General features: G+C 33.1%; 3 protein-coding genes across 6 annotated transcripts; 2 read left to right on the plus strand and 1 right to left on the minus strand.

Moving 5' to 3' along the window:
* The first annotated feature begins 4,520 nt into the window (after positions 1–4,520).
* Positions 4,521–7,708, plus strand: LOC143074447 (uncharacterized). Its single transcript, XM_076249904.1, has 3 exons — positions 4,521–4,675; positions 5,227–5,250; positions 6,902–7,708. The coding sequence occupies exons 1-3, from the start codon at positions 4,612–4,614 to the stop codon at positions 7,627–7,629; spliced, it is 816 nt and encodes a 271-aa protein (XP_076106019.1). The 5' UTR covers positions 4,521–4,611; the 3' UTR covers positions 7,630–7,708.
* An 8,356-nt stretch (positions 7,709–16,064) lies between these two features.
* On the plus strand, positions 16,065–33,897 carry LOC143060820 (ficolin-1-like). Its single transcript, XM_076233641.1, has 5 exons — positions 16,065–16,074; positions 22,559–22,683; positions 30,169–30,265; positions 31,427–31,591; positions 33,352–33,897. The coding sequence occupies exons 1-5, from the start codon at positions 16,065–16,067 to the stop codon at positions 33,603–33,605; spliced, it is 651 nt and encodes a 216-aa protein (XP_076089756.1). The 3' UTR covers positions 33,606–33,897.
* A 2,433-nt stretch (positions 33,898–36,330) lies between these two features.
* Positions 36,331–47,193, minus strand: LOC143074461 (uncharacterized). Of its 4 annotated transcripts, none has more exons than XM_076249914.1 (2): positions 47,096–47,193; positions 36,331–40,163 (listed from the first exon to the last, which is right to left on the minus strand). In XM_076249914.1, exon 2 carries the CDS (start codon positions 40,155–40,157, stop codon positions 39,021–39,023), a length of 1,137 nt encoding a protein of 378 aa, XP_076106029.1. In that variant the 5' UTR covers positions 40,158–40,163; positions 47,096–47,193; the 3' UTR covers positions 36,331–39,020. The 4 variants fall into 4 exon arrangements, with proteins under 4 accessions (XP_076106029.1, XP_076106034.1, XP_076106039.1 ...); XM_076249919.1 differs by having other exon boundaries at positions 47,077–47,189; XM_076249924.1 differs by lacking the exon at positions 47,096–47,193 and adding an exon at positions 43,186–43,262.
* Between the last annotated feature and the right edge of the window lie 24,896 nt (positions 47,194–72,089).

The raw sequence follows: 72,089 nt of genomic DNA on the forward strand, positions 1-72,089 counted from the left end.
GAAGGGGGGGGGGGCGGCGGGGGCATTATTATTTCATTTATTTTACATTTGTCATTCGGGGAGTCAGGATGACTCGTTTTACATAACAAAATTATCTGACCTTAATGTAATACGTTATTCCGGCCCAAACCACCAGGGACGGATCCAGCAGTCTAAAAAAAAGGGGGGGGGTCCAACTAAAATTTATTGTCCTCATTCAAATGCATTGATCTTCCATAAAAAGGGTGCTGTACAGTAATTTTAGGTCAAGAGGGACTGTAATATATACAAGTTATAGCAATATTGGAAAACAATGACCTCAAAATTTTGTACGCATGAATTTATAGTGCCAGCATGTCCTCTTTTTATTCAAAGTATTGCAATCCTAAACAAATATCAGTAGTTTTCATACTTCAGACTGAGTAGTGTAATAAAATCTTTTGACCGCATCAATCTAAACTGACCTTATTTGCTCTTTCGTTCTGCAAATCTATATAGCTGTACAGTAATTCAGTTATAATTTTAGGTCAAGAGGGACTGTAATATATACAAGTTATAGCAATATTGGAAAACAATGACCTCAAAATTTTGTTCGCATGAATTTATAGCGCAAGCATATCCTCTTTTTATTCAAAGTATTGAATCGTAAACAAATATCAGTAGTTTTCATACTTCAGACTGAACCGTGTAATAAAATCTTTTGACCGCATCAATCTAAACTGACCTTATTTGCTCTTTCTTTCTGCAAATCTATATAGCTGTACAGCAATTCAGTTATAATTTTAGGTCAAGAGGGACTGTAATATATACAAGTTATAGCAATATTGGAAAACAATGACCTCAAAATTTTGTACGCATGAATTTATAGTGCCAGATTGTCCTCTTTTTATTCAAAGTATTGAATCGAAAACAAATATCATTAGTTTTTATACTTCAGACTGAGTCGTGTCATAAAATCTTTTGACCGCATCAATCTAAACTGACCTTATTTTCTCTTTCTTTCTGCAAATCTATATAGCTGTACAGTAATTCAGTTATAATTTTAGGTCAAGAGGGACTGTAATATATACAAGTTATAGCAATATTGGAAAACAATGACCTCAAAATTTTGTACGCATGAATTTATAGTGCCAGCATGTCCTCTTTTTATTCAAAGTATTGAATCGAAAACAAATATCATTAGTTTTTATACTTCAGACTGAGTCGTGTAATAAAATCTTTTGATCGCATCAATCTAAACTGGCCTTATTTGCTCTTTCGTTCTGCAAATCTATATAGCTGTACAGTAATTCAGTTATAATTTTAGGTCAAGAGGGACTGTAATATACAAGTTATAGCAATATTGGAAAACAATGACCTCAAAATTTTGTTCGCATGAATTTATAGCGCCAGTATATCCTCTTTTTATTCAAGTATTGAATCGTAAACAAATATCAGTAGTTTTCATACTTCAGACTGAGTCGTGTAATAAAATCTTTTGACCGCATCAATCTAAACTGAACTTATTTGCTCTTTCTTTCTGCAAATCTATATAGCTGTACAGCAATTCAGTTATAATTTTAGGTCAAGAGGGACTGTAATATACAAGTTACAGCAATATTGGAAAACAATGACCTCAAAATTTTGTTCGCATGAATTTATAGTGCCAGCATGTCCTCTTTTTATTCAAAGTATTGAATCGTAAACAAATATCAGTAGTTTTCATACTTCAGACTGAGTCGTGTAATAAAATCTTTTGACCGCATCAATCTAAACTGAACTTATTTGCTCTTTCTTTCTGCAAATCTATATAGCTGTACAGCAATTCAGTTATAATTTTAGGTCAAGAGGGACTGTAATATACAAGTTACAGCAATATTGGAAAACAATGACCTCAAAATTTTGTTCGCATGAATTTATAGTGCCAGCATGTCCTCTTTTTATTCAAAGTATTGAATCGTAAACAAATATCAGTAGTTTTCATACTTCAGACTGAGTAGTGTAATAAAATCTTTTGACCGCATCAATCTAAACTGACCTTATTTTCTCTTTCTTTCTGCAAATCTATATAGCTGTACAGTAATTCAGTTATAATTTTAGGTCAAGAGGGACTGTAATATATACAAGTTATAGCAATATTGGATAACAATGACCTCAAAATTTTGTTCGCATGAATTTTTTAGTCAGCCAGCATGTCCTCTTTTTATTCAAAGTATTGAATCGTAAACAAATATCAGTAGTTTTCATACTTCAGACTGAGTCGTGTAATAAAATTTTTTTGACCGCATCAATCTAAACTGACCTTATTTGCTCTTTCTTTCTGCAAATCTATATAGTTGTACAGCAATTCAGTTATAATTTTAGGTCAAGAGGGACTGTAATATATACAAGTTATAGCAATATTGGATAACAAAGACCTCAAAATTTTGTTCGCATGAATTTAAAGTGCCAGCATGTCCTCTTTTTATTCAAAGTATTGAATCGTAAACAAATATCAGTAGTTTTCATACTTCAGACTGAGTCGTGTAATAAAATCTTTTGACCGCATCAATCTAAACTGACCTTATTTTCTCTTTCTTTCTGCAAATCTATAAAGCTGCACAGTAATTCAGTTCTAATTTTAGGTCAAGAGGGACTGTAATATACAAGTTACAGCAATATTGGAAAACAATGACCTCAAAATTTTGTTCGCATGAATTTATAGTGCCAGTATATCCTCTTTTTATTCAAGGTATTGAATCGTAAACAAATATCAGTAGTTTTCATACTTCAGACTGAGTTGTATAATAAAATCTTTTGACCACATCAACCAAAACTGACCATATTTGCTTTTTTATGTGAGTCTATATAGTTGAACAGTACTTCGGTTATATTTTTTTTACTGTAGTATATATAAATAACTGCAATATTGGAAATTGAACAAACATGACTAACTTATGTCTATGGGCGCTGATAACACAATAACGACAGAAGACCCGTTACATCCAAACTTAAATGATTAAATAATGAACCGTCACAAAAAGTGAATTTTTATTTAGTCAGTAGTTCATGATGGTTTTTTTTTAAACAGAACTATTTAAGGGCATCATCCAACACTCACATCACTGATTCATATACTTTATTTTAAAATGAAAAGTACATGTATGAGAAGTTCTCTTCTTGGAAAGGTATACTGACTATACTGTTAATATAATTTGAAGAAGGAAAATGATTGGTTTTGTTTGTAGCCTTACGTCCAGTGGCAAATATTTCATTCATGTTCAGATCGAGTATATTTTTCTGACGTTCCAGACTCCCAGATATTATTCATTATCGTTATGGATAAGTTTGGCAACGAGATAATGCAAATCTGAGACCTCAGTGCAAATCTCGAGGTGCAAATGTACATAGTTTTCTTGCGTTTAACAACACTGTGTTCATTACTATGATATCCCATAATTCATCCAATGTACAATTTTCGTTTGAGCATTTGTCCAAACAGAATCTTAAATCATGAATGTAAATCCAAGCCAAACAAGGTAAATTAAGATTAAATTTACTTGAATTAAATGCAGAGTTATATTTACGAAGAGACTGTTAAAAACGGGGAACGAAGAAACGTAAACAATGATGTTTCATTTGCAATCTCATAAAAATATTTCTCCGATGAGTTGGATAACCTCCTATCCACTTCGATATTTGTACATGTAAATTTTGATCAGTAAAAAATATAGAAAAATCTGCTATTATATATAGTAAAGTAATTGGAACTGATTTGTTCTTCTAAATTCTAAATTGCCCTTTCTGCAGTGACGTCATTTAGAACTGTTCTACAGTCCTGACTGATTTAGTCAGTTCTGCTGACAGTTCTACGGTTAGAACTGATTTGGTCAGTTCTACCTAGAACTGATCCTGACAGTTCTACCCTAGAACTGATCCTGACAGTTCTACCTAGAACTGATTTAGTCAGTTCTACCTAGAACTGATCCTGACAGTTCTACCTAGAACAGTTCTAGGGTAGAACTGTTCTAGCTAGAACTGTTCTAGGACAGGTTAGAACAGTTCTATGACAGAATATTCTGACAGTTCTAATGAGAGGTTAGAAGTGATCTCCACTGTAGTTATAGACCCATTTACATGTTAGTAAACGAAATAATCGTAACTCCGTATAACCTATGTTTGTTTTGGAAATGAAAACAATGCATCAAAAAACGATTTCGCGAAAAAGATGGACATTTGTATATCAATTATTTGTTGTATAATTGTACATGTTAATGAAAAATAATAGCGATAGTTGACAACCGAGCTCCGGGAGGGTTTTAAAGTTTAAAGAATGAGAAATTTAAGGTTACCGCACCTGTTATTCGACTTATTTAAGATAATTTTAACTTTAATCGTATCAAAAATTTACCAATTACATCAAATTTTATCTTAATTTATTTACCACTCACTTTATATCTACAGGGTGGTAATGACAACAGCTAACAATTTTAACTATGCTAACATTGAAACAAGATAAGTTTGTTTCCTATATCCGTCTGTCCATTGTATGACGTGTTGCAGCGAAAGCTACCTGATAAGCAATCTCCCGAACTGTCACGATGCCCCGTTAAATACTGGGTATTCTCCTTTCGTCTGTCCACTAGGCTCATCTCCTGAACGGCTCACATCGATATGATTTCACTCAAGGTTGCAGTCCTCCTGTTTGGACTTGTTGCAGGATCTCTAGCAATCAGAGGTAGGCTTTGTTTAATACTAATAATAAGTCGCAGATGCAAAAAAACAAAACAAAATCAAACTTATCAAATAAAAAACAAAAATAGTTTACTGTTTTGCAAACTACATTCAGTTTTAATTTCAAAACATTTTGTTAAAATTGCTTTTGTATTATACAATCATAACACATTTGATATCAAAATTAACTATAAATGCTAGAACGTCTTGATATTTAACTCAAACATAACGAATACATTTAATGGGGAAAAAATACGTACCTCTGGATATTTCAAAGAGTTTCCATGCACTATATGGAATAAAAAAATATTTTAAAACATTGCTTTGTCTTTGCATATGTTCGTTCAAAATAGCAAAAATATAATACAATACCAAGCAATTTAGTTCGATATATATTATTGATTAAATAATATGTATATCATTTGCCATCTTTAAGATTTAAAACTGCCGTGGAGTAACGGTTCTTTAATATGGCAACTGTTTGTTACAAATCGGTATCTGACTGATGGAAATTAAATTATTCTCTAACTGTACCTTTTTTTTGTTTTATTTTAGCTAAAAGACAGGTAAACTGCATTGGTAAGTGAATCATTATATCTATATTTCTTAATAGTAAATCTAGAAAAGGGAATTTTCTCTGATATGTTGCTTGTAAGCTTTGCGTACCGGTATCATATGCCTCACTCTTCTATTGAAGAAAAGTTTACGATAGTAACTTTTCTCTTAAGATTTGTAATTTGCCGCAATGCGCTTGTTAGTTTGTTATTTTATGTTAAAATGAAAACAGTTGTTACAATGTATGATAAATTAATCTTTACGATTCAGAATTATCCATTTTAAAATTTAACACTTGCTAGTGTTATATTTCCTATTTTGCAAATATTTTGAAATTTCCAATTTGCAAAATAGGAAATATAACACTAGTATGATCCTCCATGTTTTTGCCGTTTAAAATTTTCTTCCTCAAAAATGTCAAACTGCAACATAAATAAAATAATTTATGAAGGAGAACTACAAACTTGTCTTTCAGAACTATATATAGTTTTCCAAATGTCTAAAGTTATTGGAATATCCACTGTCTGAAGTTCAATTCTCAGACTCTTGTCTTATCCTTAAGATAATTAATCTAACTAAGTCCTACTTTCTGTTCGTTGCCTAGAATACTACGAAATAATCTATGATGCTAACTATATTTAAATTCGTGATTGCAAAGAATAAATGAATGATTCCTAATTGACTGTTTGCTTAACGTTCAGTGGCAAGTATTTCATAGGCGAGCAAGAATATAACAATGAAGAATGCTCATCTCATTGTTGAAGGCCGTACGGTGACATATAGATGTTAATTTCTGGGTCATTTGGTCTCCTGTGGAGAATTGTCTCATTGGCAATTAACTACATCTTCTTTTTATATCATCAAAGTGAGTCGATCTTGGTGGGGCTCGTCTTTGAAATGCCCCCACGAAAAAAGAGGTACTAGTAACAAGAAACGCGTCAGCATAAACTTAACGTGTTGTAGTATAATTTTCAATGAGACAACTATCAAACAAAACTCAACTAACGAAGATGTAAACAACTAAAGGTTATCGCACGTCATTCAACAATGAGAAAAAGTCATACAATACTTTTAAGGTTCCTGCTACTAAGTTTTACTTAAGATTTGCTATTGTCAAGGTTATAAAGAGCCCTCGCATGACAAAATGTTAAACAATTCAAAAGAGAAACCCAATGTTCAAAACTATAAACGAAACACACAATGACAGTGGTTGTGTCTTTATGTGTCTTTTTGTATGTTTGCAACTTATGAAATTTGTTTTATGTTAGATCTATCGTATATCCGTCTCATCCCTTAACGTTGAGGCGTTATTGTGTTTGCTATATTGTATATACATTTGTCTTCAACTTTTGAAGACCAGTTGTTGTTATTTCTCTTTTGCAAGTTTATTTTTGATGTCGATTGGCATACCACCAAATATTCTTTTGTTTATGCTTGTCAGATGTTGAAAGCGGATTTGTGGTGACCTCCAGATGTCTTAATGTTAATTTGTCGGTAGCTCTTTTATGAACACCCCCTTGTTAATCTTATATTCGTAACAAATTATGGCATTATTGTTAAAACATTTTAATAAGTTCAGCTGAACTTGAACGCAAACCAAACGACAACTTACATTTTAATAAAAGAACAAAAGGTATGGAATGTATATTCTAATTGCTCATGTTTTGTTTTGCAGATCAATGGACAAATATCCCTAATCCATGCCAAAACAATCCACAGAAAGCAATCTATCTACCTCATCCAACAGACGGTACTAAATTCATACAATGCGACCTGTTCGGGAGAATGTACATTATTCAGTGTCCAAAGGGAGAATCTTATGACAGATCAACTGCATCCTGTACACGTGGCAATGTAGCACCAACTGTTGTTATACAGCCAGTTGTAACAACCCAAGCAACCACCACAACAAGAGCACCACAAACGGGGGCTATTAATCCATGCTCAAATGCAAACCTCGCACAAGGACTTATATATTTTTCTTATCCTCTTGATACTACTAAATTTATCGAATGCGATCTGCTCGGAAAGGCAATGATTTTACAATGTAACGTCGGTCTAGTATGGAATCAACAAAGATTATCATGCGTGTATGACTTGAAACCAGGAGGTGTTATCACCACCACCATGGCTCCAGTAACGAGCGGACCCGGAACAGGCACCGGAACCGGAACTGGTACTGGCACTGGTACCGTAAATCCAGGTAGTCTATGTAGAGTAAACGCAAACAGCTTAGATGATTTATTCCACCCACATCCAGATCCACACAAGTTTTATCAATGCGATCTTTGGGGAGATGTTTTTGTCAACAACTGTCCAACAAATCTTATTTGGAATGATACAGCTAAAACATGTTCATCTCCATACGTTAAAATTGGACCAAACGGAAATCTGGTTGGTTAAAACTGTAAGACTCATCTTTAACTTAATAATGCTTTTTTATAGATTATTTTGAAATAATTAAAAGAATATAAAATGTAAAGTTGTGTATATTGTATTTAACCTATAGCTGTACAATGGAACCTATGGGAGTGCAACCCGAGTATAAATCTCAATAACCGAAAATTATACCATAGATATCCATGATATAATTTTCACAATTATACCATGGTTTTGTTGTATAAGGTATTCAAAAGAAAAAAAATGTCAAGACCTGGTCGCGGCCGCCTGAATTTTTTGATAGAAACAACAAAGTCAGTGTGGGGCCACTTAGCTAAACTGCCCGCTTTGCACCAGCTGAAATAAATGAATGCTTAGGGTGGGAATCGAACCCACATACACCAACTCTGTTGTCCAATATTTTAAATGAACCAAGATTCGCTCCCAGAACAAACAAATAAAGTTTAAAAATATGTTGATTTTCGGTTATTAAATGGTTAACTTTCTATAGGCTCCACTGTATAGCTACATTTACATGAATCACATCTAACCGTTTGTCAAGGCGGGTTAGTTTTTAGGGGGTGGAGGGAACAGGAAGCACGCCCCGTTTAAAGAACTTCAAATATGGTAAACACATAATCTATTTTATAGTATTGTTGGCTTGCTTTACCCCCACCCCACTTTAAAAGTCTTTGATCCAAACCCGGTTTATTAACTTAAACACTGCTGACATCTAGACTTTAATGAGGCTAGAGTGAGTGACCGCATAATTCGTTCATTTCCACTTACATCCGACCTACATTCGAATATTTGGAACTTTTCATGTAGGTTTCAGAATTTTACTATATATGAAACAAATGTTTGACAAAGGAATTATCTTCAAAACATTGGTTAATTGTTCTAAAAATTAACGCAAACTCAAGAGGAAATCAAGTTGTTTGTGTACCATAGGGGACACATTTTCGCCGCAATGTATGATATGACCATCCTCATTATCCTGGTATGTTATAAAAACGAATGTTTGCAATTACATGAATTAGCTTGAGAGATCATTCCTATACGATTTTTCTCACAAATATTTATTTTAAGACTGCGCACGATTGTCATATAAATCTTACATAATTGCCAAAATCGTTTAAAAACACCTGCATTATATATGTGCGAATAACCTTGGAAATTGGGTAAAGAGGAATTTCAACAGTTCGAACATTACAAACAGCCTATATCATCTATTTAGGCAAGTATTGGGTAAAGGGACACAAATTTTACAGAAAAAAATAGCAAAACGGCGAAAATGTGTCCAGGCCGAATATGCGCCACCCACTCTACTCTATGTTTGACCGTTAAAATTAGATAGCGTTTATTTAATCTAAACAGGAATATATATATGTTAGATATGTGGTCCAGATTAACTCGACCAATGCCCGATCGCTTCAGAATCTCTGCGACTTCTGTATTTTTTTCATCCCAGAACAACTCGACCAATACCCGATCTCTATATACGCGACCAAACTGGACCACTATTCGATCTCTACTCGGCCATACACGATTCTCTAAAAATGTGTGCAGCTCTGATTAACTCTCATAACTTTTCTTCTGCAAAATTATATTGTCATTATTTATTTTTTAACTATACACAAATTCCTCCATCTACAGTATGCGTCTGTATAATTGCAAGGAGGTGTAAAATTTTAAAAGAGAGACAACATATACTAAAGGAACAATCAAACTCAAAGGTCGACAACAAACCGACACAGCCATAGTGAAAAACGAAAGCCGACGAGAAGACAAACAGCAGTCTACAAAACACAACATAGTAACAACACGAAACCCAATAAAACCTGGAAAGATCTCAGGTGTTCCGGATGCGATTTTAATCCTGCATTTTGGCCCCAGAGGATTTTTCAAATATGAACGTAATTGTGCATAAAAATTCATTATTAGACAGCTGATGACTAATTTAGCCTTCAAAGTAATAGTTTTTAAGAACATCCATATTATATTTTATCTGTTTAATATGCTATTTTTGTTTGACTGTCCGTACTTTCCGTATGTCCAGATTTTGTTGTTGTATAAATGTAAGAAGATGTTGTATAATTGTCAATGAGACAACTCTCCACAGGAGAACAAATGACACAGAAGTTAACAACTATATGTCACCGTACGGTCAAATGTTTACAAACACTTTTTTCGTACGACTTTTGACGCAATTTTATAAACGAAAATGAGACGTAAGACAAATGATTTTTATTTGAATTCGTCATACAGTGATAGATATATGTAAACAGTTTCAGAAAAGGTATCCTCCGGGGGATTGAAATTCTAATTTGGCAAAATTTTTGGAAAACATGTAACATCTTTACCCCGTTTTTGCAATATTATCAGTAAAAACAAGTAGGTTGTTGCCATGGATAAGCCAAAAAGAAATATATGGAACTATTCAACTACTGGATATCAGATCTATGGAAAAATATTGATGACATACATATGCAAATATATGACACAAACAGTAGGCTTAATTTGTGAGGAAGCAAAAAAGGGGATGGTAAAATTTATGTATATTGCTACAAACATGCATCAGTATTTATCGAGTGACAAATCTGATTTCCTTGTGCCCTTTTCAAGAAAAGAGCAGTAAAACTCCCATAACAAATCAGCGTCCTACTTTACTTTCAGGATGTTTTTATAAACATTAGGGTGCTCTTTGTTGAGCTCCTGCAATCTCTCATACATTTGATTTTGCCATTTCATTTGGGACTTTCCGTTTTGAATTTTCCTCGGAGTTCAGTATTTTTGTGATTACAATATACAATGCCCACATAGTGGTCGCCGTGTCAGCTACTGCATCATCTAGATTCTCGGCACCCTTTGCTGTCTATCCCTTTTGTTCGTCTTCTACGCTCTCTTCAAGCTGCGTCACGGCTATTAACCTGTCTATCTGAGCACTAACCACCTTGCCAAATATTCGAACTGCTTTATTCCCATGTAGATACTTTAAATGTATAATTTTTCCCAGACATTCTGTGAACTACTGAATCCAAACCGAGAATGTATCCATATGGGACACAGATAATACCCCCGCATTTAAACGCTATAAAGAGTAATTACCAAAAACGATAACAGTGACGCCACCCAAATTCGCACTTGATCTGTGTTTAATGGTATAAGGTAGCAATACACAGTTAGGAGTTTAGTTTCGCATTTTGGCCCCTGTGGATTTTTCAAATAGGAAAGTTATTGTGTAATAAAATTAATTTTTAGACACCTGAGTGCTAATTTAGCCTTCAAAGATGGTTTATAAGAGCATCAAGATTATTTTTTACATGTTTTATGGGCTGTTTTCTGTTTGACAATCCGTATTTTCATAGCTAGACCGGCCATCGGTCCAGAAATTAATGTAATGTTTACAAACACTTTTTTTCTACAAGAAGTTTTTGACGCAATTTTACAAAAAAATGAGATGAAAGACATATGATTTTCATTGGATTTACTGAATGATATATGTACACAGTTTCAGAAAAGGTATTACTTCAAGCGATTGAAATTCTACTTTTAGCCAAATTTTGGGGAAATATGTGACATCTTTTCCCCCCTTTTTGCAATATTTTATAACAAATAAATGCAGATTGTTGCCATGGATACACCCAAAAGAAATTATATTTTACCATTTTATATAATGGATGTAAAATCTATGGAAGATAGAGAACGGAAACCAATTGTTGGGACGTACGTAGACGTAATTACGGACGGACAAGGGTAACACTTAATGCCCCATACGCTGTAGCGGGTGATATAAAAAAAACGTTTTTATACTGAAATTGTACATACCCGACCAATGCCCGGCTATCCCTACGACCCCTATACGATCAAGTCGATCTGGTCTGGCCTAGATCAGGCTGAGATCGAGAATATTTGATGTGGTTTAGCTAGTCGAGTAAAGATCGGGTAGAGATCGTGAATTGGTCGGAATCATCGAATATGTATTAAATTAGTGGTCGGGTTGGAGTCGTGATGGAGTCACCAAGAAGTCGTGAATGGTCGAGATAAGTTCGTGTACAGTCGGAAAACAGTCGGGTAGAAGTCGTAAATAGGCCCGATCAAGAATTGGTCGTGGAAATTTGGACAATCGCCGGGATCATCGAGTTGATCTGATCGGCAGTGTGAACCTAGCTTTAATAATATCATTTCCAAATGTAATGTGTTATTTAATGCATAACTTTGCAAAAGTAATTGTAATATAATGCATTTCCGAAAGTTTGATCAATGCATGTAATTGTAATTATAATTTAATGCATGCTTTTGTCTAAGTAATTGTAATGTGATGCATTACATTGCTATGTAGTTCGCCCCATGCCTGGTCCCGTTACAATCGGTGAAACTCCGCCGACTTTGTCTAGTCGGATTAGAATCGTGAATGGGTCATTATCAAAAAAAGTGCAAATTTCGACGAGGTAATATTTTGAAAAATGATGTCATTGTTTGAAACTTTTAAATATGTCCCGCTATTCTATAGTATGGTAGCAACGATATTCAGAAATATGCAATGGGAAAAATGAAAAGTTTCTTCAATTTTAACAATTAAGGTCATCCTTTGAAAAAATCGTGTCAGTGGTGTTACCAATTTAAAGCATACATTTAGGTACTAAATATTGTTTTTAACATCAAACAACTGTTCCAATTTGTTGTTTAGGTTTAAATTACGACCTATTGACATTATTCATATAGCTGTGCATTCTATTCAAACATAAATTTCAGAATACATTGTCGTAAAAAAGTTGGCCGTCCTAATTATGGCCGTTGTAAATACTAAAAAATACACTTAAACTGAATATATGTGAATTGTATAAGATTAAATGATAATAATATACCTAATCCTTCGTACACGACCTAAAAACACTTTCATTTATGAATAAAGATAAAAAATGTCGCATTTTTATATAGTAACACCACTGACCCTTCAGTAACTCCAATGACACAAAAGTATCACCAATGACATCACATTTCAAATTTTTACCTTTATCAAGTACTGAACACAAAGCCAAGATCACCGAACAAAAGAAAAAGATGAAAAATAATTCTTCTAAAGGCTAAAAAATCTCAAATTATATAACGTAACATCCATTACTAAAAATGTCAATAGTGTTACTAAATAGTGTCATTGGTGTTACCAGCATACATCAGTTTGTGAAAACTGTGTATATGTAATACATGATATTGTTAAAACATTGTTAAATAAGTATTGTTTTTCATAAAAATATGATGTTTAGCTTGTTAAACATGAAAGAAACACAAAACAATGCTGATCGTCATGATATATTCAGTGGTGTTACTAAACTGGTCAATGGTGTTATTTTATCAAAATGGTCTCACCATTGACAGTAACACCAATAATTTAAGGTGTATTTTAAGATTCAGTTACGAAATAAGTGCTCCATTCCCCTATTCTATATGTTTTTACTGGTGCATGTTTCTATAATCAATATGTTTCATTATTCAAAGTTAAGGAAATGTTTTCAAAAAATGATTTTTATAAAGGGTACACCATGGACACTATTTCCAATTACGATATAACCTTTACTTACTTTTACGATTTTTTCACTAAATCTTCAACATAATTGTTTGTTTTCTTTTGCATAACATGCTTACAGGTAACATTGCTAAGGGAGAAACTGTTGTAAATGACCAAATCTTGCGAAAGATAACTCTTATACTACTAATTTGTCCGTTGGTAACACCATTGATTTAAAAAATGTTACATTTCCTTTTGGTGATTTTTTTTATCATAAAACCAACATACACCTCCCAAAATCATTAAAAAATGTTTGTATGTATCAAAATGCAATAAAAAGGGATAAATCATAATAACAAATGATATGAATAATAGTCCTATTTCAAGTCTGAAAGGATTTATAGTAAAAAATAACAATTAATTCTGGCTATCTTCAAGGGTTTAAGAAAACATGCATTAAGGATGTTTTTATAACATTTCATACTGGAAACAGTATACTGTGTATCACAAAACATTCATATCTAACATATGCAATTGTTATTTTGATAAATTTTCATGTCTGTGACTTAAAAAGACCCAATAACATAGTTTTGCATGCTTTTTTGATAATGACCCGAATATGTCGTGACAGATTCTGATGTATCGGATTAACTTAACATCGTAACAATGTTCTGTGTTTTCTGGACGCTGTCCTCTGGCACGTCCATGATCTTATGAAATTTGCCATTGCTATTTTTTGGCCGATTGAGTCCGGATTGAATTCAGATCTTGCCGAAAGCGACCCGTCTTTGCCGAAACCGTTCAGGAATAGTTCCGTTATTAATACGAAATTCGGCAATGAAACCAACGTCAGAGTCCCGATAATAACAGAACACATTACGACTGAGTCCAGACATAACCGTGTGCAATGCGATTCAGCGGAGTGTAATAGGATTGCGGCCCGACAGAATCTCCATTCGCAAACAAAAATGTTATCTAGTTAAAATTAAAGTGCATTTATAGTATCAATTTAGGTCAAATTGACATTATTTTTTTGTTTGTTGTTACTAAAAAATGATCTTAAAGAGTTTGAACATATATATTTCAATCCTGACTTTTTAAATACCCACTAGAACACACCCGTGATATCACGGGTCCGTGACTGAATTAAAGTATATAACTATGCGCAAGCCTTATTTTAGTATTAGTATTGTCATCTGATAAAGTCATGTCGATTATAAGATACACAGTTTTTCTCTGCTTTCAAGTCTTTCTGTTTAAACCCGTTGAACTGGAACTTATCAGTTATTGGTAATATTAATTATTTGGAAAACAAAAGGTCCTGGAATGGAGTATTTTTTATTCAACAGCATTGTCCTATATAAGTTATAAATAAAGTTGAATTCTTTGCTTTGCTGTTTTACGTCATGCCCACTAACAAATTGAAAACTGTACCTATACGCCTTATTTTTAGTCCAGATTTTTAGTATTCGTATTGTTATCTTAGAAAGTCTTACTGATTAAAATACTACAATAGGTAACAATTTGACAATTTAGTAGTGTCAACCCTGTGGTTATGACCCGTGTATATAGCATATTAGTCCTGAATACAACGTTTGGTGTTGCGCCTGTCAGATGCGGAACGTACAGATAAGGTAATAGGTAACAGGTGAATATACTATTGGTATCGGTAGCGGACTCGACCCGGAACTTCTTAATTATTGGCAATATTAATTACGTGGAAAACAAAAGGGCCTGGAGTGGTGTAATTTTTAATCTACACCTTTGTACTATATTTTATATATAAAGTTGAATTCTGTGATTCTTCGTTTTTACGTGATGACGGCTGACAAATTATAAGATACACAGTCTTTCTCTGCTTTCAAGTCTTTCTGTTTGAACCCGTTGAACTGGAACTTATCAGTTATTGGTAATATTAATTATTTGGAAAACAAAAGGTCCTGGAATGGAGTATTTTGTAATCAACAGCATTTCCTATATAAGTTATAAATAAAGTTGAATTCTTTGCTTTGCTGTTTTACGTCATGCCCACTAACAAATTGAAAACTGTACCTATACGCCTTATTTTTAGTCCAGATTTTTAGTATTCGTATTGTTATCTTAGAAAGTCTTACTGATTAAAATACTACAATAGGTAACAATTTGACAATTTAGTAGTGTCAACCCTGTGGTTATGACCCGTGTATATAGCATATTAGTCCTGAATACAACGTTTGGTGGTGCGCCTGTCAGATGCGGAACGTACAGATAAGGTAATAGGTAACAGGTGAATATACTATTGGTATCGGTAGCGGACTCGACCCGGAACTTCTTAATTATTGGCAATATTAATTACGTGGTTAACAAAAGGGCCTGGAGTGGTGTAATTTTTAATCTACAATTTTGTACTATATTAGTTATATATAAAGTTGAATTCTGTGATTCGTCGTTTTTACGTGATGACGGCTGACTAATTGGACCTCGTAATTTTAGTATTATAGATTTAATGAGTTGCGTGAATTTTTACTTGATAAGATTATGGGGCAAAGTGGTTTATAGTGTAGAAAATCAAAGTACTGAAGTACTGAACATCGGATGACCGCAAGTTCTTGTGGATGGTTCGACAAGCACTTGTAATAAAAAAAATCACATCTTTATACCTGAAAGTGAGGTTAATGTACAGATATAATTTTTTTCTGGGAAAAGTTCGTGCGTGGATGATAAATTAAAGACTGGGAATTCATCCTCATCGTAATGACTATTATATTGTAGTGATACAAATCAGTATACTCTGGTTTATTGTTATATATATATATTATATCAATACTTGTATATTACAGTTACATGTATCATATATAATTTTCATGCATTTGTATATCATTATATTCTACTATATTAATAATAGTGCAGTGCAAGTGCATGGTGGACACGTCACTCTTGACTTCTGTAAGAATTCGATTTTTCTAATAGAATGGATTTGAGTAAGACGCAACGTTAGATATTGCTACTACCACGAACAATAGCGTTAAGTAAATATTTGACGGGAAATTTTTATAGAAATGCTGAAATAAATATTTCAAATTACACATGAAAATAAAGATTGATTGTTAAATTTTCACATTATGATAGAGAAAGAATAAAAATATAATAGTCATAGGCTTAGGAAGACACAGATTATCCGAAAAACGTTTACTTAAGCGTTGTCCCATGTAACAAACTCGAAACATAAAACTCGAACAATTCGCGAAATGTTCACGCAACTCTTCGAAATTTGCATGAACATTGTATGACGTGATATATTTCAGTATTGGTTAACATGGCTGTCTCCATTTTAAATTTGCATGCATATTTTCAAAAGAATATGATGTACGGAAATGTCCCATCGGAAATTTAATTTGGAAACTTGAAACATTTCAGTTCAAAAATACAATTTTGAGAGATAAATCATTAAGTTGTAAGCACCATCGTTTTGTACTAAGTGTTAGCTCCCAAAATTCGAATTGAAAAATAAATTGAGCTACATATTCAATTCAAAACAATAGATTTACAATCATGTCTTGCAGAAATGTCCGAGTTAAACTTTCATGCCTTCACAAAACTTTTACGGCCAAAAAAATTTGATTTCGAGAAGATTATTTTCGGCTTTGATAACTATACCAATAAAAAGTACTTTTGAAGTTGAAGTTGGTACACCAAATAGCATTAAGATTACAGGGTTATCTATAAAAAATACGGATTAATGAAAATGTCTTGCAAGTTTGTCCGTTATCATAATTTGACGTCGCCACAAGCGTAATATGCTAGGGATGGCATGAACTGCATTCGCGTGTTCCTTCCTCCACTAAATATAAATGTCCTGCTTTCAACAAAACGAAATGATGCACACATTACAAAAATACACATCTATAAGACGATCAAAAAGTAAGAAAACTTCAGTATCATAAGTATAAGCTATTGTATGTCACTGCTTGAATAAAATCATACTCGGTTTGAATATGTAATGCAGCAATATTCCTCCAAAATCAACTAATTACTAGCAGTAAAATTGAATATCCTATGTTAATTATAAAATCCTATTGGATTGGATTCTCATAGCATTTATACTTGTGTGTTATACTTTACATTTACCCAAAAAGGAAAGCAGGAAGAATTAGATAAAGCGCGTTTCCAATTTAACGTCATTTTTCTGTTACACTAAATGGTAGCAATATCTGACGTTGCGTCTAAGCATTCGCATTTTCCCGCAAAAAATGTTTAATCATCCATGCAGAGTTATCGTTCCTTAAGATTGCAAACGTTCTTGAGATATTCCTCCGCATGCGTGTGATATATATTAATGATTTTTCACTTATATGTATATACATATAACAAAACATGTTAATATTATAAATTTATCTTCTATAAAAAGTATTTGACGAGTATTCATTGAAGAAATGAATTTATAACAAGTGATAAGGAATGTTAGTTTGCACTTGATGGTGTCGACGTAGCCATCATTTTTATAGATCGGTTTAAAACCCAAAACGAATATTACGTAATGGAAATCTAGGCGATAGAAAAACACCTAAATGCCCTCACGGTCATCCGCTGTAAAAATAAAAAAGTTTGAACAAATCCGAAATCACCAATATAAGCATGTAACTTATCAAGTACTCCAAACGATTGTTTGACACATCAAAATTAATTAATTCCACTATTTTCAAAGACCTTTTTCTAAACAATTATTAACATTTATTATTTAGTTGTACCAAGTGTACTTGTAAGTTGTATAGATGGTTAAGTAGTGGAACAATGGCTTGAAGACGACATAAATCTATATTTGTAAGGAGTTCTGTGCAGATTCAAAAGACAGTACATAGTTGAAACTTTCATTGTATTTGGTTCTGCTTGTAAAGAGGTAGCTAAAAGTTTGTATTTGTAACAGATGTCATTTTCCGAATCCACATTTGTTATTACCTAACTACTGTTTTTGTTTTCATCAATGATACTCAGGCACTTTTATCTGATTTCACTGTGTGCATAAAAAGTAATCATTATTCTGAATCAATTAAAATAAGGAGCATTATTCAAGTTGATAATTACTCATCATTTTTAATGTACTGTTAGATATGTTGAAGCATTTTTTGCATCTTGCACCGATTTAATTTGTCAATTTCAATATTTAAATAATCTACAAAATATTCTTTTATCCAGTTGAAAATCTTTTATTTAAATAAAAATATAATTGCTTATCCTGCTTTTTATTTGGCTAGTTTAATTGCCTGAAATAATTGTAATAGAAAAAAATGGATATGGGGTCTGCATCAATGACACAAAATCGATACATGCACTGCACATGCTGCAAAATATACAAAAAGAAACTCATTCTGCCTCGACTGCTGATGGAGATGGTTGGCATGTGTCTCACCTTTCTAATTTATGGTGCCGTTATGATGAACCAAGTATGCTATGGAATATCGGAAAATAAAAAGAAATTTACAGTAGAATCGGGAAAGAGAATTGTTTCAAGTCTTTCTACAATTACAACTAAAACAGATTCTTCTATAGCTTGTTCCAGCCTGTGTACAAGCAAAACAGATTGTGTCACAGCAAGTTATGATAACTTATTAAAACAATGTCTATTGGATTCCGACTGTACCCCTACGACAGAAACATGGCAAAATGCACTTCTCATCCGAATAGGTCAGTATGAATTACTACACCTTAACAAAGATAAATGTTTGAAAATGCAGTCATATAACATTGACTTTTTGGTTTAAATTGGAACATCGACCTACCGTATCAGCGTATTCCCTTCCTTAGGTTTTATTTTATGTTGTCTTGAAATCCTCATGTTAATTTATCTGTGGACATCTTTATCAGTTTTTTTATGCAGCACTTATTTTTTCCAAGATTAAAGGTACTTAAAAGACTTTCTAAAATTAATAATTTTCAATTTTAAGGAGATTTGACATGTTTTCCTACAAATACTACGCTACAAGCATCAAGATTTCTTCGTCTCAAATAACAAAGGTTAATATGTTCATTTGAAGTAGCATCAATTCCGCCATTTCTCCATGGAGTAAACACATTTTAAGTACGTTTGAATCTTATGCACTTTTTGTTTTTTTGACATATCTGAAAACTGTCTGCTAGTAAATTGGCTGCTAGCTTGAGTCTGGTGTTCCACTGTCGAATTTCTGATTTTTTACTCACGAACGAAATTTATTTGATTTCGTTGCATAATTATCATCTATTTACATTTCGAATTAAAACTGCATGAAACGCATCAGATTCTATATGATGAAAATGGGAGGCTTTACGTGTTCTTTATGTATAATAATCTAGTCTCTTTCGAAATAGGTTAAGAAGAAAGAACACGCGAACACGCGAGCAGTCATTATACAAGCACTGTAACTTAGCAACAGGCGTACAGTGTTTTTATCTCTCTTATACTTGACTACATTCTGGCAATTGTTTCAATTTCATGTCGAAAATGTTTTCCCCTCCTTCCCTCAAAAACCATATAAAACAACTAAAAATATTTATTCATAAAAAAAAAAAACAACATTGCCTGATTTAAGAACAATTTATCTGTTGTGTTCATTAGAAAGTTAAATACTGGTAAAACTGTTTATAATGTATATTTTGAGGTGTGGTTTTCCTTCTTACATAATCATTTAACATTGAAGCCTCGGTCACACCTTACCGGATAGCTCAAACGGACGACTAACGGATGACTTTTTTCAATCCGTTCATGTCCGTTAGACATCCGTTCTTATCCGTGAGACGTCCGTCCATATCCGTTGCATGTCCGTTAAGCGTACGTTTTATCCGTCGACGTCCGTTCTGTCCGGTGGAAAATTTTGAGCATGTTCAAAACTTTGAACGGACGTCCAACGAATAAAATGTCCGTTGAACGGTACTCGTACGTTTCGTTTCCGTTTTGTATCCGTTACGTGTCCTTTATACATCCGTTGGGGTCTGGAAGATAAATTCACCAACGGATTTCTACCGGACGTTTAACGGAGAAAAAGGATGTTGAACGAATGAGAAACAGACTTCTACGGGACGTATAACGGATAAAACGGATGATGAACGGATCTGAAACGGATAAATGCCAATTGAAAATTTCTCGTCAGAAATGCCAATTATTGGTATGTCAGATGTCTTAAGGTTCATGAATTCTTATTATTCATATTAATCGATCTTAGAGTAAAGGCACGTCTTCACAATCAATCAGCTCTTATTCAGGCCAGACACTGCCCTTTGGCGGTATTTTGAAGAACAAACGAAAACCAGTTACACAGAAACATTTTGAATATTTATGCGAGTTACATGTATTATTATTGTCGCCTTTAATTTTTCCGTATATTTTGTTCATCCGTTTTATCCGGTACGCTTCCGTTAGGTGTCCGTTTTATGCGGTATTCTTCCGTTGGATGTACGTTCGACATCCGTTCTGTTCGGTACGTTTCCGTTTCTCGTACGTTGCATATCCGGTGTGTGTCCCTTATGCATTCGTTACACGTCCGTTTTATTCGGTCAGTACATAAACAGACTCCCAACGGATAACAATTTTGTCAACGGACAACTTTTATTTTCATCCGTTAGGCGTCCGTTCGTGTTATCCGGTAAGGTGTGACCGAGGCTTCCTTATTGTCATAACATACATTTTTTTTTGTAACTAAGGAAAATCGGCATTATGTTCCTAAAGGACGACCATTGGGAAAGCGCATACATTGTTCTTGGTTTTAACAAATACTGGTGTCTAATATTTGTTTTTAACTACGTCTATTTGCATTAATTTCCACTTTGAATTAAACAAAATGTTTTATTTAAGAAATGTATTTTGAAAAAGAGTAAAATATCTTTACCATATTAGAAATTCAAAATAAGCAATTAAAAAATGAACAATTATTTCTTATTGATTTGTTTCTATTGAAAATGAGAAAAAATTTTAATTAAACTCTTTTGAGAAAGTTTAATGTTCAATAGAAAATATTTTGAAATGTAGTTTAGTTATATAAAATGTTTAAGGTGATATTAATAGTATGTCCAGGGTTTAATATAACTGTTTTTGCTGTATAAATCAGAAATCATTTGTGATCGAGATGTTTCCTTATATGATTTTAAATTCTTTGGTTATGCTGAGGAAGGATGCCGACTGTCCTATTTTTCACTGTTATAGATTGATCCCAGTCAGGTTTGCAATTTAATAACAGTGCACCCACCCTTTTTCTTTTTATGTTGATCCTCTAAGATTACTTTTTTTATAATTGAGTTGGCCAGTGCATCAATTCTTGTATCCAAAACTTATTCTCAGATTATTTAATATGCATCGACAACATGAAAGTGGATTGCCAAACAGTGACCATGTATGATAAAGATATTGAATTACTTAGATTTTTAATCAACTAAATTATAGCACATGCAGTTAAATAGAGAATATAATATGGCTTTTTCAATATCGCATCCGTATCAACCCGAGACACCAATATGATCCCAAGAGCTCTGCTCGAGGGATTATATTGGTTGAGGGTTGATATGGTGTGTGATATTGAAAAAACCATATCATATACACTTTATTATATACATATACATCAAGTAGATGTTTTCTATGTAACACGACGTCATACAGATTATCGGTTTGACATGACGTCATACAGATTAGGGATTTGAAAGCCTTTGCAACAGTGACTGCAATCGATGACGTGACGTCATACAAATTAAAGGTGTGATAAAGCTTTTGCAACCGTGCTGATATCGATATCATCACGGGTGGCTGATACAGCACGCTTGCCAATGATTGTATTACACATACAATTTATCTTTATTTACTACTAAGTATATAATAAATTGCACTATCTCTTTTCATTTGCAGCAAGATAAAAGAAATGACTAATAACCTATGACACTTGTAAATATAATTATATTTGTTCGATTGTATGTCTCTCAGAATGCCTCATTTATTTAAGGGTCTAAAAGAAGTTGCAAAATAGTAAACATCAAAATCTTTCTGCTTCAAAAATGAATAACCAAACTTTATCTTAAAGTTTGTTTATTTACTTTAATTTTCCTATGATTTGTCTTCGTGCTTTTAAGTTTCGTTTGGTCGTCTGACTATTGATGTAACAAGGCATTTATACAAGGCATTTATAAATACATTCGGCCATCTGGTTTTTAATTTTTGACTTTCCTGGTGCAATTTTAGCAAAATGATATATAGTTTTATTAAAAACGAATTTGACCATTGATTCTTCGTCAATTGAAAAAAGAAGTTTCCAATTTTGACCCTTTATTAGCTTGTCGTCCCTTCATCCCATCAAATGAATTTGACCAAAATTACTGATTTTAACTGTTTAACTAAATAAAACGTATTCCTTTCAGATCATTCAATATAATAAAGACATGTAACCCAAGTTGTTTTTGTTATTTTGTGTTAGTCTCTATTGACACTTTTGAACTTAATTAATTACATTCCAGGTGATTACCCAAAAGATTGCGGAGATATAAAAGGCCGAAGTGGTGTATACTCTATAAATCCTGCTGGAGAAAACTGCGGTTATAAAGTGTATTGTGACATGGAAACAGATGGTGGAGGGTGGACGGTGAGCACTTTTTACACACATTAGTGACATTAGTTCTATTGTCAAGTTCCCGTATCCGTCCGTCTACTACACACATGGATAACAGCGTACGGTACGGTAGAAGCGTTAAGTGAAAACTTGGGTAGTACTGTTATTCATCTTTTCAACAACAAGTACAATGGTTTATCCGTTCACCTTTTATAATGTATGTTTTATAACTTGTATTTACAAATTGTATGCATTATATTAACTTGTAGGCATTACGATCCACCATGATACCCCTATGATGTCTTTACAATGTATGATGGTTTTACCCCTTATACCGTTTGCTATATATATACATGTATATGATGTCTTATAGTACGGTGACCAGAGTGAACATTTTAAAAATCTAATCCTCAAAAATGGCACACGGCCGTATCATATATGTACTTTAAAATTAATTTGGTCGTCAAAACTAAATATGGTGCAGTTTTTCAGAAATCGAGATCAAAGGTCAACCACCATTTTCCATACATAATTGCAATGAATATAAGATATCTACTAAAATACCTTATCGCATATTTTTTTAGCAAAACAGCATGGATTCTGTTTTTTATTCAATTTTTCATCCAAAAAATAAAAAAATCATCCTAAAATAAACTGTATCGATAAATTGAAACATTTTTTTTTAAAAAGGGGGGTGATTTTTAACTTAAAAAAAAGTATTTTTTCGAAACAATCGTTATTACAAGCATCCAAACCATAATAAAAGAGTATAAAATACGAAAAAACATGCCTGCTTTAAGATAAATATCTTTTATTAACCAATATCGGTTAAACAATTAAGTTTTGTACACTTAGGGTAGAGTTGGTACACGTCAAATTGACAATAAACTCTCTAAACACAGACTGATATGTGGCTTTAAAAAAACTTTTTGTATGTTATACCATGCATTAAAAGGAACACAAGTCAGCGCAGAACATATACACAATTGTAAAAAGTATTTTGGATTACTAGAACTGCATTTAACTGTGTGAAAACTTTAGATTTTTAATGAAGGTCTTAGTGATACAAATACAATTTAGTTCTCAAACCTCCTCTGTAAGGACATATATGTATGAACGTTCTTGCATGATTCTGATCCTTGGCAGGAACATAAGTCGGTACATGCAAGGTTTTGGTCGACACAAACACACGACTTTTTACATTGTGATTTTCCCTTACACGAACATGTGAGGTCATGAAGAAAATCTGCTGACATGTTTTCTTCAAAGTAGACAGGATGCAATGAATCTTTGAATGATTTCCATCCGTATTCCAATGGTGAAGGCAGAGGTGGTTATGCAAGACAGGAAGCATGCCAAATTTTGGTCTGAAATGAGGCACGAAGGATATGCTGTCGAAGCGCCGCTTCAGAGGGTGGCAATCTGAACAGACTTGAATCTTTGCTTGTAGCAAGCTTAACTCGCAGTTTGTTAATGTCCTGATGGCAGGATGCATATGTCTTCTTCAGGTCATAAAGTCTTGCCACAAAAGGTCTAGAGCATGATATGGCAGTCTCTGTGTCGAAATCTCCTAAATTGTACAACTCACTGAAATCCAGTACTGCATCTTTCAATACTTTATACACTGATATTTTACAAATTCCAAATAAGGGAGATGTAGTGTCACACCCAGAGAGAGCATGAACGACAGGAAGAACTCTACAAATGATTTCAGGGAGAGAAAAACACAGTTGGTGAATTGGTTAAAACCTTCTATTATCTTTTATAGTACCAATATTTCCCATTTGGCTAAAAAATGGTGTTGGTCATCTGCTTGAAAAAATTGATACAGACAACAATGACATCTGTATCAGATGATTTTATAATGATCCTGCCTTTCTTTCACATCTCTTTCACTATTTTGTCTGCATGTAAAGCCTGAAGGGCCATGCGGGTGTCTGCCTCTTCCTGAGTACTGAACAATTCAGGACATTCAACGACTTCCTGGTTAGAAATAACTTAAGAAATTTCAGGATCTTCAAAGGAACCTGCCATATAATAAGTATGTCCAGGGAGCACTAATAGAGGATTGCTTTTAATGAACTTGACCAGGAAGTCACCAAAAAATTTAATGAGAGCCTGCTTGTTTTCTTTAACAGAAAGATATTTCTTCCAGTCGGGGACATTTCTTCCTTCAATTACTTGCAACACCTTTGCATGAGCAGTAACTTTGGTACGACGCTCTCTTTCAGCTGACTTAATGTAGTGTTTTACATCATACCGATCAAAAACATCGGCTACTGTGTGTGCTTTATGTTTCTTTGCATCCATGCATTGAACTATAGCCATACCGTCTCTAATGTCAGTTGTCAACGAAGGATCAAAATCTAACAAAGAAAGAACCAGCGAGACTTCATTTTCAAACTGTTTTACTAGATCTGATTTACAAGATTTTCTCATTGTTCCATCTTTATGGAACAAAGAAACCGGGATAGGCCCAAGTGAAAGGAAGTGAGAGAATACTTTCAATAGTAACATCATCTCTGCTGTTAGCCAAAACAAGAGCACGTCTGAAAACAATTTCTGGATTGATATGGCTGGTTATAATTTCGCCAGATTTATACTTAATGGTCGTCTTAGCGTTCATATGTTCAAATGTGTTCAATTTGGACTTTGTAATAGGACTATAGAAGCTTCCAGATTGGTATAAAGAAAGCGCATTCTAAACAAATTTTCTGCACATATTTTCTCCTTCATCTACTGCAGAGAGTAAAGAACCTTGAACCTCTCTAGTAGCATGCATGCCTGTTGAGATATTAATGAGACAAGGAGGGTGGGCATCTATATATCAGAGGGATCAGTCATTGTTTGGTTCAAATTGGTAACTATTGCTTGTACTTGTTCTTCGTCTCACTTCAAAGCTGTTTGTTTGATTTTCTCATGCGAATTGTCACTTTTGCATGTAATACCTGCTCTGTCATTCATTTCATTACTAAAGGGCGCTAATAAATGACGAGTCAGAGTCCATCTTATCAGAGCAGATTTCTGATTAGTAATTCCAACGATACCACCTGAACCCTTCGAATCTTTTATGATGCTTTTTTCAGTGCCCATATCACTCCAAATACCATTGAATGTGCCTTGCTTTTGTCTGATAGAAAACTCTCCTAGTTTAAAAGCTTATTCGATCTCTGCTGGTAGTTCGAGCATATCAAGAATATATCCAGGCATCCATCTAGAGTAATTTGCACGGTTGGTAATGTAAAAATAGGACAGCATTTTGGATGAAGCCGACCAATTACCTTCTCGTTCTGCTCTTACATTTGACAACATAATTTGAACGGCAACGAGGAACATGTCCCAATATTTGAAAGTAGGTGATGTATCGTGTCCCCATTCTTTGAACATACCGATAAGAAGCGGTACATGGTCTTTAAACAACTTTTCCAGTCTAGTTTTAATGTCTGAGGCTTGGTCCGTTTGATCACATATACTTGTATGGAACTCTAACAAAATATTCAAGAACGCAGATGGTATCTGATCGAAGTAATCAAAGGTACCCAGTGTATAAATACTGAGATGAAAAGAACTTGTAGGGCTTCAAACACAAACGTGAACCCTCTGACAGCCCTGCTAAACTCTTTACTATTCAACATAAGTTCGGCTGTATGTCCAGCATACACACCAGAATCTACCAACAAATCGCGAAGACCGCCTTCGGCCCAAAGTTTCCCGATAGAGGCAAAGAAACACGACAAACTGTGGAAACCACCAAGCCTGAGAATATGGCGATTCGATTGCAAAGAGTTGCTGGTCAAATGTTTGAATAACGTAATCCTGTCCAGCATCATTAGACATGTCAAGACATTTCTTCATGGCAGTATACACTGTGGCCATATCATTCGGTTTAGAATCTATAATTGCAGGATATGCTACAACTGTAACATCGGCGCCCTTTTTAGACAAAAGACAATTGTACCCTGTCCAAAAAGGAATCTTTAGTTCATTCACTTTTATTTCCATTGGGAACTCTATAACATCCCTTGACAAAAGTATGGAGAAAACCCATATCCGATCAACATCATTATTCTTATTATAATCCCATAATTGAAGTTTATCGAAAGCATCCGACCGTCGTGGAGGTTCTGATCTACATTGGTTTAAGGTAAGAAATGGCATCGGTCAATGATGCTGTTTTATCATCTTTAGCCAAAGATCTCTCTTTTTCTAGCTTTTTTCGTTCTGAACCATAGTCATAAACGCCAGCTGATTTAGTTTAAAATACAGCCTTAGCAAGAGAATGGAAGGTGTTTTTTCCATCTATTGTCTCGGCGTTTATGTCAATACAATATTATCAGAACCCTCTTAAATCAATCGACCTCCTTCTGAAATGGGAAGAATACCTCCTGGGATGTATCGATCGCCACTGATACGACTAATCTCATGGTTTGCAACACTGGTAAGGTATCTCCGCAATTCACTATATGTAACGCAAAACCCATGCGCGTTCAGAATTTCAATAAGGCGCTTCGACCCAAACTCGTGGTATATTTGAACTGCAAGACCAAGATGAAAAGGTGTAAGGATACTGCGACTAGCTATATATAGTTGCAACAATACATTCCGTTAAAGCAAAACTTTTCCTCACACTTTCTGCTTTGATATTAGAAGGAACAGTGCAAGTGCTAAACGCCTTTTCGTCCGTAATCCAACTAAGTACTAGTAGTTTGACCAAAGAAACGGGCATTGACTGTACAGAATTTTCAAATGATACCTCCGTTGAAGTTGGGTAGTGTTCTTTAAAAACTCTTACTTTGTCAATGTCTCTCCGAATTATACTTGCTACTGAATAAAGGAGTTGGTCATCCGTTTGTTCGCTATACATACGTCTCGTTTGTTTTTCATTTGACCATTTTAACTCAGTTTTCAAATTACTGGCTGCCTTAGCTTGATTGCATCCCCTAGTGTTATATTGCTACTCGTTATCATGTTGGACTACAGTTGCCCTGACCTTGTTGTGATTGAATGACAACAGAATCACCGTAAAGGTTTTCCAAATATTGCTGCAGTTTCCTTGTTGTAAAGCTTGTAGGCATATTTTTGGGTAGATATGAAACAAATTTCTCAATTAAAGAGGATAATAGAAATGCCTTTTTATTCCTTAATAAATCATCATTTATGCTAGAGATTTATTTGGAAAAAGCAGCTGCATTTATGGATTCACATTCTGACTTTGAGTTACCAACGACCTCAATATCTTTTTTTTTTAAGTACGTTAGATATTTTGTTATGCACTGGTAACGGTAAAAAGCTTGTTCTTTAAAATTGTCTTGACTAATTTTATGTAGCAAGTTTGAATCACCGTTATGGTTTGCAGCGTTTGTTATACTACTAACCCTTTCATCTGATTCAATTTTCAAAAGTTTTTTGTCTTCCTTGTAGCTTTTCTTATTACAAAATATACAAGCACTCCAATTGGTAGTAGAAGACATAAATCGAGTTAAGATACTCGTGACTGGACTGTCCTGTATTGAACAGTCCGCTTCTTCATCATCTTGTCTCTTAATAAATACCGCAATATTGTATTCACTTGTATAAGACTTGTAGCAACTTTTACGATAAACCATTTCCAAACTGTCATTCGGTATATCACCGAATGAATCATGATCACTAATCAGTTTCAAGTAAATATCATCCGTTTACGCTTACCAGCTGCAGCAAAAAACCGCGATTTACTGTTATGAGTAAATAAAACAACTGTTTCATTACTGCTTTTCTGGCAAATTACACATTTTTCTAAGATTAAACTTGGTTTCAGCCTCTTTGCAGTACTAGGGCCAAGTTTCAACGGACTTCCCTGTTGTGCCATCTTTTGGGATTAGGCCAGACCTCAATTTCTAAAAAAATTCTTCAAAGTTTTATAGCTTTGTATCTTCATATTTTTTTAACAAAAGACTTATGATGTTAGTTTTATTACTTAAGGAATAACATATTATATGTGCTATTTAAATCCTATACGAAATACATATATTTGGCAACGATTAAAAAAAGAATGGCCGAAATAACTTCCAACTAAATAATTTATTTTCCTCTTAAAAAAATAAAACCTAATCAACACAACCTCAAAATAAATCAAACAACAAACAAAAATATCTAAGAAACCAAAAACTTTGAACAAATACAAGTTATATCAAGTGATGATTGCTATATACTAATCGAACATATGGTGCGCCTGAAGTTCAAAATCAATAAGGTTAATAATATTAGATCAGCCGGTACGGTACCTGACACGAATTTCCGGAAAATTATTTAAGATTGTATTTTAATAGTGAATATTTTGAATGCTATTTTAAATCTTTTTTTGAAGTTTGTTATGATAAAAAATTATGTCACTGAAAAGAGTATTTGCTGAATTTTCACGTTCTATAAATTAGTTCATAATTTAAAGATATTAAGTGCGTTCTTGCAAAGGATTGAAATCCGGTGAGGCGGCAAAATGTCCAAAGTTTTAGAGCTTTGTATCTTCATATTTTTTTAACAAAAGACTTACGATTTTAGTTTTATTGTTTAAGGCATAACATATTATATGTGCTATTTAAATCCTATACGAAATACATATATTTGGCAACGATTAAAAAAATAAAATGGCCGAAATTACATGCATGCCTCGTCGAGTCCCCATTTCATGTCATTTTTGCTAACAAAACGGCAAATTAAAAAAATCTACACCGTACGACTTTTTGACGACCAGTCTAAAATTAAAGTAAAATCATTTCTCTAGATGTATACCAATTTTAAGCCGTATACCCTAAAGTTAAATTCAACTCTGTTAATAATCGCCTTTTCACTATTCCGTCACCGCACTATTAGTTTGATAAGATAAGAAATGCTGAGTTAAAAGTGTCTTTGTATAATCAGATTTGAGACATTTTAAATGTTATGGTAACAGTTTTTGTAACATTCATGGTGACATTAAGTTGTTTTTATCATAAATATCAACATTTACGAGTTTTGATTTAAGACTAGAAGTTTTAAAGTGATCTGTTTTATTCTTTGTTTAATCGTTCGAACTTTTATTATAAAGACTTGCATTTTTTTCATGGAACTGAATTCTTATTTGACTCTTAAATTATATTTTGAAAACGAAGTTCAAATTATTTAGGTGTAGTCGTGTAATTTTTAGTAAGATAAACTATAAATGTATATTGTTCTCCGTACTTTTTCATATACTAGTACTAATTGCTTTATATAACTATAAAATATAGTTATATTTTTAACATATTTAAAGTTGATAAATAATTCGATTTTTTCATCCGAATGTATTTCTTGATTGCCAAAAAAACAAGGGATTTCTATGCACAGTTGGAATCAAAAAGTTATTCCGAAAACATTTGTTTTATCTTATTTCCTATTGAAGATTCACATGAAATAGAAGTTATTAATGGAGGAGGCTGCATATATTAAAATGTGTCCCTTTTTGTACTCATTGCAAAGTAAAATGCCAAAAGTATTCAATTTGACATGTGATATATGTTGTAGGTATTCCAGAAAAGATATAATGGCAACCTTGACTTTTATAAGAACTGGAAGGAGTACAAAGAAGGTTTTGGTAACTTGAAAAAGGAATTTTGGCTAGGTATTTATTATTTGCAAAAAGAATACACACTTATATAAAGTTAACAAAAAAAGTCATTCACACGCTTGAATAAGCTACTGAATCCGATGTTAATTGTATCTAATTATTATGTCTAATTTAAAAGATTTCATACTCTGCAAACAAGCACAAGTTTCCAGCATGAAGATTACGAAAAAAGTAAAATAACAAGGGATACCTTTTTTTTCTGTGAACCTGTTTTGGGTTATTTTAAGGTGTTGTTATTTGACATACAGATGTACTTATCAAAGTTTGCAATGTTGCTATCTACTTCTTTATTGTGCTCCCCTCATAGGAGTTAATCAATTTAATCAGTTTATATTTATTTTTTTGGAGATCTTTAAAGTCATATATAACCTCAAATTAAAAAAAATGATGCATATGGTTTTTTTTATAACTAAATGGATAGTTTTCATTATAAATTCTTTAATTTGTCCACACTTAGAAGAAGTTTACTTTATTTTAATTGCTTGCTTCCAGGAAGCAATTCGCCGACATATTTTCCGTATGCAAGTGACCTTAGCGTGACCCTTCACGTAAAAATCCGGTGATCGCAATGCGCATGGATCTGTCATTAAAATAACTTATTATACCTCAGTATGTTTTTTCTTTATAAAAAAGAATGAAATATTTGTGCTATTTCATTCCACAGACTATTTGCCAGTCAATAGTTTCAAAGACTATTACCCCGGTGGATAGTTTTATCAACATATGTCCCGTATTTTTCCGTACTTATTTTTCATTGGACAATAATGAAGTCATTGATTGTGCTTGGATTTTTTTAATCTCTGAAATATCATAAACGGTATAATTTGTATGTGTTTGTCGTCGTATTTTCAAATTAATATATAACTTACCAGAAGCAGTTAAAAAAGAAAAGAAAAATCTACGTGACATATGTTTTAAGAATTAAAACAAAACAAATGTATGGTATAGGTCTGTATGTCGTCGTCTTCATAATCTGGGATTGCTTTGGTGTACGGTTATATATTTTAATTAGCGTTGATAATATACAAAGGAGTGAATACAAGGATTCCTGGTCTTGATTACAGCAGTGTTGACTGCTGGGCTGGTTATACCTAATAAGACCAATGTAATGATCTTGGAAGAAAAAAAAAAACAATTATTTATGTGTTTTATTAGGAAATGACAAACTGCATCAGCTCACATCTTTAAGTACGTATACACTGAGGGTTTTGATGGAGGATTTCGATAATGAAACACGTTATGCACAGTACCAATCATTTACCATTGGAGATGCTGCTTCTAAATATAAAATATCACTAAACAGTTACAGTGGCGACGCAGGTAATGTGTAACTTTGCTCAAATTGGGTTTAAAAAGGCCATACTACATGTTGTAATGGCTCATCTATTGATAAGAGGCGACAGGAGTCTAGCAATGTTCTAAACACGAAAATCTATTTGAAAATTATGGAACAACCAAGAGAGAAGCTGAACGAATCAAATAAACTCCAAAGAGAGTAAAACCGGATATGTCTATAGGGTACGCATCTCCTGCTATGCCTGTTCAATTAACTGCTTTACAAAGGACATCATGGTAACGAACTTTGTAATCAGTCAGACATATTATTAAAGTATATTGCACTAGTCATGAAAATTACACACGGGTATAACATATTCCAAATGGTGAAGTTGAAATCATCCCTTCGTAAATTGGCCTATTTTTAAATTTCATCATAGCCCCCCCCCCTTTTTTCCCTCATAAAAATCAAATGGTAGCTCCCTAACATCAATATGTAGCACATGCATTGAACGAAAGAAAAACTTGGCAATACAGTTAAACCGGTTATAAAAGACCACTTCACATTCTTAGGGAAGAGCACAAAAATGGTCTCATTAGACAGGTGGTCATTTGATAAAGGTTAGGTTCGTGAAATAGTTTATATACATAGTGACTGTATACAAAAGAAAATGGAAAAAAAAACAACATTGAAACATAGAAAGGTGGTCGTTCTTGTTTGAATAACATTTTATTTGGGAGTTGATATTTGTTTGACATATCATTTTAGTATATTGCAATTGCACTTGTCATAAAATTACACACGGCTATACCATATACCCATAGAAATCATACCAAATACTCTTTTGTACCCGGTCGTCAAATATGCGATTCCAAATTTAAGATCAAAGGGATGAACATTTCTTAACTTTGTAAAAAAATTAGCAAAATTAAACATTCTGTTGAAGAACAAACAAATAATTCTCGAGGTCTATAGCATGAAATAACAATGTTTTCTTTTCAAGCCAAACATAAAAAGAAATCACGCATTTCTTTTAGTATTACATATCAAAACCACAAAATTAATCATGCAATGAAAATTTATGTTATTTTCTTTATGTGTTCTATTATTTTTTTAAACTATTGCGACTATCATACAAGTGAGAGGTTTAGCTAGCTATAATACCAGGTTCAACTCACCATTTTCTACATAAGAAAATGCCTGTACCAAGTCAGGAATATGACATTTCGTTTGAAGTGTTTGAGATTTTGATTTTGCCATTTGATTAGGGACCTTCCTTTTTAAATTTTCCTTTGAGTTCAGTATTTTTGTATTTCACTTTTAAACATCATGATAAATGATTTTTTTTAAATGCTATTACTTTTCATATATAAATATTGATATAGTTTTATTGTTGCAAACAACAACTGTGAGGAAAGTTTTATTTAGCCAAATTCTTGATTGAATGCATGGTACAAGTATCATATTTAGAAAAAATATCCTGCATTCTATAAACAAGTGTTCACATAATAGTTGAAACTGCATTTGTATAGTTTACATGTCTCAGAGTGTAAACATCTTTGATAATTCAACCCAAGTTAAATAATAGACAAAATTTTGCTTTAAAACTTAAAACAATTGAATAGTCAGTATGATTCACTGTCAACACTGACGTTTTGAGTTCGAATCCCGCATGTGGCATAGGATTATCAGTTTTTTAACCGAAGGTCTATGGTTCTCTTCTGACACACCAGCTTTTTCCACCAATAAAAACTGACCACGAACGTTGCAATTTTACAAATAAAATGTGTCATTGTTTTGATAGGAGATAGTCTGACTTATTCCAATAATATGCAATTTACTACTCACGACCAGAAAAACCACGAGGCTTCTAGTTATGGTAACTGCGCTGTTACCTTCCATGGTGCATGGTGGTTTAAGTGGTGTCACCTTAGCAACCTCAATGGTGGATATTTGGCAGGAGAACATCAATCTTATGCTGATGGGATGAATTGGAACACCTGGCGTGGTTTTTACTATTCATATAAATCAACAAGGATGATGATCAGACGACAGTAAAGATAAATATACCAGTGGCACAGTACTTTTAACAGTAATCATCAGTCAACTGACTAATTCTGTCATTTGCTTGAAAAGAATAGAATCGTATTTTTCTTGTGTATAACTTGGTGACAGTACCAATCTACTAACACGTGTTTTACATGTACTATATATATCTTTTATTTGCTAAGATTTGACGACCAACACCATATGCTTAGTCTTTAAATTTCTATATTGTGTTTTGTGTACTATTGTACGACTATTGGTCTTTTTCTTGGTCTGTACCAAGTCAGGAATATGACAGTTCTTGTCCATTCGTTTTTGATGCGTTTTGTTATTTGATTTTGCCATGTGATTATGGACTTTCCGAATTGATTTTCCTCTAAGTTCAGTATATTTGTGATCTTACTTTTTTCTTTTTTAGCCATGGTGTTGTCTGTTCGACGTATGAGTTTTAATGTCCCACTGGTATCTTTCACCCTTCTTTTCTTTAAAAAATGTACACAAATATTATGAACAGAAGGTAATCAGAAAACATGTATAATTTGTCATCTCGTTTTTTTAAGTTCTAAAAAATATACATAAAATGAGTCTTGGAGATGTTTACGTCAAAAATTATAAATACAATTGGTTAAGATCTCTTTAATAATTCGAATGTGAAGTTTTAGAACAGTATATCGGTATGAATTTATTATACATTTAAACATTAACTTTTACAAAATATATTAAAAAAGTTCTGACAAAAGCATTAGGTTTTGATGTATCTTATCTATCACTCTCGTACTACATTATAAAGGAAAGTAATATTTGTTTCCTACATCACTCAATCAATTTTTTGATTGATAGAATGAAATTTAAAGGACTGAAATACAGTTCCATTTAATGTGTTTCCTTAAAACAAGTTTGTGCTGTATCAGAGGTCCCTATCCCCATGATGCAACATCAAAACCACATATAAACAGATTCAGATGCTAAGACGAGGCAATGCCTAATGAGCAACTCCTCATTCACTAGTAAAATATCGAGTTTTGCATAGCATTCCTGTAATAATACCTGCCTTTCTAGATTTATAATCCGTAAGTCGTCGTGGATCAATTATGGATATGTAACCGCTTAGTCATGATTAAATGTGTCTTTTTGACAGATTATATAGAACTGCTCGTCAGGCCGATTGGACAAATTGCCTGTATTATTTGTAAAAGAATGTATATAGGTTATGAATACTCTGAAATTGAAATGCACCTCTGTTGCTTCTACTTGTACTACACGTAGTGAAAATAACATTTCTTCAGTTTGTATTTAAAATAATCAAATAAAAACGATTAATAAAATAATAAAAATCATGTATTTCACACTAATCATAAGAATTGTCATTCAGTTTATGTGACCCACTTTAATTTTAACGTCGCACCTGACAGTGTCGCTAACCTTGGTCTATGGGCATACCAATCAAATGACACTCTCCAACATTGTAGACGAGAAACGACCATGACAAAAATCTATATTTTGTTGATCTTGTATAACACATCTTTTAGTCTGTTTAGTTTCTTTGATTTATTAATATATCTTGTCTTGCTTATAATTTTTTGGGGGTTTAGAGTGTTTATTTATCAATCATAATGAGGCATAACAGAAGAAGGTTTCTCTCTAGATGTCATAATTTTAATGATAAAAATCAAAAAAGAAAATAGTACAATTTGTCATTAATGGGCAATAACTCCTGTAACAATTTATCTGACAGTTTTGACATATATATGGACAATTGCTAAAGCTCATAATTCTGAACATAATTGTTTCCTTTTAGATTTTCTCTATATATAACGATTAAAAAAATATTAAACAAAACTTGCTTTTCACCCCTGTGTTCTATATTAAGCGATGTCAGCCATGTTGGTTAGTAGGCAGGGTTATCTGTTCATTTTTTTAACTAGATGCCTTAATGATGATTGTTATTAAACTTTATTCGACAATTGAAACATATCCGTCGACATCTGTGACTTATATCTATAGTTACTTATGATAATAACGAGTCGTGTCCTACTACAAATGGCAACTCCTACTGGATTAGTCGATGTTTTACCAGGACGAAAACATATTTACAATCGATAAAATATTTAGGATCTGCTTTGAAGGTCGACCAGTATTATGAGCGATAATTTAAATTGTCACTTGATAAGAGGGTATTTTGAAACGTATTTAACCCCCTGCATATCAAAACGGATGTCACCCTCTTAACCAAGGGTTATACTGCTAGGCGTAAGAAGTGATGGGCTGAAAACAGGTCCATACTTCGGTCAATCTCGAAGGGAAGGAGAATTTGAACAGGTATATGATGTCTCATGAAAACCAACTAAATGGTGAAATATTTAGAAATGCGTTCATCTTCATGCATAATAAATGGTAAATTGGTATATTGTTTTGTTAAAATATAGTAATAAAATGTACGGAGGAAACAATTAGTTGTTGTTTACTAAAAGTCCAGAGACAAAAGGTTAATGGATATTAACGAAGAGAACATTTTATTAACCAGTAGTCAGTACTTCTGTGTTGACACGAATTATCATTGATATGGTCATTATTACAAATCAACAGTTTACAAAACTTTGAATTTTTGAAATACTTAGGCTTTTCTACCTCGATCAGGAATAGATTACCTTAGCTGTATTTGGCAAAACTGTTGGGAACGTTTGGACGAAATGCACGACTGGCGCAAATAAAACAAAAAACAAAATCAAGCCTAGTATCTATATATGATGAGTTTATTAATATGTAAAAAAAATAGCACCACTGTGTCCCTAGTTGTCAAGAATATACCAGAGGAACCAAACGCTTTTAATTTTATAAATATTTCAACGTTTCAATATCTAAATGGACCATCGAATGATCTATTTATCTTTATTGATAAGGATTTTATGAAGTTTAGGTGCCAGTATGCAGACGGGAAATTTTATGCGTTCCTTTTTATGTTATTAAATACCAAATTAAAAGAGAATGGATAATTGTGATTTTCTAAAAATGTCCTTCAACCTATGGTTAATGTCACAGTATTTCTGTAGTCCCTCTTATGTCTGTAAATAAAATTATGGTTCTTCTAACGGATAATTTCTTTGTAGAACATGCAGATGAGTTTAGTGAAGTTTCCAATGCAAACAATGTAAGTCCTCTGATTTGTAGTTCATTGAAATATTCAATTAGGCTATGATGTCTTGTCGTTTGCTAAGATCTGGGCTTTATCGAATGTTACGTTCTTGTACGTGGGATGACCCGAGAGTTTATTTGTTCGTTGATAAGACATTTGTAGTAATAGGATTCACATAAAAAATAATATTGTTTGCAGCTTTGGTCGCTGGAACAAAGAATTTGAAGACTTCAGACATTTCACAACCTCTTTGTATCTGAATACGGACTAAGGTCGAACATATACAGCGTGTGTCAACTGGTGAATTCTTCGGTTGATCAAAGAACGAAAGCATAAATGCACATTTAGTTTGTATTCCCCTAATTCCGTCCTCGCTTTATCCTTCTTTAAAATCATTCATGATTAAAAACGTTATGAAGGTAATTTCAAGGCTACTGACTAAAGTATGACTTCGTACTAAACGTTAACAAGAATGTCAATTCAGTCATGATTTAAAGTTCGATACAAGCAGTAATGAATTTGATAAGAGGAAAACATATGCTCGTTTGTAGTTGTTGGTTTGAAAAAAAGTTAAACTTTAATGGCTGATCGAGGAACACTTGGTGGAACTCCACAGTCTGTATGAATTTAAGTGCATAGTATGCAAGTTTTTTTGTGAGAAAACATCACCAAGCCATGTCTTGTAGTTAGGCAGGAAATGCAAAACATATATTCCTCATTAAAGAGACCGGGGAAACAAGGGACGATTTACTTGTATACATACGGCGTAGTAGTACACCAACCGTAAAAGCACAAAACGTTGATATGTTGCGATTGACATAAGTCGTCCCCCACTAATACTACAATCACATAGTGAGTGAGGTCATTATCATCTAGTTAACCTAAGAGCAGTAGCACTGTCTATTCATGCAGCGTAGCATTATTCCCAAAATGATGTAAATAAACTCATCATAGATACCAGGACTAAATTTTGTATATACGCCAGACGCGCGTTTTGTCTACAAAAGACTCATCAGTGACGCTCGAATCCCAAAAGGTTAAAATGGCCAAATAAAGTACGAAGTTGAAGAGCATTAAGGACCAAAATTCCTAAAAGATATGCCAAATACAGCTAAGGTAATCTATGCCTGAGGTAGAAAAGCCTTAGTTTTTCAAAAAATCAAAATTTTGTAAACAGTTAATTTATAAATATAACCATATCAATGATAATTCATGTCAGCACAAAAGGTGCTGACTACTGGGCTGGTGATACCCTCGGGGAAAACGTTTTGTCGTAAAGCTGTATTGAGAATATTTCTAATGTTACTAAAAAAGAACAGTTTTCGCCGATGTTCAAATCCTTTCGGAATATATTAAGTAAGAGAAAACCATCAGGAGTTGGCATTAATTTTCAATAAAGGCAGCAGTAATATACCGGTGTTCAAAAGTCATAAATCGATTGAGAGAAAACAAATCCGGGTTACAAACTAAAACCAAGAGAAACACATCAACTATAATAGGAAAACAAAAGAACAACATGAACACCTAAGTACAACAAAAACAAACGCCGATATGCACATGATACATAGAAGCGGACTATTTGATAGTTGCCATATTCCTTACTCTGTACATACGTTTTAAGAAATAATGATGGGTTGGACCTGTTCAAATTGATTGACAAACTTCCTGCTTTATGACCAGGTTAAAAATAGCGCTAAAATGAAAACAAAATACGTGACAGAAATACAGCACAATCACACGCAAGAACATTCATTAAAGAGCAACGCACAAATAAATAATATAATAGTCGACACATCATGCAAACCGCAGAACACCAAACGCACATATTCCATCAAACGCGAGAGCAAATCGCCGCAACAATAGGTTAAGACTCTGTAATTTATGCATTCACGCTAGTTGAAAACCCAATAATTTACGATATAAAGACATAAGACACCATCGTATCTTAAACAAAAGTACATTTTCAAATCAGACGACTGACTATTCTGGTGTTATTAGACATAAGACCTGGTTTTATGGCTTGTCGAACTTTGAAATTCGATTATATGACAATGATAAAGACTTAAAAAAAATGTCGCAAAATGACATTAAAATAATATTACATTAACCAAGTAAACCGTAGAAAACAGTACATAGCACACCACAAACAGTGGCGTATTAAACCTGTAATCAAACATTACTACAACTGTCCAGATGCATCAATGTACACAAAAGTGTATATTTAGAAGTTCAACACACCTATATAGCTACAATGTATGTAAAATGATTTAATAAGGTAATTTAGTATGCATATGTCAGAGCCTTGTTTGATTCGAGTCGGTTTGAACTGTAATCGGAAACACAAAAGATTTTCGACGGAAACGTGCTAATGTTAGTAAGACTCTTACTTCGTGTCGGAAATAAGCTCCAAGTGTTAAATATAGAAGTACGTTGATGCAGTAATTCATATAAAATATAGTTCGTACGAAATATAGCATTCCTTGCCAGTATTTTAAGTTGATAACTGAAGAGCTGACGACAGAATTGAACAAATATTTAGATAAAAGAAAGTTTCGAAACCATAAGATAAAATATGGAATATTTAAAAGTATAAAGCATATTGATAATGCAAGGTGAATTACAGTGAATTCTAGTCGGATAACACTCACTTTAGTTACGATTTGTCTGCATATTTCGTTTTTTCTTTGTTTTAGAAGGTTTCGAATAATCAGCACATTGAGAATAGTGATCACAACAAAAGGAACAAAGGTGATAAACACTGCATAAATAGAATCGCACGAGAAAGATAATAAACCATAGTGAGACAAACTTGTGCAATAAAGCGTGCCAGTTGCTCCCTTGTAAATACCACTCAATGCAGGTTTATATAGCACAGTTGTGCACGAAACTAGAATAACTCCAGAAATCACTTTTCGCGTGCTTCTATTCGTACAAATGTTTCTCCGTACTAACGGATGGCAAATGGAAACATATCTTTCTATAGTGAAAGACACTACAAGCCATGCTGATACAAATCTTGAAGCGTAGGATATGTAAAGCTGGAATTGACAAAGTCCCTCAATGTCAAGAATTTTAACGTTTGTTGTTGGAAACAGATATGTTAATCCTCTTCTTATCCATTCCACGGACACATAAAATATAATAGTAATAAGATCAGATACGGATAATGCTGCCAAATATCTGCTTGCCGATAGCGACCGCAGATTTTGCGATAAAAACACTTGCAATGATAAAAGATTTCCTACTATTCCTATAATTATTATAATTGGAGTGAAATAAGCGAAAAAAGTTCTTCCCATTGTGTAAATGTTGTTGGTACCCTCTCTTGAGAACGTATTGAGTTGTAAACATTCTGTTATGTTTGTCTCGTTTTTTAACATCATAAGTAAGCGTTCGTATAAGGATTCCGTTGTGCATGTTACAGCCTTCATGGTTTTCTGAAAAAAATGAATACTAGTAAATCATTTAACAAATAAAAAAAAAATAACAAAATGAAAAGATTTGTCAGACGGTGCCAAAGGAACATCACTTAAAAAAAAATAAACAGTGAGAATGAAAAATCATCTTCTCTTTGTATATATTTGTGTAGAGTTTATGGTGAAATACTGAAATATCTAAAATGAGAAAAGGACAGTTATTTTGTTATTATTAAATTTATTTTTTAAAATCTTTTTTTTTTTTTGTGATTATTCAACGAACATATATCATTAAGATACCGGTTAGAGTTGTTGAATTGATCAATACAATCGAATCGAGACGGTTATTTACTGCATTTGGCCATAAATTGTGATAGTAACAGTAAAAAAAAGAAGTCTGCTATTAAAAGGGCACAATTGGTGCCCATAAGAATGCCTAAAATCTGTCGATAAACTTTGCAAAACCGTACCTAAATGTTATCACCTCCTCACACCTACAGTAAGCATATCTAGATTATTTCTATTCCCTTTTCCGGAATGTGACCTACCAAATCAGACTAACGAGAGCAACACGACGGGTGCCACATGTGTAGCAGAATCTGCTTACACAGTCGGAGTAATTGAAATCACCCCTAGATTGGCAGAGTTCGTGTTGCTCAGTTTTTAGATTTCTATTATGTGTACTAACTATTATTGTTTGCCAGTTGATCTTTTTCTATTTTAGTCTTGGAGTTAATTTTCGACTTTTTGTTTGAATATAATTTTGGTATATTTCGCGTCTCTTTTATCTTTCTCATAAGAGAAAGGTGGTTTTTATGAGTTGCAGCAAATAAAATAGCAATGTGATTTATCAAACCACCAGTTCATTAGATAGGAAAACGTTTAATTGATTAGATTGTATTGAAGTGTTGTATGAAGAGTGAAAAGTCAAAACTGGCAACTATAAAATCAAAAGGACCACTAAAAACATAATTTATCTCAAACATCGAAGGATTTTTTATACTCCGAAAAGTTTATTTTTCTTCTCACAAAAAGTAACAAGAAATTGTTTGATAGTACATGTAGTTAAGAAACTCGTTAATTAATTTAAACAATAAGTTGTTTATGTTGAGGAAATGACATAAAACAAATCAATTAGTAAAGGTATATTACGCGTGCAAACACGTTGTGATGTATAATGAAGTCGGGTGCATTTCATTAATGAATTGACGCGAATTGAAATAAATGTTAAGCAGTAGGATCAAAGAAAAAATGTACAAATTGCCGATTATAACATATATTTACTGGATAATACAAATAAACGTGATTACGCAAAACTATTAACAACAGGTTTTATTAATACCAAGATATTTAACCAATGTCGATACTGCTGTTGTAACATATATAGATATAATCCACAATGTTGAATAATTTTCCTGTGCAAAATCGATCCGGTTCAAAATACCTTTACACTTTACAAAGGTAACATGTACCTCTCAAGTTGCATGCATGCATGCATGGACACGATCTTTGCCCAGGAAGAAAGTTTTTTTTTAAAATCTAAGATTTTTATTTTTCGCTGATTATGCATGTAATAGTTGCGCTTTGTATTTGAGCAACAATCACAGGAACTACAAACAAAACAATGATGGAGAAAAGGTAAGAAATTTGACATTGACCGGTAGGTCTAACTATATTGTGGTTATCGTCCGTTGACCGTTGAAATTGTCTGATAAATATGGTGGGTAGATGTCTCATTGCCAACCAAACCACGTCTTGACTTCTATTTTTCATATGGCTCAATGGCAACGTCAATGAAAAGGGTTTTAAGAAAAATATTGAACTTCAAGGCAAATACAAAAAAAGTAAAGTATTTAAAAATCAACTATACCAACAACTGGAACGAATGGAAAACAACTATCATAAGCCTTACTTGCTGTAGGCATTTTCCGCAGAGAGTAGTGAGTAAACTAGGTATTGCAACCCAAACTAACAAAATGGCCAACGTGACAAAAACTGGGCCTTGCAGCCAAATCCGCGCAACCATACATTGCAGCTGACTAAATTTCAAACAAATACACAAAATTATAAATAAACCTATAGTCGCCGTCAGCTGAAAATTGTAGCGGTTATCGGTAAAAATAATATAAACTATCAATCACGTTCACTCGAGATATAGTTTTTCACATTCCATTCATAAATCGCAAAAAGAAAAACCACTATAATCCTGACCTTCACATTTTCCAAGACGATTTTGAATGGTGGAATCCGCCATTGTTTTTATCGGAAGTGTTTCCGTGGAGTTCAATTTCATAAAATTTGCATAAAGCGCGGGAAACCTCATCACATCAATGAAAAGAACATTTCAGAAAACTGCGTAAGTGACGAATGTCATATGTAAACAAATGATCTTCATAGAAACGAAGATGGCGGAATTACAACGGAAAACATTCTGGAAAATGTGACGGTCAGGATTATTACACTTAAAAGATAGGTCAGTGGTGTTTTTTCTTTTTGCGATTTATGAATGGAATGTGAAGAACTATATCTCGAGTGAACGCGATTGATAGTTTAGATTATTTTTACCGATAACCGCTACGAATTTCAGCTAACGGCGGCTATAACAAAAACGATTACAAAAAAATAACGTTGGAGTCGTCGTAGATAGTTATTATACACTATTATAAATAGTTAAACAAAATGACATAATATATAAAAACCTTAAACGTCCGTATCGCTCCCCTGAACTAACCTGCATCAGGAACACAGAAAGCCAACAACAACAATGGATGAACAAATAACGAATACCGGGAAGAGTTACACATATTATAAAGTTATAGAAACTTATGTCGCCAACGTGTTACAATACCATAATACGACTTGATTTACTGGATTTGTGATACAAATGCAGTTAACCTAAATATGAAGTAATATAGAAACATAAAAAACATTTATATGCATGTTTAGTTTGTATAATGTTACATTTTTGTCATTTATTATTTACAAGGCTAATCTGTACCGGATTGGTGTAATTTAGTGATAATCATCACAAACATTTACATACCTAGTAAAGTATACAGCATCAAAAACAGATGTCAAATAAGAAGAAGAAAAGAGACGCTTCATCACAGTTAGATATCCAGGAATTCAAAATGTCAACGAACTATTTTGTCATTATTTCACTCAAAAATAGCAACTTTAAATATAAAATGTAACAATTTGCAACGAGAGTAAAAAGAAATCGTGAAAATAACAAAATTTAACATGAAGTGCACTGAATTATGTGTTTTCTCTCTCGTTTTTATCAAAATTTTGTCGTTTTCTCTTCAATCAATAGTTTTGAAAATTCTTTTTGCTACATGTATTACCTGCCTTTTTCGCTATGAGCTCAACGTTATAACAGTTTTGGAATTATTTTGAATGTCAACATAAATATGTAAGGGAGCAACCATTTAATTTATTGAGGAGTGATGGTTTTTGTCCGAGTCCGATTATTTTTCTCGCATGAACAATAAAGCGTGAACTATTTATTTTAGTTTTTCAAGTCGACGTTATAAATTAAATTTGATGAGACATTCGTACAAGTGAGAGGTTTAGCGCTATAAAACCAGGTTCAATCCACCATTTTCTACATTTAAAAATGTCAGTATTTTGGTGATTTTACTTTTTATCTACTTACTTGAAAAAAAACTTAATACTATGAGGTATGGAGAAAATCTGGATTCAGAATGTTTTTTGTCTATCATCTGCTTGACGACAAATGAATGTTCTTTTCATCAAATTGTTATTTACATATTTTCTTTAAATTTAAATGGTCGTTCCTTAATGAAAGGTTTCTGAATTACTTCTAAATGTTGAACGTTATATTTAACTGATAGATCAGTACTTATGTATATATTCTAGCATATGGTAACTTCAAAGTAAATTTTCACACTAGGTAGCATGCAATTGAATCATTGCTTTTAACCAGTTTCAAGATAAATATACTTGTTTGAAGAAAATTGCACTGAATAATAGTTTTTCTCTATCTAAAAATATATTAAAGTCAATTTAAATGATAAAATCTACATGTGCAAAATGTCTATAAAATTCATCATTTTATAATGAAACTCGTGGTGATTACAAAATAGATCTTTTTAATTTATGCGGCATAGCAGGAAGCGCTTTCAATCCCACTAATTTAAACGTCAGTAAACTACAGTTAATGCGCCTCAATTTAACATTGTTACAGTTTTTTTTAAAAGCCTGTCAAACACAAAATATATTTTCACATTGATGCACTGATAAACTGGAAGTCGTCTACGCAAACATTTTTGTACCACATCAGATTTATACAGTTTAGAAACAATTTCGTTCATAATACGATCATAATGAAGATGTAATCGGACAAAATCAATTTATTCCATTTTAACTTTGGAAGACTTTTCTTTCAAGCTAGTTTACATATTTAGCTCTATTTGTATGTAGGTAAAAATATGTAGTATTATAGTATTATAAAGTAGATATAGAGTTCAACTTCTGTCCGAGATATACAAATACGCAGTCACGTCTGGTTATAATAGGTACTTTGAAGCAGACGGCCCGTGCATTGAAGAATCATTGCATCATTGCGACGCGGTTTGAAACATGTTAACCATAGAACGTTTTAAACAAGTTGAACGTTCATTTAGTTGAGATTTTTGAAAAGTGTATCATCGTGTTTGTAAGTTATTTTGAGTTTAAAAGTATGAAAAGTAAACAAATATAAAAGTAAACAACTTTTGTTTAGATTGGAATGAATGAAAGCAGAGGTGTTGTCATTTCATCATTTATCTAGATTAAAGACACCGAAAGGTCAAATACAGCCTTGTTCACATTTTTATTTTTGTTCACCCAGCCATCACGAAAGTATTCCACATTTGGCAACACTACAAACGTCTTCTACAGTTGGTAGATCTTTAAACTGTTGTAATTCTCCTGTTGCCCTCAATTTGAACAAAATTACTAATCCGCACATCGCCCGAAAATGAAAATTAGCATCATGTTAGCGTTTAGTTAAACATGCCAAAATATTGTTTACTCCACAGATTAATGGAAAATGTATATTTTATTTGGTTTTCAATTACATGATTTAAATAGACTTAATTAAAATCTTATTTATAAATTATAGTGATGATCTTCAGGTGCTAAAAATATTTGAATTATTATATTTAATTATTTTCAGCTTAAGAGGATACAGTGACCGCCACTGCTAGATTAACAATTTTTTTAAACATTAAATTTTGATCTTTTTAATCGTAATGACCATGCATGAAATAGTTGCCACTGAACGTTAAGGAAACAGCAATCGGTCAATCGTATTTAGATAAAGGTGTTACATTAACAACTACACATAACACAATAAAAGGATAACAGTAATTAATTTTGATTCATTATCATGAGTCCATGCATTGTAAATTGTTTCTAGAGATCTTTTTGTAATTTGGATAGTCTAAGAAGTGTAAGAATGTTATGACGAAAATATGAAATTTTGAGTTGAATCGGTGAACATGAATTTGACAGCTAATGCCAAGACATATCACCGAGAACGTGTTGAATGAACGGACATTGGTAAGTTTGACCCAAACTTATCAAATCATCTTCCGGTTTACTTTTTTTATCATGCACATTACAACTAGAGACTCTAAAGAGCCTGTATCGCTCACCTTGGTCTATGTGCATATATATTAAACAAAGGACATATATTATAGACCAGCATAGAGTTCATGACAAACATTTTTATGATGGCGACTTTTTTGTAGATCTTACTTTACTTAACATCCTTGTTGTTTACACTTATCATTACCTATAATGAACTTAGTCCAGTATAGTTTATATGTATACAAAAAATTACGAAAAATGTGAAAAATTGACTTTAAAGTGCAATAACTCTGGAAGTGGTCAATTGACCATTTTGATCATGTTTAATTTACCTTTTTGTAGAGCTTACTTTGCTGAACAATTTGCAGTTAATATTTTATCTTTATCTTTCATAATATTATAATTGATAACCAGAAACCTGCAAAATTTCCTTAAAATTACCAACTAAGGGGCAGCAACCCAATAAGGGGTTGTCTGATGCGTCTGAACATTTCATGGCAGATAGATCTTAACCTGATAATCAATTTAAATACTTGTTAGATTTGCTCTTAATGCTTTAGTTTCATAGATGTTAGCGTAAAACTGCATTTATTCTATTTTATGCCATGGCGGCCGTCTTGATTAATGGTCGAGGTCATCGGACACATTTTTTAAATTAAATACACTTAGGATGAGTTAGGTCAAGTTTTGTTCAAGTTTGCCCAGTAGTTTTTGAGAAGATTTTTATAAATAGAATGAAATTCAAAACAGTGTGGCTGTGGCCATTGATTGACACATTAATTTCATCCATTGACTGGGACAATTTAGGTGAACGTTTGTATGTTACGACCACTGCTCACTATGTACTTTTTAAAGACACTTAAACTATGGGGTCACCAAAGGTTCTCAACGCCTTAATAAAGTAATTCGAAAAATTAATCAGAAATAACACGATGTTTTGATTTATATCAATTATATAAATCAAAACATAAAGGTTATTCCTGATTAATTTTTCGAATTATTTTATAATTAAAGGCGTTAAGAAACCTTTGGTGACCCCACAGTTTAAATGTCTATCGTAGGTACGTCGTGAACAGTGGTTGTTAGAGACAAACGTTCACGTAAATTGTCCCAGTCAATGGATGAATTTAATGTGTCAATCAATTAATGGCAAAACCGTTATATGAAGTTTGTCTTGAAGTTTTTAAACGTTTTTTCCCAGGAAAAATAATAGTTATCAAAAGTACCAGGATTATAATTTAGTACGCCAGACGCGCGTTTCGTCTACATAAGACTCATCAGTGACGCTCATATTAAAATATAAAATCGAATTAAACTAAAACTTCAATTCACTTACAATAAAGATTTCTCCTTACCCTATTGTGTGAGCATTTGCCATCAAATAATAATCATCCATAAGAACGATATTGATTTTACAAATAATGTATCATTTAAGTACATTCGGGAAACTATTATGAACAGTATGCTGTAATACAATTACTGCGCATACATCAAACAACAAATAGTTACATCCGATGACGTTTATTCGATACATACAACAAATGAGAGGTGTCCGTAAATGAATATAAGTATGATGACCTACCCCGCATACATATTAAACATTTGTTATGGACGATGGAACTTCACTTCATTTGAGTTTCTTTTATTTCTTTGCACGATATAAATTCAATGTGTAATATGTTCAAAAGGCTTTTACAATTGCATGTAATGATTCTGAATGATGCAGATGTTGATTATAATTCATGTATACGTCTCGTCAATATGTCGTCTTTAATGCGTATTTGAATTTGTTTACTGATTGATCAATTGCTTTTACATCTAGATGAGTAATTATAACGTCTTTTCGATCTCTATTTTAAACATTTTTAGACAAACGAATATCGACTTTATGTGGAATTATTTTACTGCTTCAATTGCAGTTTATGGCTACGATATATACAGTCGAAGAAAAACAAATAATTAAAATGAGAATTAAAAGCTACATCAGAAAAACCGGATAGCGTTTTTTAGACCTTATTTTTTTGTTTAACTTCAGTAGTTAATAAAAGTGGCTTCAACAGAACCGTCAATATTTTGTACACCAACATTAATGCATGATATCTTAACTGTTGCATCACATACAGATTTATAGAGGGCAATATATACATGATAGAGCCTAGGCTAACCCGAATGATTAAGTCGTTATATTCCGATCTACGATGTCTACATTGACCTCGCGTGGAAGGAAATCGGACACGGAGAGGGATTGAATTATTCTAGTTAGATAGAGCCAAAATTCAGAAACATATGTCATAATGGTACAATATGTCACATTGTTAATCGTTCAAATTTCATTCGGAATGACAGTTTTTATCCATTCATTTGATGTGATTGAACTTTTGATTTTGTAATTAAATTTTGCTTAAGGACTTACCGGGTAGAAATTTACTCGGAGTTCGGTATTTTTTGTTATTCTACTTTTTGCTTGTTTAAACTAATTGGCACTAATATCTATTTGAAAGGGATATTTAAATCACCTACGTGTTCGAACATTTGAAATATGTGCGGCTATTAACGTAAGAACTGTTTTAGAGCTTTGATTTATACTATGAATTAGCTTTATCACTAAATTAAAAACGTCATGGAAATTATAAGTGTGTAAAATAAATGATGTATATAATTGTAAATAATATAGTATAGACGCACCATCACTTCTACCCTGATGACTGGTGCCCCCGATGTAAAGGGGTAGTTTTCTAAATAAAATATATATATATATATATTGCAATTCTAAAATCGAAATAGACCTTAGTCAAGGTTTCCATAACGTGGGAGAGATAGATATGACGTTATATCAACTCGAACGGTTGTTTAGTTGCAATACTAGTAGTCCTACTAAATCATTCTAATATAAACCAAGTGAAAAAAAAACAGATTCCTTTATAAAACAGTCTTTAGAGCTGAGGACAGGGGACGCTTAGTTAGTTTTACTTGTATACATATAGATATGTGTGTGTTCAACTCAGTTATTTTATTGTTGTTGTTACTTTTGTTCATATCACAAGTATAATGTTACTTATATGACAAATAAAGATATTATAATGATAAAAAAGTTTGCATTTGTTTGCACCTGTCTGAAGTCAGGAATCTGATGTTCAGTAGTTGATGTTTGTTGATGTAGTTTATAAGTGTTTCTCGTTTTTTTTTTTATAAAAATAAGACCGTTCGATTTCCCGTTTGAATGGTCAACGGTTTAACACTAACGTATAGTCATTTTTTAGGCCATTTATATGTAGCGGTTTGTGTCGTTCATATGTGTTTCCGTCGTTTCTCGTTTTCATATAGATTAGACCGTTGGTTTTCCAATTTGAATGGTATTAAGTTAGTAATGTTTGGGCCCTTTATAGCTTGCTGTTCGGTATGAGCTAAGGCTTCGTGTTGAATAGCGCATTTGACCTATAATGGTTTACTTTTACATATTGTAACTTGGATGGAGAGTTTTCTCATTTGCACTTATACCACATGTTCTTATATCTATTGGACCTATTTTTATTACCGAAATTACATGTATATCATAAGATGTTGAACATATTGTCCTAATGGTAAATAAAATTTCCAATTGTGTTGCCTACATGTATTATTTCGTAAAGCGCCATTATCAGAAACGCCAAAAAGACGAGTGCAGTTGCCTGGCCTCTCCTGAAATAGCTGGACTTAAAAAAAAATAAGTTTTAATAATTATAATCTTTTTGTCGTGTCATGACTGTACACGGGGTTTTTACTTAATGTTTCTCGAAGCTTATACTGTTGCGACGGAAAAAAAGTAGTCAGTAGTGACCGTTTCTATTCACCATATGCATTTACCGTACGAAAAGCCAAATAGAATGAAATGTTGCAGTTAATGTAAAGTGTTTTGTGTTTTTTTTTTAATTCTATAGTGTTGTTCTCCTCTTATATTTGATGCGTTTCCCTCGGTTTTAGTTTGTTATCCCGATTTTGTTTTTTTGTCCATGGATTTATGAGTTTTGAACAGCGGTATACTACTGTTGCCTTTAGTTGTCGTGAGATGTTTTCGTCATTATCTCATTGAAACTAGCTTTCCACCTCAGCTTCCTTAAGGTACGTGTAACACTTTGTTCAATTATACGTTTTCTTGAGGTACACGTACCACTTTGTATAATACATAATTATGTTAACTTGGATTAATTGTTGGTGTTTTAATTAACACCACTTTTAAGCGCCACTTTTGGGCTATTTCATGGAGGTAAGTTTTTAAATGTGGAAGAAGCCGGATTGCCTTGAGAAAACCACCGGCCTTTGACAGGAAATCTGACAATCCTAGTCATTTGAGATTGGAGTCGAGTGGACTCGCACAAGCGGGGTTCAAACTCACAACCTCAGTGTTGACTGTCTAGTGACTACAGTAGTAAAACTACTTAGACTTCTTGACCACCGAGGTCCTAATGTTAACTAGGGGGTTGAGACTCTAGAAATATGTTTACCTGGCAACATCTTCATTTGGGGAGGGATATTGTTGATATGTTGTCTCGATTACAATGTATAAACGAACTACTAATTTTTTAGACAATAGATATTTTAATATATACCAGGCTCTGGTCTATTGTTGGTGACCTCTCTTGACCTTTGGTGTCTTTTTCTGGTGTTGGGTTGCTATCTCATTGTCGTGAACAGCTTCGTCTATATATAATCATATAGCAAAATGTTATGAGAGTTATTAATTGATAATGAAACAATTTATATGCTAAAGATAAAGGAATATATAATTTGTAAGTTTTGTGAATTAAAAGCAATGCCAGAGTAATAAACATCTCGGTTCTCCTCGATTTATTGCAAAAATATGGTTCACACCAAGGCAATCATCAGTTACCATAAAAGTGTACAAATAGAATCTAATAATCTTATTTATTATATACTTAGAATGAAACTCAAAACAGTGTAGCTGTGGCAATTGATTGACACCTTAAATTCATCCATTGACTGGGAAAATTTAGGCGAACGTTTGTATGTAACGACCACTGATCACTATGTACTTTTTAAAGACACTCACAGTTTAAATGTCTATCGTAGGTACGTAGTGAACAGTGGTCGTTACAGACAAACGTTCACGAAAATTGTCCCAGTCAGTGAATGAATTTAATGTGTCAATCAATGGCCACAGCCACACTGTTTTGAATTTCATTCTAGAAGTAAATACAGATAAATTGTATGTGTAATACAATCATTGGCAAGCGTGCTGTATCAGCCACTCGTGATGATATCGATATCAGCACGGTTGCAAAAGCGTTATCACACCTTTAATCTGTATGACGTCACGTCATCGATTACAATCACTGTTGCAAAGTCTTTATCAAATCTCTAATCTGTATGACGTCATGTCAAACCTATAATCTGTATGACGTCATGTCACATAAAAAAACATCTACTTGAGGTATATGTATATAATAAAGTGTATATGATATGGCTTTTTCAATATCACATACCGTATCAACCCTCAACCAATATAATCCCTCGAGCAGAGCTCTTGGGATTATATTGGTGTCTCGGGTTGATACGGATGCGATATTGAAAAAGCCATATGATATTCTCTATTCATCATATACTTAGCATTGATATGATAGCTTTTGCAAATGTGTAATGAGCGGAAGTACACAAGCCATAATTTCCCACCCGGGCTGATAACCCATATCAGCCCGGGCTGATACCCATATCAGGGGCGTCTCGTGCAAAAACCCATAATAGTGCTTCTCGTGCAAGTTACTTCCAGTGTTTCCGGTATCGATTGTTTTCTTTTCCATTGTGACGTCAGATATTTTTTATGACGACGTCAAAATTTACGGGAACTTTTGTGGGAACTTTTGTGGGGATAGTTTAGTACTTGCTAACAAATGCCATTGACAATTAAGAATCATTTATAGTACAACATTTTTTGGAGGTAGTGATGCAGCTGTTGCTGGACAATTATAGTATATTTGATTCATAATTTAACTTCTTTATAAAGTTTTTACTGTTTTAGTTATTGCATTTGTTTATTTGCCTTACATGAAACTATTGTCGGAAGTATATGATAAAGCGATTGATAAAGCGATTAATACATGGCCTTTTCCATATCATCCTGGGTATCATCCCTCGACCCATATCAGCACCTCGACTCCGTCTCGGGCTGATATGGGGGTCTCGGGATGATACCAAGGCTGATATGGAAAATGCCATGTATTAATCTCTATATAGTATTGTCAAAATATTATCATAATTTCCTTATTTATAAATGTGTCTCTATCTCACAGGACTGGACATTTATTTGAGTTAAAAAAAGTTGAAATTATTAAAGGAACGTCAAAGAATGACAACATTACAGTTCACGGTGTGCTAACAGACGATTGTCAAGTATGATGTGGACTTTAATTGGGACATCAACTTCGAAGGTCAAGTTTATTTGAAAGTATCAAAGGATACCACTAGAAGCCCTAGAATAAAGTGCTTGTTTTCTTTGAATACAAAACGGCTAAACAATTTTGTATTAAAATTGGCAAAATAACCCTATCTATTTCCTACTTTAACTTTTGCGTATTATAAAGTATCATAATACATCAAAATATATAGACACTTGTCAGTGTAAAATACAATAAAATTTATAGCATAAAGCAACATGTAAAGCATATATTACATGCTCCCGAGGTTTCTCCTTGTGTTTTGTAAATATTGTTAAGTTTATTTTAATCTTCTGGACTGGATAATATGTACTTGACATTGTTTTTTAGTTTTTGTTTGTGAAAAAAAAATAACGAAGAAAATATGCTTACTAGACTGACACCCTCTTCGTCATCTCAAGGGTGTGTTCTTGAAGGTACAGTACTTTAATATATACTGTGAAAAAATATAAAAACGAAAAAAATTTTAATCATGTATCCGAAGCGCATTTCTGTATTAAACTTCATCAGGAAAGCTCAAAGCAAAAAAAAAATGGAATCAAAGTTTGTTGAAGGACCTAAACTCAGACCTAAACAGTTGAAGAGTTATAATTACGATAAAAAATGTCAAAAAAGTAAAATAAAAAAAAAGCCTACTAAATAAAATACCAAAAAATAGCCTACCATAAAAACATCTTCATTTTGATAATATCATGTATGTGCTGCATTGGTGATAATTTGAATATTATTAGTACATGACATTGTATCACACGCTTAAGGTTCAATATAGTAAAGTCTAAAGTATAAAAAGTAAATTTAGTAAACAATGGTAATAAATATCTCAACACTGTAATAAATGTAGTCTGCTGTCTTGACGTCTACAAACTCGGACAAAAATAACGTGCGTTATCATTCAGCATCTTGACCTTGACCTATCTTTTATTTCAATGACTGACATGCTACATATCTTCAACTGTCACTTATTGAAGAGAAACATTGAACTATAAACAAAAATTGTGTATATCGACAGATTATCCCACGTTTAGTATTTCCTTTTTTGATTTCCGTCCAAGATACATGTATCTAAGTGCATAATAAAACTGACAAGGGTAAATTACTTTTGATTATCTTTATGATGCATAGCAATAAAATTTATTCACCGTCCTTGAACTATATATTTTTGTGGATAAAAGTCATGTCATTAAATGGTACAATTGGAGAAAGATGTTTTACAACAGTTAATATGATAAATAAGAGATGCCTACACGAGTCGGAAAATATTAAGTAAGACAATCATGCAAATGTTACAATTCAAATGCAGTCGCAATTCATATTCAAATTCAAATACAATATTAGTATATATTTTTAGCAGCACTTTCCATAGAACATAACGAAAAGTGAGTCTGCTATGATATTGCGCTGCTGCTCATTGTTGAAAGCAGTACGGTGACCTATACATGCTGTTGTTGCTAACCTTCTACATTTTATCTGCTGGAAAGTTGTCTCCGCAATAACAATCATAATACGTCCCTTTGAAAAAACAATACGGTGTTGAGGAAAAATCTGAAAGGTTTCAACAGACGAGGAAATTTGTGAAGAACAATTGAAATAATTCATAGCACACATTTAAAGCTAACAAATTGTTATTGTTGGCATTTGCTTTTGTATAGACCAATGGGAGAAGGGTTTAATATTGAAAACATGCAGAATTTAAAATGCCACTTGTCTAAATACCACATGTTTTAAGCTAGTCCGTAATATATAATTTCGTAACACAGTGTGCTAGTAACCTAATACGATATATATATAGGGTCATCCCAAATGGAATTTACTGATCCCATACATATCGAATAAGGTCACTAACACACTATGTAACTAATGAAATTGTCCAAAAAGTGGAATAAATTGTGCATTTCCCATGGCTTAGAAAGGTGGATCGGGAGAAATGTGAATTTCTTCGGGAAAAACAAATCTTCTCGTATCCTTACGACACAGAAACACATACATAGAATGCATTAAGTTCTGAAACAGTGGATTTTGAGATAAAACTAATTCCATTTTTAAATCCCATTTGTGCTGTTCTACTGTACTTTAAGAGTTCATACAATTTTACAAAGGAAAATTTGAATTACTATATAACTAGTAGAATGTCCCAATGAAGTATATAGACATATTGAAAAAAAGAGAGTATATTAGTTACTATATGCATGTAAATTAAAACAAATATGTACAAGCATATGCTCAAATGTTATTTATGCCTTTTATTCTAACTGAAGATACAGCCTTGTGTCTGATCATATTTTTGATTAAGTTATTTATTACCAAGGTGCAATATGTTATGCATTTTAACTTATTGTTTTAATTTGTGCTATATTACCGCGTTAACAAGTATATTGACACGTCTATTTGCAAGTAATAATGAGTGCAATGCATTTAGTTAATGTAACACAAACGTTTTCTTTTTGTTGATACTATGAACATTAATGTAATGCACCCATTAATTTTCTTTCCTCGTTATTAACAGAAATCATCATAAAGTCGCTCGAATCAACAGCAAGCACTAGTCTAAGAGTTTGGTGGATGCGCAATTTGTGTTCCATTTCCCTACAAACATAGGACAAAATGTATTTCTGAATGTAAGTAAATGGAATGCGAATTGTACATATATTGGGTAATCATAAATTTTCAAACAGTATGATCAGGAGTCAAGACATTTCAGGCTGGTTTTTAAACTTGATCTTATATCTATTCTTATATTGGGGCAAAGAGGACATGATCATACACAACGACCTTAACAGTTGTATTTTAACACGGCCACATCTTGTGATTGTCCTAAGTGAGAAAATATCAAATTCAGTAGTTGTCTTCACATGGTTGCTGTCTGTCATATTTGTCTTTCGTTTATTGATTTGTCATTATTCTGTCTTGGTTTTCTCGTTTTAAATTTACACCTTTTGATGAAGCCTTTGGTAGCTGACTAAGTTTTGTCATAGGCGACCCGTAGTTGCTTAAAGACTGTGGTGGATAGTTCTCTTTGGCAATGATACCACAACTTGTAAAATTTTGTGATTTAGGTTCGACTTGCAAGTAAGGTGATTGACCGATTTCAGACGTTATATATGTTATTGACATGAATAGGTTGTTTTGAGTAAATAATACAAGCCAAATTTATAACTGTAGGGACGGTCGAAGTTCAGTAGTCTAATGTTATAACCTTCTTTTCTCATGGGAAGAAACCTATCAGAATAATTATAGTGATGTAATATCAAACTGGAGTTTAGTATTTGAATTATCATTTCCAATAAGTCTGATTGTTTTAAAGTTTTCATATCTTGCTAATTATTGTAATATTGTATGAAAAATACTGAAAATATCAACAGGAAAGGTGCCTTATTTCCCGTCTTTGTTAGACTTTCGAGTTAAAACTAGTAAACTGACGAAACCTGCTATAATTGGAGCATTGACAAGAACAACTAATATATTTTCATATTTTTTTTTACAATTATTCATGTATGTATGGATAAAATTATATCTACATTTTTGTACATATGTAAAATATCAATATTAGCATACGCTATAAATTCTTCTGTACGACTTTCAATGAACCATATGTCATATGGTACATATAATGTATTTAGTGAATAAATTGTGTATTATACATCATGACGCTACCATATGTATTTGTATTGAATCTAAGGTTGCCATTTCTTTAAGCAAAGTTGGCCATAGACGGTCTTGATTATTTTGTTTGTTTGCGTATACGTATTGATATGAACAGTTTGCGGTAGATATTTTTTTTTAACTATTTACACTAAAGGTACTTGATCAATGTCAGTAACATCGACACTCGGCGTGAGGAGGCACAGTAATCGGTCTTAGAACTTTTCTTACAATATGTCGGTACCGTGGTTGGTAGCATGTTAGTTACGAAGAGTTAACTTGCCAAATTCTTCGATACTTTAAATATATGAATACAGCTGTAACGCATTTTTTTTCTTTCTTTAAAGCTTTAATTGATTATAACAACAAAAATATAATTCAACAATACAGAATGAACTTTTATATTATGCTGGTATTTATAATTGATAATAGACCTGTGGCATTTCTTCATAGAATGACATCCCTCAATTCCATTCAGTTTTAAGAAATAAACAAGAGGCTGTCACAACGACAGCAAACCGGATTTATTAATATTTATTTGTGTCCTGGCAATATCACAAGAACCATTACTGATGAATGGTGAAAGTGAAAATCGTCAATATCAAATTTGACCTCCATTTTGTCATCAGTATCAAAATCTTAAAATTTGAAAAGCTTAGATTGAATGGTTCATGAGTAAATGCAACAACGTGAATGGGAACGCCATTTCACAATCTTTCAAGAACCATAACTCCTGAACGGTAAAAGTCAAAATCGTCATTATTGAACTTGACCTCCATTTTGTCATTAGTAACAACATATTAAAATTTGGGAAGCTTAGGTAGCACGGTTCATGCGTAAATGCACGGACACGACAGGAAACTCCATTTTTCAATCTTTCAAGAACCATAACTCCTGAACGGTAAAAGTCAAAATCGCCATTATTGAACTTGACCTTCACTTAGTTGTCAGTAACAACATATTAAAATTTTAAAAGCTTTGGTTGAACGGTTCATGAGTTAATGCACGGACAACATTTGATTGCCGCCCACCCGCCCGACCGCCCGCCCGCCGTACATCCCCAAATCAATAACCGACATTTTTGTCACAAAAATCCGGTTAAAAAGGAAAAAAAATAAATATCATCAAGACAGATAGAATGACAATCTGTTTAGAAAGTTGGAAAATCGCCATCTTTTGTTCGGAGAAATATACAAGAAGGACTACATGTTTAACAAGTCTGAAAAAGAAGCTAATTAGAAATCCTTATACTTTACTATCATTATCATTTATGCACACCACAATTAATCTGACCAAATAGCTATATTAATAAACGTACAGAATGTTAAGATCCTATCCTTTGAACAGTTTAGACAATACCAACGAAAAGAGATAGATTTCAATTTTATAAATTACATTACTTTACATAGTAAACACGTGTTAAACTTTCTTTTGCTTTGAATTGTTTTATACCATCGTTCGTACGTAACTTTTCAATAATTTGACTGATCAATCCCAATTCTTGTCACATTAACCAATTATATTTGTTGGGTTTGCGCATCCAATTTTATCAATTTAACCAAACAATATGAATGAATCAATACTTAATTGCAGAAAGCAGTAACTATGCTATAACTACGAAACTATATTTACGATATAATAAATGATAATCAGTAGAGAACAATACATAAAATAGAAATACGAAGATGTGGCATGAGTGCCAAAGAGACAGCTCTCCATCCAAATCACAATATGTAAAAAGTAAACAATTATAGGTACTTGACAGCCTTCCACACGGAACGTTCTAATTGGCTCACATCGAACAGCCTGCTATAAAGGGCATAGTGACTAGTGTAAAACCATTCGAACGGGAAAACCAACGGTATAATCTACTGTATCTATAAACGAGAAACGAAAAACACTTATTCAACGACATCAGCAAAAGACAACAAATGAACAACAGGTGCCTGACTTAGGGCAAGTCAAATGTAGCTAGTTGAAACGTAACTAGCGCCAACTGTTTCAATAACCTTAAATAGTAGGGTAACATTACAACATTGAAAGACACACTATAAAATATCAAAACACAATAGGAAAATAAGTAACATAAACATGATAAAGTAACGATATGTGATCTGATTGAACATGCAGACCTTTTTATGTAAATACACAATTTCTTTACAAGTGAAACAGACGTAAATTTAACTAAATACTGTAATTCAATAATCTTTGGCAAAACTCTTGTATTAGAGAATTAGTTACTTTACAAGATTTTGCTCGTGGTTCATAGATTTAAAGTACTCCGGTTTCGGGTAAAGTCTGTTTATCCGTGCCGTACACCCGTTATACTTGCCACTCATATTCCCAGCTCCATTATACGACTGAGATCTGAAATTTTCCATGCTTAAACCAAGGACTTGAATTTTTACAAGGATATTTCAGCAATGGATTCACCAGTTGTCTTTTGCAATTAATTATTTAGCTTTCTCATTTTCTAATTACCTTAGGGTTAAGCTCAACTGTTTCTGTCACTACTTTTAGTTACTTCATCCGCCTGTATACCGTCTTCATGCATCGAAGCAACTCATTGTGTGCTGTTTTTGACGTGTAAGTGCATGCTTTTAACTTGTTTCTAAATGTTCTTTTTATAACCTGAATAATTCCTTTAAATATCCAGCATTGGAATCATTATTTATATCTTATTTGTCGACGCAAGTACCACTATATCGACGAGACCTTAAAGCTAGACTTTGTCTCACACAATACTCGACACATCTGATAATAGCCTTCAGTATAGTTCAATTTTATTTAGATTCGCCCTCTCAGTTTTATATTCATAATGCTGTCTATTCGTTTATGCACATTTTAAGCTGCTTCTAAGAATGATTCTTTTTTTTTCTATTTACGATTTGAGATAAGAGGACAATGCATGTTGTTTAAGGTCAAATACGACATCTTTCAAATATGTGTATGGGGTTTCTATTAATGGGTTTGCACGGCCTCCAGGGGTATTATTAATTTCACAAGGAAATAAAACGCATGGTAAGCAAAATTCCACCTTCAGGTATATCAAATGTTCTGAAATCATATTGAGTGAACCACTGATGTTGGCAGGATCTGGTTATTTTTCCTAGTTTTTGTTTAGCTTTGCCTTTGTATTTTCATTTTGGGAACTGGAAGGATTGAGGCTGTTTATAAGGTCATACCTTTTTCGTCATTTTTCTTTCATTTTGGCTTCTTAGTTTACAATTTATCTGCGCCGATTCTATATTGATAAGAAACAGGTTTTATTTAAACGATGTTTGTTAATCAATGTTTTTATACATTGTTGCATCACTGCATTCTAGTTCATTTTCTGGATCTTCAACTTTGATATCAAAATGTTCTTTCTTTTCTTCTTGGGTATCAAAATGTTCTTTTTTCTTTTTTGTACAAAAATGATCTTTATTCTTTTTGTGTACTAAAACGTTCTTTTTTATTTTTGTGTACTAAAATGTTCATTCTGATCTTTCTGTGCATCGTCAATGTTGTTTTATTTCGAAACCATGCATCTATCTTGTCCTGAGATGTTTTCAGTTTCTTAAAAGGGGTTTGACAATGTTCTACTTCAACTTGCTTTCAAATGTCACGCTGATCCTTATGTTTGTCTTGGTCGTTGTCTGAGATCAACTGAAGCTATAAAAAGTGGTAAGGATGGTCTGCAGCCATTGGTGTGTTGTCTAAATTCCCGTCTCTCGACCATAATACGTGTACTGTTTTGTTTATCATTGAATCAGTTCTTGGTGAAATAATGCCGTTTAATAACGGCCGTATACCAATGTTACAATCTGGATAGAATAAACATAATTATCAACTGTAATGCACTATTTCATGGTACACCGACCCGAGAAGTAAAATGAAATATAGTAATTGTTTCATGATATATTTTAGCCATCATTTGTGACTTTCAGCAGGTGACTTCCCCTGTTGATCGCTGCACAATAATAAATACACATCTGACCTTTATACATCAGCTTTAGAATGATCGAGATCGCTTAATGTACGTAATGGACTTATTATATTATTTTCTACTGTTCCCTTTATTAATCGATGGGCAAACCACTCCCCTTTGAAACTTCAAAGTACTTAATCGAATATGAAAACATGCACAAAGATGTTTGTCTGGCGTGAAAATACGTACTCCCATATGTCACGTCTACATTCACACACACAGTGCACTCATTCTAAATTAAACTAGAGGCTCTAAAGAGCCTGTGTCGCTCACCTTGGTCTATGGGAATATTAAACAATTAATGGACACAGATGGATTCATGACAAAATTGTGTTTTTGGTGATGGTGATGTGTTTGTAGATCTTACTTTACTAAACATTCTTGCTGCTTACAATTATCTCTATCTATAACAGTACTTTCTGTGGAAAATGTTATTGAAAATCTTCAAATTTTAAGAAAATTGTTAAAAATTGACTATGAAGGGCAATAACTCCTTAGGGGGTCAATTGACTATTTTGGTCACACTGACTTATTTGTAGATCTTACTTTGCTGAACATTATTGCTGTTCACAATTTATCTCTATCTATAATAATATTCAAGATAATAACCAAAAACAGCAAAATTTCCTTAAAATTACCATTTCAGGGGCAGCAACCTAACAACCGATTATCTGATTCATCTGAAAATTCCAGGGCAGATAGATCTTGACCTGATCTACAATTTTACTTCCTGTCAGATTTGCTCTTAATGCTTTGGTTTTTGAGTTATAAGCCAAAAACTGCATTTTACCCCCATGTTCTATTTTAAGCCATGGCGGCCATTTTGGTTTGTTGGCCGAGTTACCGGACACATTTTTTTAACAAGATACCCCAATGATGATTATGGCTAAGTTTGGTTAAATTCGGCCCAGTAGTTTCAGAGGAGAAGATTTTTCTAAAAGATTACTAAGATTTACGAAAAATGGTTAAAAATTGACTATAAAGGGCAATAACTCCTAAAGTGGTCAACTGACCATTTTGGTCATGTTGACTTATTTGTAGATCTTACATTGCTGAACATTATTGCAGTTTACAGTTTATCTCTATCTATAATAATATTCAAGATAATAACCAAAAACAGCAAAATTTCCTTAAAATTACCATTTCAGGGGCAGCAACCCAACAACGGAATGTCCGATTCATCTGAAAATTTCAGGGCAGATAGATCTTGACCTGATGAACAATATTATTGTCAGATTTGCTCTAAATGCTTTGGTTTTTGAGTTATAAGCCAAAAACTGCATTTTACCCCTATGTTCTATTTTTAGCCATGGAGGCCATCTTGGTTGGTTGGCCGGGTCACAGGACACATTTTTTAAACTAGATACCCCAATGATGATTTTGGCCAAGTTTGGTTAAATTTGGCCCAGTAGTTTCAGAGGAGAAGATTTTTGTAAAAGTTAACGCAGGACGACGACGACGGACGACGACGACGGACGACGGACGCCGGACGCCAAGTGATGAGAAAAGCTCACTTGGCCTTTCGGCCCGGTGAGCTAAAAAGGAATAGTTTGAGAGTCCGTATTTAGAAGAAAGACCTTTGTAACTATATATACAATGTACTTGCTACAATTCCCTTTCTTTTATTTCTTTCTTACTAATTTATATGTTTACTAATAACTAGCAGCCTACTGATTGTCCTTCCTCCTACAGATGTCAGTATAATGGTAATCTCCTAGTTATAGCAGTAAAATTGTTAAAGGAAGGGACATATAGCAAGTCTAAACAATATATTACACAAATGTGGCACCGTTAAAGTCCACAATTCCTCTAAAGTCCACAACACAGCTAAAGTCCACAACAATTTTCCGACTAAAGTCCACAACGCCGCTAAAGTCCACAAAATTTCCGCTAAAGTCCACAAAATGACCTCCGCTAAAGTCCACAAGAAAACACCGTTAAAGTCCACAACAACAAGTTCCGCTAAAGTCCACAAAAAAACACCGTTAAAGTCCAAACATTTTTTTTTTCATTATCAAAAGACAATTTTCTGTTTTTTACACCCTATATTATAGATCTTATTAAAAGCACGGACTTTTGTTCTTAGAAAGTATTTCTTGTCAGCATAAATTCTATTTTGATGAATGAAAAAGTTATAGTATTTGCTTTATCGATTTTTATGCAATTTTCTATCAATCAAACAGACAACATTTCTGAAAAGTTATCTAACTATTATACTCTTTTTATTCTTTAGTAAATATTTGTTCATCCACAAGAAACTCCAACATAGCGTTCTCTTTATGTATATATGCTGGAGACAAAATTTGGAGCCTATATTTGATATTTAAATTTCCTTTGCAATATCTATAAAACATAAGTAAGATTTCCATTCAGTGTCTGTTAGGTTCCACAGCAGCCAAAACGGTCCGTAAATCTTAAAAAAAGACTTGGATCCATCATGTTCTTTTTTGAAATCAAAATAATGATAAAGAATACCACACATTCATGCATTTTGTGGTGCTCAGCAGATTTCCATCACTCTTTGGTTTGCATATAAAAAAGAAGATATGGTATGATTGCCAATGAGACAACTGTCCACAAGAGACCAAAATGACACATACATTAATATAAACAACTGTTTGTTTTGTTTTCAAAAAGGAAAATGAATTTGTTTCAGAATGAAAGATGAATTGAATAAATTATACGCGGATGTGGTTCTGTATTGTGTATTATCCATGATGAGTACAAGTATAAGTTTTTTTTCAACAATGCTACACGTATATATATATATATGTTCCAGACAATATGAGTATATCTGATTTGAACCCTTACGCGTACAATGTGGACCATATAAGTATACCTGAACGTATACTCGTACCGTATGAGTATACTCGTATGGTTTAGTATGAGGTCGACCATACATGTGCATTTGTCAAATTTATCAAGAGTCAGAAAATGAAATAAAAACTTTAACCAAATAAACTAGAGTCTCTAAAGAGCCTGTGTCGCTCACCTGTATTTACTGATCCTTTGGAAATCATGTAAAATAAGGTTAAAATCATAATTTATAGTATAAGATATCATTAGAGACTATAATAATATCTAAGATAATAGCAAAGAACTCAGGGACAGCAACCCAACAACTGGTTGTCTGAAAATTTCAGGGCAGATATATCTAAATCTGATAAACATGTTTGCCACCGTCAGATTTGCTCTAAATGCTTCAGTTTCAGAGATATAAACCAAAAACTGATTTTACCCTATGTACTATTTTTAGCCATGTCTGCCATCTTCGTTCGCGGGCAGGGTCATCGGACACATTTTTAAAACTATATACATGTACTCTTATGATGATTGTGGATAAGTTTATAGTTACACTTTGTTTAAGTAATTTCAGAGGAGAAGATTTTTGTAATGCCCGCGTCACACTGTCCCGATTTTTACGCCGATGGCAACACGATTATGGAAATTTTCAAAATCGGGACTGATCGTATCCAGATCGGGCTATTCGTAGTGTAATCTTTAACCATCGTAGAACCATCGGCCACTTTTTCTAGCCTTCGGGGACAACTTCGGGAAGGGTTCTAAATTTTTTAACATGTTAAAAAATCCCCGAAGGTGCGTCCGATGTTTATGGTTCGTATTGAGTTCGTATCACCATCCTCAACATCGTAATGTCACCGGGAATGCATCTTTGAACATCGTATTGCATTCGTGTTTCCATCGTTTCCATCGGGCAGTTTTGACATTACGATGTCTACACGAATGAATCACGAAGCTAACCGAAGGTCTTACGACGGCAACACGACTTCGTGAAGACCTCGTAATCCCGTCGTGATGCCATCGAATAAAAGTACGAAGGTGACAAGATGGAACTACGACGGCAATAAATCCAGCTAAATGTAAGTTAATTTTCGCGCTTAAATTCATTTAAAGTGCCATGCGCGATATGCACTGGTCAGTCTAATACGACAGTTAAGAAAGACGTTCACAAAACATGGACCTCATATCATATGATTCTATGAGAACAAGAAAGTCGACAGCGTTGTTTCTATTAATTCAAATGGAACAAGAAGAGCAGCTATTACAGGCTCAGGATTTACTTTTACAAATAAAATATTATTTTTTGTCAATTTTTCATATCAAATAACATAATAAAAATCAAAAACGCGCCTCGTATACCAACACTGCAGGTACACGTATATAGGGTAACTAACTTTTTCTTCATTATTCTGATTTTTTATGTATCGTCTGAGTTGTTGTCACACGAATGTTTACTCCATAAACATTTTGTTTTCTATATGTCATATTTTGCCGCATTTGTTGCTTTCCCCACATCCTTCCTTTAGTCTATATTATTATGATATTCTCCTGGAAAGAGCTCTTTTTGAATAAAAGGGATCAACGAACCCATTACCTTACCTTTAAGATAGATCAGTAAACATGGGCATAATTATGGGTGGTTATTCAGACTAGTGCACACATTTTACAGTTCAAACAAGGCAATGCCGAGCGTGGCATCCCCTCGTATGTAACATATTGGGGACAAATATGGACACTATATTTGTATATGACACATGCAGAAAATGGTAAATTGAATACGCATATTTGATACATAAACTATTTTTTTAGAAATCAACCAAATTATTCAGTAACTGGAAATACCCACGGTCTTCCGTCTTATGATTAAACCAAAAATTAAATGTACAATATAATATATATTCAATACTGATCAAATAATTTAAAACGCGTGATGCCTTCGGCATATAATTTAAATGCATCGTAAGCTGTACACGACGTCTTTTAGACATCGTATGGCCATCGCGCCATCATCGTAATCCATCGTGTAGCCTTCGTGATCCGTCTTGTAGGCTTCGGCTGAGATATGAAGCTCAAATACCGTCTTCGGTTAACCTTCGTATGTCCATCTTTTGCTATCGTATATACTTTCGGCGCCCTCGTATATACTTCGTTATTCATCGTACTTGCTTCGGTCACTTTTGGGTATTTTAACGAGATCGGGACCAACTTCGTACGAACTTACTATTTTCGCATTCGGGTGTCCATCGTATATAAAAATCGGGACAGTGTGACGCGGGCATAAAAGTTAACGACGACGACGACGACGCCGGACGACGCCGAACGCAAAGTGATGAGAAAAGCTCACTTGGCCCTTCGGGCCAGGTGAGCTAAAAAGTGACGCTACATTTTTTAGTATGAAATTAAGTTCAAATGCTCAAATTGCAACTGAAGTTATGGAAGTACATACATGTATATTTTGGAAGATAAGTTTTTAGAACATTTAGGAACGTTGTACTTCAAAAACCGATAAGCCAGTAAAGTAAAATGGTCAAAAGTATTTGTCACCTATAATTAGTTGTTATATATATCATGAAATCTACGGATATTTTTCATAACAAATATTTAGGAACTATTTCATGTAAGATTTTAATCAAAATTAGTACCAACAGAAGCAGACCTCTCATAGGTTTATTTGTTTATTTGGTAATTTATCTATTTTGAAGCGTTAATTCTCAATTTCTGATGATATAACACAAAGTTTATATTTTATCCAAAAATTTGATTTACACCAAAAATGAAAAACAAAACTAACCGAAGAAAAGTATGACCAATTAAAAAAAAACTTGCCGACGTATTTGTGTGTTGAGAAATCCAGAACTAATAAAAATAAGTGTCTATGAGCATTGGAGGGTGTGGATATAGGATAAAGACAGGATGTGGATATAGAATAAAGGCGATAGGAACGTTCATCTTGCATTGAGCCCGAACACCAACAATTGTTGAACTATCCTATAGTCATATTGATTGATAAAATGTACGTCACATCAAAGTTCACGGTATCGCTTTCAGAGTTAATTTCGTTTCTTTATTCTCTTTTAAAGATACTTTTTTTAGTATTTTGAAAAGGCTAAATGGAAGACTAGTATGAAGTTTTAAGCTGAAACTTTTACGAATTATATAATATCAAAGAATGTTTCTGTTCTTTTCAATACAATTTTATTGGTTTAATATTGTAGAACAGATTTAGTGTTTTGTGGTTTATAGAAATTAATCTTGTGAGTAATTTTACATGTGATTAAAACACTTTACCAAGATAAACAACTAGTGTATGTATATTTTCTTAAGCCCCATTTATGGGCATTGGTTTTTCCTTTTGAATGGTTTTACACTTGTAATTGTTGGGGACTTTTATAGCTGGCTGTTCCGTGTGAGCCACGGTTCCGTGTTGAAGGCCGTACCTTGACCTATAATGGTCTTTTATAAATTTTAACTTGGATAGAGAGTTGTCTTATTGGCACTGTGACTCATACCACATCTTCCTATATCGATCAAATCAGGTTTTGTTGTGACATTTTGGTAGAAACCCATTCAACGCATCGATATCTGCTACTAATCGATAAAAATATAACTTAAGGATGTACTTAGGTGAGGTTTTGGAATTTGCGTCAAATGTTCGGACTCCTTGGTGTTTTTCCATAAAATACAATGTAAAATATTTTGCCCCATAACACCAATTTATTTTTTCATATAAGACTTAATAGCTCATGAAAGGTCATTTACCAAAATTTTAAAATATTCTTAATTTTCTTTCTTTTGTTTTGAGACCTAATAATACCAATGCAAATATAAGGTAAAAGTCCGAGTCAGCCTTTTCTCGCCATATTTTAAATCTCAAATATCTAGAAAAGGAGGTCCATGACCTATCAATATTTTTAGCTTATTTTTATCCTTAATTGATGCTCTACCAGCTTATAGTATCAATTTTAACTTCTTAATTTATTAATTTTCACCTAACCTCACCTAAGTACATCCTTAAAGCATAGAATATTTTCATTTTTATTTGGAATTTATCATACTGGCTTCATTTTTCCGTTCTGAAAATCATAACAGAAATTAATAACGTTAAACGTTGGTTAAAAGTTTTGCGACAGGAGACCTTTGGGAATTCATAAACTTAGTATTTTTTTTGTTTAATGATATAATCAAGATTGTTGCATGCCGTTCAAATGTTATAGATTAGGAGGCACATTTGCTTTGTACATTAATTATGTCAAAAAGTGATTATATGCAAAGAATAAGAGAAAAAAATACTTGTTGAATGCAGTAATAATAAATAACGAATTTACAAACTTTTTAGAAATGATGTCCAAATTGGCCATCAAGATCAAAATTGATAGAACAAAATCATATACCGATACTGTACTTTTTTCATGTATCAAACTGATAAAAAAAATACTACCGAGAAGAAAGGCCAATGCTTTGTATTGTACTAACGGGATAAAAATAACGAATAATATGTTTTTAACAATAAAAAATTTGGTGTGGACTTTAACGGTGCTTTTTTGTGGACTTTAGCGGAACTTGTTATTGTGGACTTTAACGGCGTTTTCTTGTGGACTTTAGCGGAGGTAATTTTGTGGACTTTAGCGGAAAGTTTGTGGACTTTAGCGGCGTTGTGGACTTTAGCGGATATTTGTTGTGGACTTTAGCGGTGTTGTGGACTTTAGAGGAATTGTGGACTTTAACGGTGCCACAAAGCATATCTAAATTATATTGACACTCAGTTCATTTTATGTCAAACTGTCAATACTGCATGTACTAGTATCCGATAAATGTTCTATCGCACAGCGAAGCTCGAAACAATGTTATTTATAAAATGATATTGTCATAGTTTTAGGACACGCACTGTTGTTGTCTGTATCAACATAAAAAAGTATTTTACTTTATTGTTGGTACGACTTTATTCACCAGCAACATATGTCCACAAACTGTGAAAAACTTCGGGTACGTGCGTAGACCTTCTGGCTACATGCAGTTGACATTTTCTTCATTATGAGCTAGAACTCTTTTCAACCTTGGCGTCTTATTGTTTTAAATTAATACGTCGTTGATGATCTAATACACTATAACGTTTTTACAAAATCTTCGTTCCCATGAAACTTATTTCAAATTTTATCAAGGTCTGTTCTCAGAATATCACCCATTTATCTGGCAGGCTTTTAAATCGACAAGTTAAGAGATCAATGTATTCAAGTGAATTTAAGTTTTGTTGTAATTCTATAGTACAATTGGTTAATTAATCTTATCTTTGATGTGCCATCCCTATATATAAAGTAAGACAGTCGTTCCGTGACTGAAGACCTAAGTTATATTATGCATTGCATTGACTATTTTCTATTACAATCCAGCCAAGCTAGTATCGTATATAAATTTACGTGTCTGAAGACGAACCTTTATGTCAAACATTTTTGTATGATTTTAAATTCTGAAAATTAAACTTAACTCTAGAACAGAACTTTTCCGACTTTTTTTGTGTTTGAATTCGGGATTTACACGAATTGGAACTCCGGAATATATTAACAACTTTTCGGGATTCGGGGAAATAAATGCTTTTTACCGGCATTTCGATATTCAACGTTTGTTTTTCTTCCGGAAATTCGGGATAACATCCCTTCTACGGGTGACCCCTTTCATTCTCTCTTCAGAAGACAATGTTGAGGGGGATAGCATGAGAAAAAATTGTGTAAGCTAATGAATTTGAATTTGTTAGATATTTGCAATTTCTTCGAATAACTAAGAAAAAGGGGGATGTAGACGACTTCTATAACTAAATCTAGAATTAACAACGTTTCTCTCAACACTTTCAATTCTGAAACAATAAGAGATATTCATTGTATTTTTTTTTATCAAATTCGAATACTAGTCAGTTTATAGGACCTTAGTTTGATATAGGCGTGGCAATCCATCACTTTCATCTAACCAACTGTCCTTTATGATAAAGATTGGCGTGCGATGGTAGTCAAAGCAATGTAATTTATATAATGACATTGTCATAGTTTTAGGACACAGTAACAACAACATTAAAAAGTAATGTCCTTTATTGTGGAAGCTGTGGACTACTGGTTCAAAATAAAATTTAAGTTCGACAAGTTGCTTTGCAACCACTGAGGAGACGTTGAGTATCTAACAAAGCATACACCAAATCATAATGCAGAGTATAACAAAACAGGAAGTCTGTATCCGACAGACAAATTCGAAAAGCGCAAAAACGTTGTTAAAATCCAAATATTATCTCACGTTACAATTGATCACCACAAAACTATGAAGTCATTATTTTGATGTCGAAAACGCTACCGAGAGACCGTCGTGGCCATCGAGTTGGTTGTCGTCGTGAATAGAGGTATTATGATAGCTGATAAATAAATGGAATTGTTTTATTATTTTTCTATTTTCTTTATAAACTTTCTATGCATAAAAGAAATTTCTGTTAATGATTTGAAGTCTATCATGGAATTGTCTCTGTCTTTCCGATTTATCTGACACGGACCTGTTTTCTCCTTTTTTTTTATTTTTTTTTTATTTTATAAAATTAACACCCCGTCAACGGTTCAAAATGTAAAACGCAAGTCCAACATCATCATCATTACGGAACTGCTTACGACTGGAGACGAAAAAATAAACTAGGATGTTGATGTTATTCGAAAAAAAGGAAATTTTATCAGATCGCAACTGAAAGTTAATGACACTATTTACCTTTAAAATCATAATAAATAGAATTATCAGTTTACACAAATAAATCACTCGCCCCCACAATAAACAATGGAAAATTCTATGATTAGATTAGGGAAATTCAAAATAAAATTAGTAAGCACACACGTTAAGATGCCGAGGAAGACTCAATTATATTTGAATGAGGTTTTAAGGAAAGTTGCGTATACAATGAATTCCACTGCCGGATAAAGAATTATGATACAAAAATTGGTGTTTCGATTTTCGATAATCCCATACATTCAGGTATTTCACATCAAATCTTTTATGCACAAAAATGTCAGTATTCAACTCAAAAGCTAACAAAACTTTTCAACAGACTTATTTAGAAGGGATATAGTTACGATACTGTTGTCAGGTAATTAAAGATTGCATATTTTGGCTTTAATATTGATTCTCTTATAAGGTCTTTGCATCGGAATTAAACACGTTTATTCTAAAATCAATTGTTGGCATGACACGGGTTATGTTCTTCTCATATATTTCATGATGGTATAATACTAAACCCCTAACAGGAGGGATTGTGCCTGATATTCATATGATGAAGACATAATCTTTCAATCAGTTTAATTGAGGTCTGGAGTTGGCATGTCAGTAACCTCTAGTAGTCTGTTGTTATTCATGTATTATTGCCATTTTGTTTATTTTCTTTTTTTTCATATTCTGACATCGGAAAAACATGTTTAAACCCGTCGCAATTATGCGCCTGTCCCAAGCCAGGAGCCTCTGTTAGTCTTGTAGTCTTGTATGAATTTAAATTTTAGTTTCTTGTGTATAATTCGGAGTTAAGTATGACGTCCATTATCACTGAACTAGTATACATATTTATTTAGGAAACAGCTGAAGGACATCTTCGGGTGCGGGAGTTTCTCGTTACATTGAAGACCCATTGGTGGCCTTTTGCTGTTGTCTGCTTCATGGTTGGGTTGTTGTCTCTTTGGAACATTCCCCATTTCCATTCTCAATTATATGTATTATGTGCTGGCAACTAGTACAAACAATTTTCTTCATATATATTTTATGGAGCTGGCATGTCAGTAACAGTTAGTAGTCCTTTGTTAATTTATGTATTATTGTCATCGCTTAGTTTCTTCTGTTACTTTTTCAGATATCGGACTCAAACTTCTATTAAACTGATTTTAACTGTGCGTATTTCTGTGTGTTTGTTTAATCTACATTGGCTAGAGGTATAGAGGAGGGTTGATGCGTTTTTTTTCGCTATGTTTATACCCTTTGGTGGCCTTAAACTTGTTTTAAATCTTTGGTAGGGTTGTAATTTATTTGACACATTCCCCAGTTCCATTCTCAATTTTATTAGTACATATACACTATAAACTACTAGTATGCAAAATAAAGATTGGAATTCTTCTACCATATATGTACTTCGCAATAAAGATAGGTCATCATCACCAATGAAGGAAAACTTTATTATAATATAATGTATGCAAATAAATAATTTCTGTCTGAGTTAACAGTCAATGGAGGACCATAAACGAGGATGCATGACTAAGTATGTTTATAGATATAAGAAGTGTCAATGCAAATACAACTTCAAACTTATTATTTTCCGGTCTTATTATTAGTAGTTCCTCCTTAGCTGACATTATCACAATTTTTCACAATTATAATTACTACTTACGGCGAAAACAGTCGCTCGAATATTGCTTCACAGACAAGACAACATATAGCTAAAACTAAAAATAAAACTTTAGAAATTTATGATCTCGCGAGATAGTTTATTTACATTGTTAAAGACAAAAGGAGACTCCTAGATGTTTTTTATTATTGCAATTAAATGTAACCGATATAATGTTGTGTATATGTCGTGTACAAGTTGCAATTTTGTACAGGTTATAACATGTACAAAAAATTTGTACATGTTATAATTTGTACCATGCAAAAATACAAGTTATAACATGTACAAAAGTACCTCATACATGTTATAACTTGTACAAAATATTGCTTAAAAATGGTTTTAACTTGTACAATATTTGAAAATGAAAATATGTTTCTATTATCACAAAACATGCCATTAACCTTAATAACATTTTCATCATTTTTTGTTATTGTCCATTCATGTTAGTGTGATACTTTTTTGATAAAGTCAATGACCAGTTAATAGTTTTTATGATTACTTAATACCTTAAAGGTTTTTAAAATACACTGAAGTCAATAAACATTATTCCGTATTCTCGCCTGGTATTCAAACAGAAGAAGACATAGCAGCAATATTTGAAGCAAGTTCTGTATCCAATTATACTCATAGTGAAGACCCTTTGACCAAGACAGAACATAATACCGACACTGAATTGAAACTGACAAAACAATATCAGAGACGGACATTATTACTGAAACAAACACTAAAAATGATGGTCTTGATTTAGCAGACAATAATGAACAAACCATTGAGTTAGAAACAGAAACAATGGTGAATGAATCAAGTGATGCTAACATAGCTGATGAAGCAAGTATCAGCATGACATCTTTTTGTAAACTTCCTCTTAAGAGGGTGCTTTCAGGTGGTAATATTCGTGCTGTCAATATTAGTGAAGGTTTATCTGAAATTTCAAATATTGACATCAAGCGTGCACGAAAGAGGGCCCTTTCTGGACAGCATGCAGGTACAAGCTAGTGTCTTATAAAAAACTCAAAAACTAGAATAACTGTGCTCTCCCAAGGTGATAACGTTATATTCCGTCCATTTATAGGGCCCTGTAGACAGTAGATGAGAGAAACATTGAAGACGTGGTGATGAGCGTGAAT

The sequence above is a fragment of the Mytilus galloprovincialis genome, chromosome 1, assembly GCF_965363235.1.
Source record: "Mytilus galloprovincialis chromosome 1, xbMytGall1.hap1.1, whole genome shotgun sequence".
Taxonomy (NCBI): Eukaryota; Metazoa; Mollusca; class Bivalvia; order Mytilida; family Mytilidae; genus Mytilus; species Mytilus galloprovincialis.

Bases quoted from the DNA above. Each gene is read 5' to 3' on its own strand.
- LOC143074447 (XM_076249904.1), top strand. From the start codon at position 4,612: ATGATTTCACTCAAGGTTGCAGTCCTCCTGTTTGGACTTGTTGCAGGA. The intron at 4,676-5,226 runs GTAGGCTTTGTT...GTTTTATTTTAG, and splicing joins AGGATCTCTAGCAATCAGAG to CTAAAAGACAGGTAAACTGC. The intron at 5,251-6,901 runs GTAAGTGAATCA...TTTGTTTTGCAG, and splicing joins AAGACAGGTAAACTGCATTG to ATCAATGGACAAATATCCCT.
- LOC143060820 (XM_076233641.1), top strand. The intron at 30,266-31,426 runs GTATTTATTATT...GTGTTTTATTAG, and splicing joins GAAAAAGGAATTTTGGCTAG to GAAATGACAAACTGCATCAG. The intron at 31,592-33,351 runs GTAATGTGTAAC...TTGTTTTGATAG, and splicing joins CAGTTACAGTGGCGACGCAG to GAGATAGTCTGACTTATTCC.